The 72089-nt window shown below is 34.9% G+C and overlaps 1 pseudogene; it reads right to left on the bottom strand.

Annotated features, from left to right (window-relative positions):
* Positions 1–46415: 46415 nt before the first annotated feature.
* Positions 46416–70999, bottom strand: LOC487937 (annotated as a pseudogene).
* Positions 71000–72089: the final 1090 nt, after the last annotated feature.

Genomic DNA, 72089 nt, shown 5'->3' with positions numbered 1-72089 from the left:
AGTGGGGAGTCTGCTTGTCCCTCTTCCTCTGACTCCTCCCCACAGCTCATGCTCTCTCAAATAAATAAAATATTTTTAAAAAGAGAAATAGTTTTAGATGGAAATATTGTCTATCATACACAATTATTTTGGTATTCTGCAGTAATAGTTAATTATTTAATATAAATGCTTACTATGGAATGTGATAAAAATTACTACATGACATTTTAATTTGAAGATCCATTTCCCATAAAAATATATTAAAAACTCAAGAGATATTTTATTTTATTTTGAGATATTTAAATCATACCAAATTTTAAGCAAATTTTTAAAATTGTGAATGCCAAATTTATGTATTTAGGGTATTGCAATTTAACTTTTAATTAATATATTCAGTCTACATAGTAATCTATACATTCTTCATGAAAACTTACATATGCTATATCAACTCTCCAAAAATGTCTCTAAATTACTACCACTTATCAAAATAATTTGACAAGCTATCTTTGTTAAAGAAATGTTTCCATGTCTGCTTTAAGTGTAATATGAACATACTCTCGTCTTTAGGAAAAATAGTCTAAGAATACATTTTATAAAAATAAATCTTCACAGAGACATTAAAAAAATGAAAATAGTTTTAAAATGTTTGCCATTTGTTCTTGAGATGAAAGCTACATAAACTTTCTCATACTGAGTGAAGACAATCACACAATAGCATTAACATTTTAGAAATTCTTACATAAGAAAGCAAAACATGACTTTTGTAACATTAAGAAACCTACTGATAGCAGTTTATCAAGTACTGACCAATAAACTATTCATTTTTCATTTTAGGCTTATTTTTTTAAAGATTTTATTTATTCATTTATGAGAAACACACACACACACACACACACACACACACACACAGAGGCAGAGACACAGGCAGAGGGAGAAGCAGGCTCCATGCAAGGGAGCCCAATGCCAGAATCGATCCTGGGTCTCCAGGGTCAGGCCCTGGGCCAAAGGCAGGCGTTAAACCGCTGAGCCACCCAGGGATCCCTCATTTTGTTTTTTAATTCTTGTCACATTGGGATGATGAAATACATTATTCTAATTTTACAATGAAAACATGAGACTCAGCAAGGTTACATACACAACCTGTGTGTGTTAATATGGATAGAGAACATACATTTGAAAAAGCCAAATTTCACTGTGAAATCTTATTTCCCCCTAAGACTGAGTACTTGACAATAGTTTCATCTTCCCTTAATCATGTACATTTTCTCCTATATTATGGTAAATTATTAAAGTTATATAATTTTATTGAATTCTTTCCATAAATTTCCCACAAGTAATTTCTCTAAAAATAAATATTTATGCAAACGAGTTAATATATAATATAAAATTAGAAAGAAAGACAAGTAATTTCATAATACAAATTTATAAAACACATACTTCACTATTCAGGCAAGATCATAGAAATAAAAGTTGATGTCTTTCAAGTAAATAGCAAATTTTTTTCTTCTTAACTAATTATTAGAGGTAACTGTTATTTAACTAATTATTATTATTTAACTAATTATTTACTTAGAATTCTAAAAGAAATATTCTAATCACTTGAGTATAGATGTTCTTATGTTTTTATTCCTTTGGAAGCTTGTACATATTTCAAATCAATTAAAATGTAGTTTGTAGTAAATATACCTGAAAGATAAATACCCTATATTTTATGATTTCCCATGATTATAAAAATAAGTCAAGGGATTCTATTATTTCCCAGTTATGGAAATACTAAAAAAAAAAATTATAATCTTTTGCCTCTTATTTTTTGCTTTTTTATTCTTTGATTGGTTTAGTCTTCTTCCCAACTTTAAATTTTTTAAAAAATTTCCTAGGGAAAAAAAAAAATTTCCTAGGAAGTTGGAAATATTAAAATAAACACCCATGGGGATCCCTGGGTGGCTCAGTGGTTTAGTGCCTGCCTTCGGCCTAAGGCGTGATCCTGGGGTCCTGGGATTGAGTCCCACATTGGACTCCTCGCATGGAGCCTGCTTCTCCCTCTACCTGTGTCTCTGCCTCTCTCTCTCTCTCTTTCTCTCTCTCTCTCTCTCTGTGTCTCTCATGAATAAATACATAAAATATTTAAAAAATAAGCACCCACATGTATACTCTTCTCTTGAGAAACCGGCTCTTAACGTTGACCACATTAATCTTTCTTTCTCTTTCTTTCTTTCTTTCTTTCTTTCTTTCTTTCTTTCTTTCTTCCTCTTCCTTCCTTCCTTCCTTCTTTCTTCTTTCTTTCTTTCTTTCTTTCTTTCTTCTTTCTTTCTTTCTTTCTTCTTTCTTTCTCTCTTTCTTCTTTCTTTCTTTCTTTGTTTCTTTCTTCCTTTCTTTCTTTTCTTCTTCTTTCTGTATACCTCTAGTTATAGATATATATTTCTTTTTGCTTGAATCATTTGAAATTAAACTATAAACGGGATGATGAACATGGTAACATAAGAAGATCCTGAGCTCCCCTCATCCCACAGACACACTAAGATAACAGTTCTATCTATACAGTTACCTCTAAAAAATGACCTGAAAACAGAACTTCCACAATTGATCCTAGAGAGGAAACCACATTGAAAAGGATAAGTGGGGCAGAGACTTGGTTGGGAACCAAACCGCTGGTGGGACTAACCACAGATGAGAGGGCTATCATAAGCACTGTGAAGCAAGAAGATTTACGATCCCACACCAGCCACCTCCAGCACTGGGCACCTGCACTGGGAAGATGAGTCCCCATATATTTGGCCTTGAAAACTTATTTTACAAATCAGTGGGCTTAAAGGTGGGACAGGTAGAGGGCAATAGAAAACTAAGTCCCTGCTTTGAGGAGCCAGTATAAGTACCCCACCCAAGATACAGTATGAATACAGTAGTTTAAAAAGTACTTGGGTCTATAAAGGAGATTTATTGGCTAATTTCATATCATGTGCTGGAGGGGCAGGGATATTCAGATTTTTCAGGAAGCAAAAGTGCTGGTGGGTGCTATTTCTCTTCCTCTTCACCAGCCTAGATGGATGCCTGCAGGAGCCAGCACTAACCCTCTATACCTACTCTGTAAGTATTGTGTTCTCCTGTGGACCTACAATATCCACCTCCACCTCACCCCCACCTCAGCAGGTGTCCCTCCAAAGTTGTTCCTGTTTTGGCACACCCTGGAGGAACTGGAGTCACTGCAGTCACTGCTGCTCTGGGGTCGTGGTGAACTAACCTCACACAATAGTATACCCAGAGATCCAGCAGCGCAGCCTCTCAGGTGACTGTGCAAAAGCAGGCCATGCCTTGTTGTATACCTGAACTATGACAAAGAGACTAATTGAAGACCTCTACCTTTGTCCACCCATGAGAGCCTCTTAGCCACACTGGAGCAGGCCCTGCCCTTTGGTGCTCCAGCAGCTGGGGCACAAGGCTAAGTGCAGATACATGCATTGACCCCACAAACAAACCACAGCAGCTTCAGGTGTCTCAACAAAGTGAGAACCAAACTCTGACCAGTGTGTGCCCTCAGCAGGCAGAGCAGCTCACCGGGCTGAAGGGAATCATCACTGTCATAATAGTAGGACACATGCAACCCACACAGGAGATAAGCCTGGAATGTCTGATTCTAGAGACCAAGGGAGATTGTGCTACAGGACACCATAGAAACTCTTTTGCAAATGGTCATGATTTTCAACACCAGGAGACATAGCTGACTTACCTTATATATAGAGACAAACAGAATTAAAATCATCAGACAAAGGAATATGTCCCAAATGAAAGAACAAGACAAAAATCAGAGTAAAAACTAAATAAAGCAGACATAAGCAATGTATTTGATAAAGAATCCAAGTTAATGCTCATAGGATGGATACTCATTGGAATAGAAAAAAAAAAAAAAACAGTGGATAAACTCAAAACTTCAAGAATGATTTTAAAAGTATTAAAAAGAACTACTTAGAGCTGAAACAGTCAGTAACTGGAATAAAAATGCAGTAGAGTGAATCAACAGCAGAGTATAGGACAGATCAATGATTTTAAAAGGGTAATAGGAAGCAATCAAGCTGAACAGCAAATAAAGAGAACAGATTAAGGGAAATTAGTGATATTATCAATCATACTAAATTCACATTATTGGGGTTCCAGAAAGAGAGAAAGGTACAAGAAGGAGAAACAGTACCTGGAAACTTCCATAACCTGAGGAGGGAAAGAGACATCTAGGTCCAGGAAGCAAAGAGAGACCTAACAATATCAACTAAACAAGTCCACATAAGGAAACATAATGACAAAGAGCAACGATAGAAAATTTCAAAAGCAGCAAAAGAAAACAGTTACATATAAGGGAAACCCCCAAAGGCTATCAGCTGATTTTGCAGAAACTTTACAGGCCAGAAGAAAATGGAATGATATATTCAAAGTACTTAAAGGGGAAAATGGAATGATATATTCAAAGTACTTAAATGATATATTCAAAGTACTTAAAGTCCTATGACCAAGAATACTCTATCTGACAAAATTATCATTCAGAATAGAAAAAGCAATGAGTTTCCCAGACAAACTGAAGTTAAGAGTCCATCATCACTAAACCAGTCTTATAAGGGATGTTAAAGGGAATCCTTTAAGTGGAAAACTATAACTAGTGGACAATCATGAAAAGAAAAAGTTTCATAGGTAAAAGAAAACATATAGTAAATGTGGTAGATTAATCACTTATAAAGACAATGTGGATATTTAAACACAAAGGTAGTAAACTCCATTATATTAGGAAAATTAGTCAAGGGATACACAAACATCTAAAATATGACATACATAAAATGTAGAGGGAATAGTAAAAATTTAATATTTTTAGAATGTTTTTGAACTTAAATGACCATTAACATAATAGATTCTATATACATAAGATGTTATATATAAATAAAATGGTAACCACAAATTCCAAAACTAAAATAGGTAAAGAAAAAGGATTCTAGGCACTCCATTAAAGAAAGCCATTAAGACAGAAGGGAAGAGAGCAAGAGAGAAAGGAACAGACAAGAACTGCAAAAACAACTACAAAACAACAAAATGGCAGTAAGTACATAGTCCTTAATAATTACTTTAAATGCAAGTGAACTTAACGCTCCAATCAAAAGACATAGGGTGACTGAATGGATTAAAAAACAAAAACAAACAAAAACAAGAGCCATCTATATGGTGCCTAGAAGAAACTCACTTTAGACCTAAAGACACAGTGCAAGTAAAAGGATGAAAAAGCAGACCATAAAATTACAAGTGGAAAAAAAGTCAGGGGAGCAATACTGAAATCAGACAAAATAGACTTTAACAAGAGCCAAAGAAGGGGACTACATACCATAAAGGGATCAATCCAACAAAAGGATGTAACAATTGTAAATATCTATGCACCCAACATAGAAGCAACTAAGCTCTTAAGCACATAAGCAATTATTAACAGACACAATGGGAGAAATTGATAGTAATACAATAATACTAGGGGCCTTTAGCCCCCACTTATATTAATGAATAGACCATCCAGATAAAAACATCAATAAGGAAACTGTCTTTGAACAACACATTATACTACATGGACTTAACAGATATGCATAGAACATTCCACCCCAAAACAGAAGAATACACTTTCTTTTCAAGTTCATATGGAACATTCTTCAGGATAAATCACAGGTAGGGCTACAAATCAAGTCTCAGTAAATTTAAGAAGATTGAAATTGCATCAAGCATCTTTTCTATCCACAATAGTACGAACTAAAACTCAATGACAAGAACAACACTGGAAAAAATGCATATAGTGGCTAACCAACATGCTGTTAGACAACCAATGAATCAACCAAGAAATCAAAGAAAACAAAAAAATACATGGAGACAAATGAAAATGAAAACACAATGGTCAAAAATCTTTGAGACAGAGCGAAAGCAGTTCTAAGAGGGAATTTTGTAGCAATATAGGCTTACCTCAAGTAACAAGAAAAATCTCAAACAATCTTTAAAGGAACTAAAAAAACAAAGAAAGATTAGTACAGAAAGAGAGATAAAAAAAAAAAAAATACAAAAGATCATTGAAATCAAGAGTTGGTTCCTTGGGGCAGCCCCAGTGGCTCAGTGGTTTAGCACTGCCTTCACCCCAGGGCCTGATCCTGGAGACCGGGGATCAAGTCCCATGTTAGGCTCCCTGCATGGAGCCTGCTTCTCCCTCTGCCTGTGTCTCTGCCTCTCTCTCTCTGTGTGTCTCTCATGAATGAATAAACAAAATCTTTAAAAAAAGAAGAGTTGGTTCGTTGAAGATATAAAAAAATTGATAAACCTTTAGATAAACAAATAAAGGACTCAATATTAAAAATGAAGAAAGAATAACTTACATCAAAATACAATGGATTATAAAGAATTTTATGAATAATTATATGCCATATATTGGACAGCCTGTGTTTCATTCCATGAAACACACTATCTTCATTAATTAAGTTAGAAAGAATGATAAAATTTGAATAGACTAATTACTAGTAACAAAATTAAATCAGTAATAAACTCCCAGAAATCCAGGAAAGGATGTGTTTTCTGGTGAATTCTACCAAATATGTAAAGAAGACTTAATACATATTCTTCTTACACTATTCCCCCAAAATTAAGAAGGGTGCCTGGCTGGATCAGTCAGTGGAGCATGCAACTCTTCATCTCAAGGTTGCAAGTTTGAGCCTCACATGGGTAGTAGAGAATAAATACTTTAGGATATAAAAATAAAAACTATATAAGAGGAAGGATAACTTCCAAATGCGTTCTATAAGACCAGCATTATTCTGATACCAAGACCAAAGCTTCTACAGGCATATATCTGATGAACATAGATGCAAAAATACTCAACAAAAATAATAGCAAACTGTATTCAACAATACATTAAAAAGCAATCACCATGACCAAGTAAGATTTATTCCAGGGCTGCAAGTGTGGTTCTATATTCGCAAATCAATTAATGTGATACGTCAAATTAACAGAAAGGATAAAAAAAACAATCATCTCAAAAGATAAATTTGTTAACAAAATGTTTATATGTATCAAATGAACAAATATATTCAAATGTATCTATTTATGATAACACTCAACAAAGTGTTGAGTGAACAAATTCACTCAACAAAGTGAATTTAGAGGAAACATGATTTCAACACAATAAAGGCCATATATGGGGATGCCTGGGTTGGTTGAGCATCTGACTCTTGATTTCAGCTCAGGTCACGATCTCAGGGTCCTGAGATCAAGCCTCACATCAGGTTCCATGCTCAGTGGGGAATCTGCTTGAGATTCTGTGTCTCTCCCTCTTCTCTTCCCTCTCCCTTTCCCCTCGTTCACTCTATCTCAAATCAATCAATCTTTTTTTTTTTCAATTTTTAAATAAATAAGTATTAAGTAAGTCAGTAAAGGTCATATATGAAAGCCCATAGCTAACATCATACTCTGGTAAAAAAAAAAAAAAAAAAAAGAAAGAATAAGATCAGGAATAAAACAAAGATGTCTACTCTTCCCACTTTTATTCAATAAAAACACTGGAAGTTGTAGCCACAGGAATCAGAAAACAATACAAAAGAAAAGGCATCCAAATTAATAAGGAAGAAGTAAAGCTGTTACTATTTGCAGATGACATGATACTATATGCAGAAAACTCCACCAAAACACTATTGGAACTGATACATACATTTGGTAAAGTTGCAGGGTAGAAAATCACTCTATGAGAATCTGTTGCATTTTTATACAGTAACAATGAAGTAGCAGAAAGAGAAATTAAGAAAATACCATTTACAGCCACCTCAAAAAGAATAAAATACCTAAGAATAAATTTAATCAAAGAGGTCAAAGACCTAAAGTCTGAAAACTATGACATTGATGAAATAAACTGAAGAGGACAACAAATAAATGGAAAGATATACCATGCTCATAGATTAGAAAAAAAAACAAAAACCTAATATTGTTAAAATGTCTGCAGTACCCAAAGGAATCTATAAATCCAATACAACCCCTATCATAATACCAATAGAATTTTGCACAGAACTAGAAGAATCCTAAAATTTGTATGGAACATACAAAACACCTCGAATAGCTAATGCAATCTTTAAAAAGGAGAACAGAGCTGCAGGCATCCATTCCAGGCTTCAAGTTATACTCCAAAGTTATGGTAATCAAGAAAGGATGGTATTGGCACAAAATAGACACACAAAAAATCAGTGGAACATGATAGCAAGCCTATAAATAAAGCTGCACCTAAATGGTCAATTAATCTGCAACGTGAGCAGCAAGATTATACCATAAGGAAAAGACAGTCTGGTGCTAGAGAAAACTAGACAGCTATATGCAAGAGAAGGAGAATGAGAGTGGACTGCTCTCTTACACCACACACAAAAATAAACTCAAAATTGATGAAACACCCACATGTGAGACCTGAAACCAGTAGACTGCTGTATGGAAACATAATGATCTTTTGGACATCAGCCTTAGCGACATATTTGTGTATACATCTCCTCAAGCAAGGGAAAATATACAGAAGCAAAATGGATTTTCACAATAAAGGAAACATCAGTGAAACAAAAAGTCAACCTACTGAATGAGAATGGATGTTTGCAGATGATTTATCCAATAAGGGGTCGATATCCAAAATACATAATAAAGGATTTATACAACTCAACCCAAACAAACAAGCAAACCAATTTCATTTAAAAATGGGCAGAGGGCCTAAACAGGCATTTTTAAAGGACTACGTATAACCAAGACATGTAAAAAGATGTTCACTATCACTAAGCATCAGGAAAATGCAAATGAAAATCACAATGAGATATCCCATTACACCTGTCAGAATGGGTAGTATCAGAAAAACTAATAACAAGCATTGGCAAAAATGTGGAGAAAAAGGGACCCTTATGCACTGTTGGTGGGCATGCACATTGGTGCAACTACTTCAGAATACAATGTGGAAGGTTCTCGAAAAAGAAAAATGGAATTACCATATGGTCCAGTAATTCCACTACTGGATGCTTACCCAAAGAAAACAAAAACAAATTCAAAACTGTATATGCTATGTTTATTGAGATCTTGCCATTTGCAAGATGATAGGTCAAGAAGGTACTATGTGAAATTAGGGAAAGCAAGAGAGTGTATGATTTTATTTAAATATGGAATTTAAAAACCAACAACAAGAGAAAAAAAAACAGTTTCAAATATGGAGATCAAATTTGTGGTTGCCTGAGGGGACATTGTGAAGGGGAAGGCAAAATAAAGGCCATTAAGAGGTACAAACTTCCAATTATAAAATAAATAGGTCACGGATTTGCAAAGTACAGTACAGGGAATACAGCCAATAATATGTTAATAATGCTGCTTGGTGATTGATGGTGACTAAGCTCATTGTGGCAAGCACTGAGTAATGTATAGAATCCTCAAATCGATACACTGTACATCTGAAACTAATATAATACCGTATGCTAATTATACTTTAATTAAAAAAATTAGAATAGCTGTCAGAAGAAAATGAAATGATAGTGGGATCAAAGGAAATGAGTAAGTTAATTAAAAAGAAAAAAAATTTAAACACTATGATGTTACTCTTAGTTACTGTAGTATATATTTTTTTAAAAAAGTTCATTCCTCTCCTTAGCTATGATACACTAAAGGACTTTGATTAAAACAGTAAAATTAATAACATGATATTAATTTTTTTTCTATTGACTCAATAATATACTTTGTTATGCTTGTTTGTTTTCAAATCTGGCCAAGGACCATGCACTACATTTAACTGTAATTTTTTCTTTTTTCTTCTTTGATCTCTTTAATCTCTTTTTAAAATTTCTCTTAATATTTTTATTTATTCCTTTAAAAATATAACTATTTTTATGTCCTTGCTTTTTTGTCTTTTTGGCCATTGATATCTTAAAGAACTCAGGTGTATGTGCATTTTTTTAAATATACCTCCTAATTTAAACAATTTTAAATATATTTTTTAAATTGAAGTAGAGTTAACATACAATATTATGTTTCAGATATGTAACACAGTAATGGATAATTATACACATTACAAAATGCTTTGATCAGTGTAGTTATCATTTGTCACCAATGTTATCATAATATACTTGACTAATTTCTCTATTCTTTATTTTTTAGCTCTGTGATTTATTTATTTTGTAATGGAAATTTGTTTCTCTTAATTCTCTTCACCTATTTGAATTTTCTTATTATCTCTTTATTCAGATTAAACATCATTTATTAAGAGTACTATGAAAATGATGTGTCCCTTTCAGTTCATTACCTTAGTAGGGCCATGAGGTCATTTTTGTAAGATTGTTGATATTAAATTCCATTACTCAATTTAAGGTAGTGTCCCCAGATTTCTTCATTGTAAAAATATTTTTTACAATATTAATAATCACATTACTAAATATGTAGTAACTAAGATCATTCATTATGTATAAGTGCATAATTCATGATTGGAAAATGTTAGTGTTTTTATTCTACCATTCTTTCTACTTATAATATGGATATTTTTACACGCAGAAGAGCCTTTTGTTCTCTGCACACTTGCACACTGTGTCACAGGGACTTAATGTTTATTTTATTCCATCTTGATAGCATGGACAGGAACAGGGTCTGGACACCAGAGCTGGCCTGCTGCCTCAGTAAGCCCAGGCTTGTAGCCCATACCAGCCCCAGATGCCCTGGGACACTAAAAAAAAAAAATATATATAGTCTATATATATATCTATCTAATATATCTATATATTATATATATATATATAGTTTTAAAAAAGCAGCTAGAATATAAAGGAAGTAGCCCTAGAATCCTGCCAAATGGTGAGGGAGCAGCTGGAACTCTGCAGGAGGGGCTGGGGAGCACCATGGTTTATGTTCCTTCTCCACCTTGATAGCATGAATAGGAGCAAGTCTGGAAGCCCTAGCGGGCCCCACTTTAGTGAACTCTGGGTCCCTAACCCACACCAGTCCCAGTTGTCCCACAATAGGAGCCCCTGCACAACACAAACCAGGATACCCCTGTTCAGTATTTGCATCAGCCCCAGCTACCTCGCCACAGTGACACAGGCTTAAAACAACTCAGAACACCCCAGGTCCTTATCACTGCAAATTCAGATGGCTTGGTAGGGCACCTCCAGTGCATAGCACGCTGACATCTCCCAGCTCCCACCTGCTTCAGCTCCAGCTGTCCCACCAGGGTAAATCCTGAGTGCCCCAGGAATCCCTGGTCCATATGCCTTGATCTCAGCCACCTCACCAGAGCAATCCCTGTGTGGAGCAACCTAGGACCCACTAGTCAGCACCCTGCCTCAAATCCAGCTGCCCCACCAAAGTATCCCTTTGATGATGCATTTCTGGGGACCCTGTCCCATGCTGTCCTTAACTCCAATTGCTCTGCCAGGGCACCTCCTGCACTGGGAACCCTGAGACACCCCAGCCCCCAGCCACTGTAGTTTCACTGTCCTGCCAGGGTGCCCTCTAGGCATAGAGCTCTGTTCATAAAAGCCCAGATACCCCAACTTGTGCCCACTTCAGCTTCAGCTATGTGGATGGGATGCCCTCTGTGCAGAGTGTCCAGGGACTGCCATAGCCCATGCTCACTTCAGCTTTGGCTGTATTGCCACAGCACCATCTGTGCAAAGAGCTCTGAGACCACCTAGGTTGCACTATTTCAGCTTTAGCTACTCTGACAGGATGTCTTCTGTGTAGACAGCCCGGAGATTGCCATGGTCCATGCCTGTTTCAAATTTAGCTGTATTTCCAGAGCACCCTCCATGCAAAGAGCCCTGGAAATCCCTGGTTTGTATCCATTTCAGCTTTAGCTGCCCTACCATGGTGGCCTGGGTGTGGAGATCTCCAGGATTATCTCCACCCATGCTCACTTCAGCTCTGGCCATCCCACCAGGATAGCTTCCAGTACAGAGTACCCCAGGACCCCCAGCCCATGCCAACCACAGCTCAAACCAGACAGCCAGTTATCGGGCACACACAGGCTACAAAGAAGGTGACCAGACACAAGATTACTCCTTCAAGTTTAGATGTTACTATTCTGCCTAATTCATAGAAACAGACACAAAAAGTCGAGCAAAATGAGACAGAGCAAGATGCTCCTAATGAAAGAACAAGACAAAATGTCAGGGGGGAAAAAAAACTAAATGAAACAGAGATAAACAATATGTCTGATAAAGACTTTAACCTAGTGATCATGAAGATGCTCATCAGACTAGAGAAAAAAAGGAGATGAATTTAGTGAGAACTTCAACAAGAGATAGAAAATATAAGTCACTAATCAGAGTTGAAGAGTACAATGAGTGAAATGAAAAATACACTATAGAGGGAATCGACCATAGATTAGACAATGCAGAAGAAATGGATCAACGATCTGGAAGGCAGGGTGATAAGAAGCACCCAAGCTGTATAGCAAAAAGGACAATGCATTTTTTTTTTTTTAATGAGGATAGGTTAAAGGCTCCCTCGGGGAACCTCAAACAAACATTCACATTATAGGAGTCCCAGAAGGAAGAGAAAGAAAAATGGGCAAAAAACTTATTTAAAAAAAAAGAAGCTGAAAACTCTCCTAATCTGGTGAAGGAAACTGATATCCAGGTTCAGGTAGCACAGAGAATTACAAACAAGGTGAACTCAAGGAGGTCCACACCACACACATTAACATGTAAAAGGTTAAAGATAAAGAGTATTTTAGAGGCAGCAAAGGAAAGAAAAAAGAGAATAATGGAAACCCCATACAGCTATCAGCTGATTTTCAGCAGAAACTTTGCAAGCCAGAAGAGAAAGGCATAATTTACTTAATGGTCTGGTAGGAAAAAAGAAAGACCTATAATAAAGAATACTCTACTGACAATGCTGTTACTCAGAACTGATCGATAAAAAGTTTCACAGACAGACAAGTGTTTATCACCTACAAATAGGCTTTATAAGAAATGTGAAAGGGACTTCTTTAAGGGAAAAAAAAGACTAATTAGAAGATAATTATGAATAAAAGCATATAAAATATGACAACATATACATAAATATATGTACATGGGAGTAAAAAAACAATTTCTTCTAGAATGTGCTTGAACTGAAGACACTATCAATATAGATTGATATTTATTTAGGATGCTATAGGTGAGGCCCATGTTAACCAGTAGCCCCAAACCAGTAATAATTATACAAAAAGTAGAGAAAGAAAGCCAAACATAACACTTAAAGTCATCAAGGAAAAAGAAGGAGAGAAAAAGAAACAGAGAACTACAAAAACAACCAGAAAACATTAACAAAATGGTAATAAGTACATAACTATCAATAATTGCTTTAAATGTAAATGGTCTAATGTTCCAATCAAAAGACATGGGCAGCAGAATGGATTAATAAACAAGAACCATTTACATGCTGCCCACAAGAGGTTCATTTCAGACCCCAAACCACATACAGATGGAAAGTGAAAAGATAGGAGTTCTGAATATTCAATGTCATGAGCTTTTCTGTCAATCCCAATAGGAAGGGCTTGTTTTTCTGGTATTGAGACCAAAAAAAATGTAAATTATGTGGCACTTTTGTTTCCCTTCCCATGTTGGCACCCATCAACTTAATAGCTTGCTTGCTTGCCTTTTTCCAAGTGACCAAGGCAGCAACTCTCCATCCTGTTGTCTTCATAGGGGGACATAGTTTTCCTCTATATTTTCAACCATCTTCCAATCAATCTGCTCTCCTGGCTACACTGTGTGGATGATAACAGATGCTTGAGAGTGGAATCTGAGCTAAAATATGGAAAGGACTCCGGGCTTAGCTACAAGATACACAAACCTGTGCTATCAAATTGAAGAGGCAATTCATTACCCAGTAAAGAAAGAATTTTTGCCCTTATTCCTTTTTTTTTTTTCTTTTCAGGGGAATCCACTAATGAGGAAACTACATGTTCAAAAACTTCTCACTTTCTTATTCAAGGAATCAGCTTGAGGCAAGGAAGGATAAAGAGATACCGGGGAAATGGAGGAAACAGGAACAGTAGAGAAAGAAGGAAAATTATTATTATTTTTTTAAGATCTTATTTATTTGAGAGAGAGAGACAGTGATAGCAACAGAGATAGCATGAGCAGGGAAGAAAGGAAGAAGCAGGCTCCCTCGGATGTGGGGCTCGATTTCTGAACCCTGGGATCATGACCTGAGCTGAAGGCAAACACCGAACTGACTGAGGCACCCACACACCCCAGAAGAAAAATTCTGATAAAGGGAAAATACCTTTAATTCTCATATTTTCTCTTTCATTTTTTTCAATTGTTTTTTCTGGCTCTTCAAATCATTTTTAATTTTCTCCTTAAGATGACATCCCCCAAAATATCATAATTACCAATAAATAATTTGGGATGAATTCTAAGAATCCCAGAAAACACATTAATTTATCCAAATTAAAATAACAGTTCTGGGGGACCTGGGTGGCTCAGTTAAGCATCTGCCTTTGGCTCAGGTCATAATCGCAGGATCCTGAGATCTAGCCCCAAATCAGGGCTCCCTGCTCGGAGTGGGGGTCTACTTCTCCCTTTGCCTCTCCTCCTCTTCATTCTCTCTCTTTCTCTCTCAAATCAATAAAATCTTAAAAAAAAAAAAAAAAGAACTGTTCTTAGGCCATTAAGGAGTCAGATTCTCTTATATCCATTCAAAATTTGATAGAAAGGTCATAGCTTTTTAAGAGAAAGAGGTGACATTCTTGGATTTTCATGTTTTCCAATGATATGATCTTAATATTATTTTAGAATCTCTATCACCCTTATTCAAGAGTAAAATCTTGGATTTAGAGAGGGTGGTGGTATAGCTAATATTCCCCAAAAGTGGAGAGCAAGGAGGGAAACGTCTTTATAATTCATGGCCACTTACTTACGATTGTGTGGCTGTAGACCTTCAGCTGCTTTGGTCAGTTCAGGAACTTCCAGACATCCTGTCTTCATCACCAGAATTGTTGGGGAAATATAATTAAGCACAAAATCTTCTCTTGACCCAGAAAACCTCTGAATGAAGACAGAAGAGAGATAGAACAATTTCATTATTGAATAAGCATTAAACCAGAATGTGATGTGCATCACAAATACTTTGCTAAGAGACTGCGAAACCAGAAAGATAGCTCACCCTTTAATACAGCCAAGCTGACACGCAGCATTTTCATACACCTTCTCGAAATAAACAATAACCAGTCCTCAAGTAAGACGGGTGGGCAGCATTATTTGTAATGCAGTTTATCATAAATTCTCCTCCTAATTGCATGGTCTACCTGTGTTAACTGGCTTTATCCAAAGGAAAAATTAAATTTCTCATATCTTTCCCACCTGACGGAGCTTTGCAACTTGGAGAAGGTGCCACAAAAATGAGGCTCCTACTCTCCCACAGAAACAGGGAGAGAGGGGCCCTGTCCTTGTTGAGGATTACATTTCAAGGATATGGTTCCCTGCTTGTTGACTGTCGACAGAGACATTTCTGGGTCATAAATCTGGCAAGCAGCCTATTTAGCTTTTAAAAAGATTTGTAAATATTTCAAAGAGACATCTAAGAACTCACTATTACCAGTTGTCTAAAATAACAAAAGGCAGTCTCTTCCCTTATTGCCAATAGAGAGAATGACGCTTCTTATTTTTCATTTATATTTTGCTCTTACAATCTCAATAAACAGTACATCTACTTTCTACTTATTTGTTAGTTGGGATACGCCAACGGCCGTAGTAACTCCAAAATCTCAATGGTTTCACAGAACAGAGAAACATGCCTTATTCATGTAAGTCTAATATCATGAAAAGTGGATTTCTCTCTATACCATCCTTTGGGGTTCCTAGGTTTTTCTCCCTACTGACGCTTCCAACAAGTATTAGGCAGAAAGTAAGCAAAAAGAGACGAGGGTCTCTCAAGTTATTGTGGGAGGAGAGCACAGGCTATTTCATCTTCTATATGTTTCTGACATTTAAGCACATATTTTCTATGATATTAAATGTTATTTTATCTTCAAAACATGGTGCAAAAGAAGCCAGACAAAGAAGTCATCACTTTGTAGTGTTATTTATAGAAAGTCCATGACCTGACAACAATAATCCAGGCTAGTAGCACTTAAGGATGGCTGTGGGCCAGGGAATGGGCAAGAAGGAACTGAGATGAAGGAAATATCCCATACCTCCCTACCTTCCCCCCTCCCCTTATTTTTTTTGGATGAAAAACTAAACCTTATTTTAAAAAACAAACCATTAGGAAGATATATCACAGCCTTGAAACACCAAACACAGATTATATTATCATTTCAAGTAATAAGTTGGTGAAAAGACAATAAGGTCCTTATCAAAATGATAAAATGCTAGAGCTGGGACAGCAACACCCTTCGCTTTGAAGACCTCAAGCAAAAGTGGTATTTGGTCATGGAGGAGTTGCCCCCTTTTGCTTTAAAGGAATCACAGCTCATCCCTGAGTTGCTTACTTTTTCTTTCCTTTGGCCTTGCTGTGGCCAAGCGATTGTCTCAGTAGGGCTAAATAAGTCATACTCAGTTTAGGCTTTCATTCCATTCTGTTCTAGAAAAACCACATTTTTTCGAAACTCAGTACTTAACATCTCCCTTAATAAGGAAGGCAACAGTTCCTCCGTCCATGTTCATTCCTGGATACGGGCCTACAGGGCAATCAGAACCCACTTTCCTTTCAAGGGAGAGTGTTCCCGCAAGACTATCTTGTTGCTCTACTGCAAATAGCCTCAGGCCCAGCATGGCAGCCCTTAAAAGGGAAGGTCTGCTTCCCACACCCAGTGTTGTCCACAGGGTCTCCTAGCTGAAAGATGTAATCTGTATTTCAAAAAAAAATGCATGTCCACCTCTTGATAGAACAGAGATCCACAAGGAGCTGTTCAAATTTCTTTCTTTCTTTCTTTTCTTTCTTTCTTTCTTTCTTTCTTTCTTTCTTTCTTTCTTCTTTCTTTCTTTCTTCTTTCTTTCTTTCTTTCTTTCTTTCTTCTTTCTCTTTCTTCTTTCTTTCTTCTTCTTTTTCTTTCTCTTTCTTTCTTTCTTTCTTCTCTTTCTTTCTTTCTTTCTTCTTTCTTTCTTTCTTTCTTCTTCTTCTTTTCATTTTTTTTTAAGATTTATTTATTTATGATAGACATAGAGAGAGAGAAAGGCAGAGACCCAGGCAGAGGGAGAAACAGGACCCATGCCGGGAGCCCCACGTGGGACTTGATCTTGGGACTCCAAGATTGCCCCTGGGCCAAAGGCAGGCGCTAAACCGCTGAGCCACCCAGGGATCCCCAAGGTGTTCAAATTTCTTAAATTTCTTATGCAAACAACCTCTTCCAACTCCACATTTTTTAAAGCCTTTTTTATTTGAGAGAGAGTGAGGTAGGGAGAAGGGGGAGAGTCAGAGGGAAAGAATCTTCAAGCAGACTCTTGCTGAGCACAGAGCCAAGGTAGGGCTCAATCTCACCACCCTGAGATCATGACCTGAAAACAAGAGTCCGACGCTCAACTGCCTGAGCCCCTCAGGCACCCCTCCCAACTCTACATCTTAAATCAACTTCATACCCTTGTATATAAAACAAAACCAAGCAAATCAAAAACCCAGAAGCCTTCTCCCCACTCTGCCCCCTTCTAAATTAGGGACCACATGGATTTTGTTTTACAGTTTATGGAAAATGATTTTGTGATCCTTCGGGTAAACAAGAGGTTGGCAACAAACAGAAACACATACATAGGCTGCTCTAGTGGAATTCTGTCTACTATAATAGGAATACAGTAATCTTTCCCTGATCGTATTACCCTATTATTTTGTTTTTGTCTTCTAATGGTGTAGAAAATTTGAAAGATCAGAACTGCAACTCTTTTTTTTTTTTTTTTCTTTGAGTATCCCTTCTTTCATTTTTTCCCCCTTCCCTTCTCTGGTCCTATGCTACAAAATTCTCAATTATGTTTGAAAAATTTTAGCAAAATCTTTATACATAAGTCCCACCTCCATAGATTGTAGAAGACTTTATGTACTATCTACTGAATTAAAAACAATATATATCCTTTTATTTTGATTAACAGATTGCTGTTCATAGGAAATATAGATATATTTTCCAATTATGTTTACATGTACATGAAAAATTGTAGTAAACAAATCACATTAAAATGACAGCAGTTTCTGCACTTTGATATGTTTACAGCTTTTACCTGATTAAATTTTGGGAACAAAATTGTTCCCCATAGCAATTTGTATAACTGCAATTCTAACAAATAACCTGTTGTTAGGAAATAAAGAATATATATGACTACAACATCTGAAACATGCATTTCACTCAGATTTGAAGTTTAATTTACTCTAAGCTGAACAAGTCAACAATGTTAGACAGCTGTTCAAATGTCTAACATTCTCAAAGATCCATTACTACAAGACCTTACTGCAAAAACAAGTATGTACTAATGATTTTTGTTAATCACCCATGACTCAAGTGTTACACTCAGTTGTAAGCACTGTTTTTAGAAGATGGTGATCAGAACAATAAAGGTTCTGGAAATAATGGAAATTAATTTAATTCTCATGTTAACTCTGAGACACAGAATGTATCATCCACATATTTTATCGATGATGAGAGATACTAACTTTCTGTATCTAAAACAGTGTAGTGAAGTGTGATGATGGAATACCTACCTATTTAGATGTATCTTGATCATAAAGGCCATCCTATTAAACTGTCTCATGCTATCTATCAGCAAATATTTCACAATTAATAGTAATTCACAACATTGTGAAAGAAAGTTGGATGCAAGGGAAATGTTAACATTTTACTTTGAAGGTAGTCTGTAAATATATAAAGCAAAGTAGAAAATAATGTTTCTTTAGAAAGAGTAGGTTTACAGAAAAGCAGTGGAACCTGTGTATGTCTGTGTATGCAGACATATATGCACATACGTATTACACTGGCTTCTAGGTTACGTGCAATTTAATCTCTGTTCTTAGCATAAGAAATACATTTAGGTAGATTTCAGACAAAATCACTCTCTCTAACTAAAAATAGTCAGCAATCTTTCTGAAATGCAAGGAAATTTCAAATTTATAAAAAATAGCCAGACATTCTTGTGGAGCTTACATTCTTGCAATGTGAGGGAAAAGAAGAACAGGTCATGACTAAATTTCATGCTCTCATGAACCTTAAAATAATTTACAGAGTTATCAGGTTATTTATTCAGTGTCCTTATTACATGACAGTTGTAGTTACACAGGTATGCCAGACTGAAGGAAAACCTTTTAATTTTGAGCCAAAATAAACTCTACACATTTAATGATTAACTTGTGGCAAAAATTACCTTAATATGCATATTTGACATGTCATATGCTGCATATATTTTATATGTATATATTTAACTGTATTTGAAACAAAAATCTTAAATTTTATTTTAAAGATTTTCCTATTTATTTATTTATAGAATGATTGAGTGAGTGAGAAAGACCACAAGTGTACAAGTGTGGGGAAAGGCAGAGATAGAGAGAACCTCAAGCAGAATCCATGCCGAGTATGAAACTGATGCAGGGCTCTCTCTCAGGACCCTGACATCATGACCTAAGCCGAAATCAAGTCAGTTGCTTAACCAACTGAGCCACCTAGGCGCACTTAAAATCTATAATATTAAATTGAATTGAATTAAGACACTGCATTTCAAACACATCATATTTTAATGTTATTTGTTGTGTTTTATTTTTCTTTGTAGAATCCATGATATTTGGTCACCCGGTTTGGTTCAGACATTTGTGCAGTCAGAGTGTGTCATCATATATAAGGTCAACTTTGGGAAGCAAACTTGAAATGTAACCTGTACTGTGTATCTATCTGTCTTGGTGAACCTCCTCTCCACTCCCACCCCTTTTTTAAGTAAGCATCAGAGTCAAGAAAAAGGAGCTGGTCATTCAATTATTATTTGCTCCAGCATTATTCTTTTCCAGTAACAGATAAAACATTCATAAGACAGAATATCAGATAAAAAACTGTAAATAAAGACAAGAATAGACTGGAAACTTACATGATGGGGCTACTTGGGGATAAGTGCAGAGTATCTCAGTGAAATTCTATACTCATGAGTGGAAGACAGAGGATGGGACTACACCTTCGCAATAGCTTTGTGGAATAATCCAAAAAGAAACTGTGAAGGGATTATATTGAATTAAAAATAAGTCTTCCAAAGGAAGAAAATGAACTCTCATTTCAAAAACTACACACTGGAGCACCTATGTGGCTTAGTTGGTTGAGCATCCACCTCTTGATTTCAGCTCAAGTCATGATCTTAGGGTCATAGTATTGGCTCTGGGTCAGGCTCTGTGCTCAGCAGGGAGTCTACCTGAGATTCTCTCTCCTTCTGCCCTCCCCCTACTCATGAGCATGCATGTGCTCTCTATCTCTCTCAAATAAATAAATAAATCTTAAAAAAAAAAACCTACACATGACATTTTTAATGTTCTTTTAAATCTAAGCTTTTTTTGTGGTAGGCATACTAGTGCTTCCCCTAAACTGAATATATATATTATATAAAAAGGCAAGCTTAAAAATTGAAGCCACCTATCCAGAAACCTGGTCTATTATATATATAATATACATAATATAATATATAATTATATATTATATCTAATAATATATACTATATATGTATAATTTATATAATTATAATAATATAATATATATACATATATATGTGTGTGTGTATATATATATATATATATATATATATATATAATCACTTAAAGAAAGATCTGAACTTTGACTGCTGTTCTAAACCCATACAGTAAGGGGTACCAATGCGGCAAAAAACAGGATGATTTTCCCTTAACCCTTCTTATATTTTCCTAGTTTTTATAACCAGATCTTTAATTCTGGCTTTGTAGGCCAGAGGCCCATTAAATTTATGCAGTAAAACTCGTAATTTTTAAAAAATATATTTTATTTATTTATTTGAGAGAGAGACAGAGCGAGCACAAGCAGAAGGAGGGCAGAGGCAGAGGAGAGGGACAAGCAGACTTCTTGCTGGGTGGGGAGCCTGACTCAGGACTCAATCCCAAGACCCTGGGATCATGACCTGAACTGAAGTCAGATGCTTAACGAACTGAACAACCAGATGCCCCAAAACTCAGACAATTAATCTGGTATTTGATTTCCAGCTCTTCTACTGCCATTCTCCATAAACCCCTTCACCTAAGATCTGTCTCTGTCAATTCACAGTTGGCTAAAGACTTACTTCCACCTAGACCAGTCTCCCATAAAACATACTTTGTCCATACCTCAAGCACTATAATTATGCTTCCCAAATAATTTCTGTCATGACACCAACATTCTAAATCCTACCCACTGGAAAGCAACCTTTCCCAGGTCAGATCTAGGCTGCCAAACAATATATAGATTATCGATAGCTTTGGTGAGAGCACAAGCTAGAATTCATTGCATCCATTCTCTTTCTTTGAGACATGCTTATAATTATTATGATATAAGTATCATTTTGCCTAATGCTTAGAGCCAACTACAGAGATATATATGCATATGTGTATATATATATGCCATTATACATATATAAATATTATGATATATATACACACATTATATATGTATGTGTGGTATTATATATATATATATATATATATATATATATTCTGTGTCATTCAGATATGACCAATTTTTGTTCAATTTAAAATTTTTAAAAGTTTAAAAAATAGTGTTGCTTTGAAACTTAAAGCTGGCAAAAATGTAGTATGCATTTTCTTTTAACTCATCAAAATAGTCAAGGTCATAGGGTAGTCAACTAGCCCATTATCTAGAGAGAGAGAGAGAGAGAGAGAGAGAGGTTTCTACAGAGGATGAAACTGAAGAATATATAGCTAAACAAAAGTAAGAAAAATTCAGTTTAAATAAAAACATCAAATAGGTAGTGTGGGCTGGTAATAGAGTGTGATAAGAGAGATGTTTATATATAAGAGTTCATATCAACTTCTAAGCCTTATTTTAGATCCACCAAGTAATCATTCTGAAAAACACTATGATGGTATAGGTATGGGCATGAGACTTCATCAGTGATTCTTATACACTAATACTCTACCAAATACAACATTAATAAACAGTGGGTAGGGCAATAAGAACTATTGCCTTCAGGGAAGTGATGAAAACCCATTGCAGCTAGAAGAATGAGACACAAAGAATCCTTTGTTTTTAAGGAGAGGCAGAAATAATTTTAGGCCAAAACTACAGCTAGGAGAACAGAGGGAACTCTTACCCAGGAGACCCAGGAATAGTCTGTCTAAAATTGAGTCTCTATCCAAAAAAAAAAAAAAATGGAGAATGATGTTACTTCATTACCCACACACCTCACCATAAGGCTAGCAAGCGTCTAGTAACAAGTATAAGTGGAAGAAAACTTCAAAGGGAAGACCTAAAAGTGAGTGAATAACAGACATTGAGAACAACTCTCCATCAAATCAGCTCCTACTCTCAACATAAAAGTTATAGGGGATTCTGATGACTACTGAAATGAAAGTAAATACAACAGTAAGAAACTTCAAACTCAGGTCAACTCCTAATAAGACTAAACCAAAGCTCCAAAATAAAGACTTACAAGGGAAACTGCCCACCATAAACTTACTTATTTCAGTCTTTACTATTTAACAATAAATCAAAATACATAAGAAAAGGCAGGGAAAAAGCATTACATTGACAACACACACAATAGCTAAAAGGACAAGACTCAGATATGATGCATACATTAGGATTGTCTTCTGAAAAGGAATAAAAAATCATTTTTAAAGTGTTGATGGCTCTAATGAAAGTGGTGGAGAACACATGGAACAAGATGAATAGCTTCAACAGAAGGATTAAAATGATAAGAAAGAGCCAAATGGAAATGCCAGGGATAAAAGTACTAAAACAATCATGAAGAATGCCTTTGGTGGTTTCATCATTAGACTCAACTAAGCCAAGGAAAGGATCTGTCAACTTGAAATTGTTTAATACTCAAACTCAAAAACAAACGGGAAAAAACATATAAGAAATCTAAATGGATCATCTAAACGCTATGGGACTTCACCATAACAAATGTGTAACAGAAGTCCCAGAAGGAGAAGAGAAAGAACAAAGGAGAAACATTATTTGAAAAAAGTGAAGTAATGACTGATAATTCTGCAAAAATAATAGAAGACATAGAGATGTCCAACAGGCTCACACGAAGATGCTCAAGCTAACTAATAATCAGAGAAATGCTAATCAAAACCACAATGAGATGTCACCTCACAACTATCAGAATAGCTAAAATAAAAACGAAATGAAATAGCCAGTGTTGGCAAAGATGTGGAGAAAAAGGAACCCTGTGCACTGTTAGCAGGAATACAAATTGCAGGGCAGTATGGAGTTTCCTGAAAAAATTAAACATAGAATTACTATATGACCCAGTAATTCCACTACTGGGTATTATACAAAGAGCATGAAAATATTAATTTGAAAATATGTTCATTGCAGAATTATTTACAATAACCAAGATATGAAAGCAACCTAAGTATCCATTGGCAGATGAATAAAGAGGTCGTAGCATATATATACAATAGTATATTCCTCATCCATTAAAAGTAATGAGATTGTGCCATTTACAATAACATGGATGATCTAGTGTGTATAATGTTAAAAAGTAAAAGTACAATTTGATTTCACTCATGTGGAATTTATGAAGCAACATTTCTAAAAAATGAGAAAAACTAATAGAATACAGAAAAAACTGGTGGTTGCAGAGGGCAAGTGGGTGAGGTGATGGGTGACATAGATAAAAGCAATTAAGAGTACATTTATCTCGATGAACACTAATATATGAAACTATTAATCATTATATTGTACACCTAAAACTAATATAACACTGTATGTTAATTATACTTCAATAAAAAAATAAAAATCATCTTATTAACTTACTAAAGTAACTGCAGAATAAGTATTTTGCATAATTTAGCATTTGTTCATAATAAAACTATGCAAACTAATGATAGAAATTCCCTTAGCTAATAAAAGGCATCTACAAAAGCTAATATCATACATAATGAGAAAATTTGGATTTATTTCTCCTAAAATTGATTACATGGATATAAGATGTCTTTTAATACCACTCCTACTGAACATTGTACTGGAAATTCTAGGCATTCCAGTAAGGCAAGAAAAAAAAATGAATGATATTCAGATTGGAAAGGAAGGTATAACAACTATCCCTATTAATTTACAACATGATTGCCTCTGTAGAAAGTGTCAAAGAATCTTCAAAAGAGCTCCTAAGTCTGGAAAACAGTTTAATGATATCCCATGATGAAATGTTAAAATAAAATAATAAATTATATTTTTGTATAGTTGCAATGGACTGAATTTTTTAAACAAAAAGATACAAAGTTTACAGCACCAAAGTAACTACTTAGGTATAATTCAAGCAAAAGGTGTAGAATCTGTATGATGAACACTAAAATTCTTATGAAAGAAATTTAGAATATCTAAACAAATGGAGAAACAAATTATTTGTATGTATTGGAAGACTCAATATTCTTAGGATGTCATTTCTCCTTAAAATGTTCCTTTCATAGCAATTCCTAAAATATCTCAGCAGATTTTGTTATATATCAACAAGCTTAACCTGAAATTTCTATGTAATGAGAGGAATAAGACTACCTGAAATGGTTTTGAAAAAAGAACAGAGTTTGAGGGCTCATATTACCAACTTTTCAGGCTTGTAGTGTTGTTACAATAATCTAGAGAGTGTGGTATTAATGAAATAAGATAGAGATCAAGTGAATATAATAGAAAATACACAATAGATCAACACAAACATAAGCAGCTGATTTTTGATAAATGCACCATGAAACTCAATGGATAAAAGACAGTATGTTCAACAAATAATACTGGAACAGGTATTCATTGTTTTCTACAAAGAATGAATCTTGATCTTTACATCACATGTCATAAAAAGGACTTAAAATAGATAACAAATTTGTTATAAAATCTAAAATAACACTGCTTCTGGAAGAAAACATAGTTTAAAATCTGCCTAATTTTGAATTAGGCAAAAATGTTTGGTTTTACATAGAACACCAAAAAATAACCATTAGTGGGAAAAGAAATCTACATGATAAATGGGAAACAAAATTTTTTCTAGTAGATACAAATGTAAGGACTTTTAAAAAGTGGTGGAGACTTGAAGAAAAAAATTGTAAATCATATTTCTGAAAAACATATCTAGTATATATAGAGAGAATTCTCAAAACGTAACACTAGTAACACATTTAAAAAATGGAAACCACAATAACATTGAAGAGCACATACATTAGAATGCCTAAAACCCTAAAAAGTTAGTAATACCAACTACTGGTGATGACACATATCTACAAGAGTTTTATTCACTGCTGGTAAATTCAAATTTAAAGCAGTCACTTTTGATGATTGGGTTTCTTACAAAACTAAAAATAGTCTTAATGTACAATCCTAGGAGGTATCATAATCCTAGGTATTTACCCAACTGATTTAAAAATGTTTATACCTCAAAATATGCACATTGATATTTAGGAGCAGCTTGATTCATAATTGCCCAAACTGGAAGCAACTATGATATCCCTGAATGAATGAAAACAAAAAATATGGTATGTATACAATGCATTGTCATATAATGATAGAAAGAAATGATTGAGCCATGAAAAGATATGGATGAATCTTTTTCTTTTAAAGATTGTATGTATGTATGTATGTATTTATTTATTTAAGAGAGAGAGAAAGAGAGAAGGGATGAGAGAAGAGAGAGAGATTGTGCACAAGCCAGGGGAGAGGAAGAAGCAGACTCTGCTGAGCAGGGAGCCCAACGTGGGGCTCAATCCCAGGACCCTGAGATCATGACCTGAGCCAAAGGCTACCCAGGTGCCTCAATATGGATGAATCTTAAACATATATTGCTAAGTGAAAGAAATCAGTGTGAAACTAGTTATTTTATAATTTCAATTATATATACAGTCCAGAAAAGCAAAACCATGGGGTCAATGAGAACATTAGTGAGTACCAGCGGACTGGGAGGAGGAATGACTATGCAAAGCACAGGCGGTTTTTTTGGTTTTGTTTATTTGTTTGTTTCCCATCACAAAACTATACTATATAGTATTGTAATGATAGATACATTAGATTATGGCTCTTACAGTCTTGTACCACAAAGGATGAACCATGATGTGTACAAATACAGCAACAACAACAAAAAGGCATTCAGGAGATCAGAGGATCCCAGGAAAAAATATGCTACTTGCATTACAAATGTATGAAGTGGCCTCTGAAGGGGCTGGAAAATATCTTAACCTAAGAAACTTTGAAAATAAACAGAGTCTGTAAAGCAGAAGACAAAGGGAATCGCACATAAACACTGTACTCTGGTTGATCAATTTGTTTCCTATGGGTACAGGTTAAAATTTCTGAAGCTGTGATACATATATACTGGAACTGAATGATTACGTGAACCTAAAAGGAATAGTGGGAGCTAGTTTTCTTACTGGTGGAGTGGTAATTTACAAGCCAGTGGGAGAAGTCTTGAATGATCCATGTAGTAATGGATTAGAATTAGAAACAAAAATGGAATCATATTTAGCTTTAGATACAGATGATTACACAGAGGAAGATGGGTAGATACAAATACACAGGTTAGTATATGCCCATGTAGTTTGTTTCTTTCTCAACTGAAAGCAACTAGATGAAATGACACTACGATAGCAACAAGGAACCCTAAGGATCAGCCCCTGGTTTCTTATGGTAAGAGTAACAAGAACCTCCAGTAAAAAGAACTGGGACTCCTAGAAAAAATTGCTTCTTCTAGCAATGGGGCAGAAATATGCAAGATGATTATGGAAAAATGTGTAGTTCCAGATTGTAAGAAAGTACTAAAAACACACACAAATGCAACGATAGAGATTTATCAAACTGACACAGGAACCAACTGAAGCAGCTATGCCTGGCCAAAGCTAAGACTATTCATACAGCTTAGGAGAGAGGGGAAGGGTAGTTTACAGTGGAAATATTTAACCGATACCATCTCAATCAGGAGACCAAAGTCCACCTCAACAATGATAAGCTATGTTAATAGTGCATACCCTCGTTGTGATAAAATGACGCTTTCACCTCTGTGATCCTCCTCACAAAAATCTACAACCTCAATTCCAATATGAGAAAACCATCATACAATTCCCAATTTGGGGACATTCTATAAGACACCTGAGATACATTTTTCATAAACCATCAAGCTCATCGGAAATAAGGAAAGTCTGAGAAACTTTTGCAAACAAGAGGAGCTTATGGAGATATAAAGACTAAATATAATGCAGTATCCTGGATGGGATCCTAGACTAGAAAAAGAACAATAGATAAAAACTAAGGAAATCTGAATAGGAAGTGGAATCTAGGTAATCATGTATTAATATTGTATCATTAATTATAATAAAAGTAACACATTAATGTAAGACATGAATAATAGAGGAAACTAGGCATAGAATGTGTAAAATATCTTTTACCATCTTTGATTTCTCAGGAAATCTAAAATAGTTTTTATTTTTTATTTTTTTTTTAAATTTTTATTTATTTATGATAGTCACAGAGAGAGAGAGAGAGAGGCAGAGACACAGGCAGAGGGAGAAGCAGGCTCCATGCACCGGGAGCCCGATGTGGGATTCGATCCCGGGTCTCCAGGATCGCGCCCTGGGCCAAAGGCAGGCGCTAAACCGCTGCGCCACCCAGGGATCCCTAAAATAGTTTTTAAAAAAGCTTATAAAATTGTCCAAAAAATTTGGATACTTCAAACTTCTATATACTTCAAAAAGTATGTAGATGGCAAATAATCATATGAAGAGATGATCAGTTATTTGGTAATTTAAAATTAAAATCACTATGTAATAACTCTCTATACCTACTAGAATAAAAAATAAGCAATAGCAAGTACTATGAAGGATGGAGAGAAACTGAAATTGTAATATATTTCTAGTGTGATTACAAATTGGTATGCTTTTTTGGGAAAATAGTTTGGTAGTGTATGAATTTTCTAATCTGCTATTGTAAAATACTATCCACTTAGTTGTTCAAAACGACAGAAATTTATTCTTACAGTTCTGGAGGTTAGAAGTCTGAAATCAAGTTGTTGGAAGGGTTGGTCCCTTTTGAGAGCTCAGACAGGGAGGATCAGTTCATGCCTCTCTTCAAATGCCTGGTGATTGCACAAAATTTGTGGCATAACTTAGGTTGTAGATATATCACTCCAATCTTTACCTCCTTCCACACATGGCATTTTCCCAGTGTATCTCTGTCCAAATTTCTACTTTTTATAACAATACAATCATTAGGCAAGGGTCCAATGTACTAACCCCATTTTAACTTGATCAACTCTAAAATGACCTTATTTCTAAATAAAATTACACTCTGAGGTACCAGGAGTTAGGGCTTCAATTTATTTATTTAATTTTTAGGGGACATAATTCAACTCCTAAGAAGCAATTTCTAAGAGTTAACCATGCAAATACCATGTAATCTAGTAATCCCCCTAACACAAAGTTACCCAAGATACATGAAAACATATTCACATGAAAACCTTTATGTAAATGTTTAGAGCAGGACCTATTGATGATTACCCCAAACTGGAAATGACTCAGGTATCCATCAACTGGTAAACTGATAAACCATGGTACATACACACGGTGGACTACTTCTCAGCAAAAGAATGAAACATGCTACTGTTTTACAAAACATAAGGTGCATTTAAACTGCATTTTAATAAGTCAAAGTAAAGCCAGATCCAAAAGCTTATATATTGCATGGCTTCACTTATATTTCATATGGAAAGATAAAACTACAGAGGTGAAATATATCTCAGCTTTTGGTTGAGAGTGGTGTCAGTTAAAGGGAGGGCTACCTAAAGACAACATGGACATTTCAGGGTAATGGGATGGATGTTATAATGATTGTGGTAGTGGATATATGGCTCCATGTCTTTTTTTAAAACCCACAGAACTCTACAATATAAATAGCGTGAATTTTAATGTATGCCAATTTAAAAAACCAACCAGGATATGTGTAAGGGAAAAAAAAGTTGTCATAATGCATGCTATGACAAATTAATTTAACATTATCACAAATGAATCACATAACCATATGATGGAGGTGCAGCAGACAACTTACCTCAGTAACTTTGAAAAAGACTCTCTTGATTTCATATTGTCAGGCCAAAGACAAAAAGAGTTGATCACAAACCCTGTAATTTAGTTATTATGTACATATGTGCTTCTAACAGGATTGTGGGTTGGCAATCTTGAAATTATGTAGATTCTAAAATTGAACAAATAGGTTGAAGTTTATGAATAATAAGGTTGGTAATAAAATATTTCTTTCTTTTTTGATTAGTAAGGTCCATATACAAATTCAACATATTAAACAACTTGTCCCTGAGTCTCAAACGTACATAAATATTTATAGCAAAAATTTATCTCAGAATCCATTTACTTTCAGTATCAATAGCTTTAGGTGAGATTTAGTAGTTCTGATAATACTAAAATGGTTGAGAAGTAGGTAACATTAATGACAAACAAGCAGCCAAATGGTAATATCTATATATGGATTCATTAGGTGTTCTATTCTTCTACTGATTTAACTTGATTTGCAAGAACTTGGGAGTCAGTAGAAATACTGAATTTAATTAGAAGGGCATTTTGTGACTGATTGCTTATTCATAGGCTAAAACACTGCATTTTTGCTCTACTATTTTAACAAAGTAAACAAGGTTTCAAAGTCTCAGAGAAAATATTATTCCATGACTCAAGAAAATTAATTATTCTCAATACAGTGCTTAGTAAAGAATAGGAAATAAAAGTAAAAGCTGGCTGCCAAGCATCAATAGACACAAAAAAGAAAGGAGATTAATAATGTTTGTTTCATGGTAACTACCACACAAGTTAATAAATGGAATTTGAATCCAACATGCTAATATTATTATTGACTAAAATATTAATAGTACTAAAAGAAGAGCTTTTAAGAAATATAATTATGGAAAGGAAATACTTCCTACTGTTATTCTTTCCTTTTCATTTTAAATATAGATTTCATTTTAACTATGGATAGCTCCATGCAGATGTGACATGAGGAAATATAGTTATAGCTACCACTATTTTGTATTGAAATAATAGAATTTGTTAATCTTAAAGTTATATGACAGACATCCAGATCTGCCTAAGATAGAGTAAGCACATTCCACCCAATATTTCCTAATGACTACAGCAACAGAAAAATCCTGACAAGAATATATAAGCAACTATCTACAGACCCTGAAAAGTAAATAATTGCAGGCAAACTTTGAAGAAAAATAAAAATTCAAATAACAACCCATACAGTGGTAAATTTCCTGTTTTAGGTTTTTTGTTTTGTTTCATTTCTCTTATTTATTTTCTTCATCCCATGCCTCATGCCAGACAGCCTGAATCCCAGAACTGTATAACTGCATAGCTGATAGAGACAGAAGCTCCTCCAAAAAACCAAAATAAAACAAAAACAAACTCTCTATCTTCTTACTATGGAAACTAGGAATAGATGTGTTATGAAGAAGATGAGAGGAAATCACAGACCTCTCTCCTCTTTCTCTCCTCAGCCCTTCCTATTCCCTAAGACACAACAATATTAAAATTAGGCCAACTAATAACCCTACAAAGGCCTCTAGTGTGTAAGCAAAAGGAAGAATCACGTGTCTCTGACTTTAAGTCGAGAGCTAGAAATAATTAATCTTAGTGAGAAATGTATATTTAAATTTCTCACTAAGATTAATTAGAAGACTTGCTGAGATAGTCTTCTTATGCTAAGCACTTAGCCAAGTAGTGAATGCAAAGGAAAAATTCTTGAGGAAAATTAAAATTGCTTTTCAGTTAACACATGAATGGTAAGAAAATGAAACAGTCTTATGCTGAGATTGAGAAAGTTTTACTGGTTTGAATAGAAGATCAAACCCTATATAGCATTTCCTTAAGCCAAAATCCAGTCCAGAACAAAATCCTAACTCTCTTCAATTCTCAGAAGGCTGAAAGAGGTGAGGAAGCTTCAGACGGAGTTTGAATCTAGTAGAGGTTATTTCATAGAGTTTAAGGAAAGAAACTAACACAAAAGTACATGTGCTGATGTAGAAGCTGCAGGAAGTTATGTGGAGGATCAAGCTAAGATAATTAATGAAGATTTTCAATGTACACAAAACATCTTTCTATTAGAAGAAGGTACCTTTTAGATACCTTTAGATATCTTCTCATAGCTAGAGAGGAGAACTCAATGCCTGGCATCAAAGTTTCAAAGGACAAACTAACTCTCCCATTAGGGGCTAATGCACCTAGTGACTAATTTGAAACTAATGATCATTTACCATTCCAAAAGTTCCAGGGTCCTTAAGTATTCTGTTAAACCTACCCTGCTTGTGCTCTGTAAATGGACCAACAAAGTCTAGATGACAGAGCATCTGTATACAACACGGTTTACTGAATATTTTATGCTCACTGTTGAGACTTGCTGCTCAGAAAATATATTCCAACTCATTGACAATGTACCTGGTTTCCCAAGAGCTCTGATGGAGATGTACAATGAAGTAAATGTCGTTTTAAGGCCTACTAATACAAATATCCATTCTGTGGCCCATGGATCAAGGAGTAAATCTGACTTTCAAGTTTTATTATTTAAGAAATACATTTTGTAAGATTATAGCTGCCATAGATAGTGATTCCTCTGATGGATGTGGGCAAAATAAATTCAAAAACATATGGAAAGGATTCATCATTCTAAATATCATGAAAAATATTTGTGATTCATGGCAAGAGGTCAAATGTGATCAAGAGGAGTTTGGAAGAAGTTGATTCCAAACCTCTTGGATGACTTCCAGGGGCTTCCACATCTGGAGGAGGTGGCTCCAGATGTGGTGGAAACAGCAAGAGAATAAGAATGAGAAGTGGAGCCTGAGTTGCTACACTCTCAGGACAAAACTTGAATAGAGGAGGAGTTGCTTTTTATTAATAAGCAAAGAAAGTGGTTTCTTGAGATGGAATATACTGTGTAGATTCTTGACATAACAACAAACATGTAGAATACTACATAAACTTAGTTGATAAAATAGCAGCAGTGTTGGAGAGGACTGACTCCAATTTTGGAAGAGATTCTACTGTGGATAAAATACTATCAATGTCACTGTGGATAAAATGCTATCATCACAAACCACAGAGAAATTATTAATAAAAAGAAAAAATAAATCGATGCAGCAAAAATCACTGTTGTCATATTCAAAGAAATGCTACACCCACCACAGCCTTCAGTAATCACCATCCTGATAAGTCAGCAGCCATCAACATTGAGGCCAAGACACTCTACCAGCAGAAAGATTGTTCCTTTTTAAGCTCAGATAATGGTTAGCATTTCTTACCAATAAAGCATTTTTAATCAAGGTATGTACATTGTTTTTTTTTTAGACATAATGTTATTACTTACTGGACTACAGCATCATGTAAGTATAACTTTCATAAGCACTGGGAAACCAAAAAAATATTGTGATATTCACTTTATTACTCTAAGATAAATTATTAAGTAGGTAGCATGATTAAGAAGCATTCACATATCATCTTATAAGGATAAAAGGGTCAATCTACCAAGAAGACAGCATTTCTAAATGTGTATGCAACAAGCAATAAAGCTGCAACATATCCAAAGCAAAACTGACATAAGTGGGGAAAAAAATCCTGATATAACTGAAAGTAGTATAAAATCCTAGTTTTAAGTTGAATACTTCAGCACTTCTCTGTCAACAGTTAATGGAACTTAGCATAAAATTTAAAGAGTATACTAGATTTCCCAGAGAAATAGAAATAACAGGATGTGTGTGTGTGTGTGTGTGTGTGTGTGTGTGTATGGATAGATAGACATAAATATAAATATAAATGTACATAAGTGTGTGTGTATATATATATATATGTATATAAACATATAAATGCATGTATATGTGGATAGATAGAGATTTATTTCAATAAATTATTTCAGCTATTATGGAGGTTTGGCAAGTTATAAAATCTGTTATGGTAGGCCAACAGGCTGGAGATTAGGAAAGAATTACAATTCCAGTACAAAAACAGTCTGCTAGCAGAATTTCTTCTGTGTAGGAGGAAGTCAATCTTTGTTCTATTAAGACTTGAAATTGATTGGAGAAGGTACACCCACATAATGGGAGATAATCTGTTTTACTCTAAGTCCACTGATTTAAATGTTAATCAATTAAAAAAAATACTTTTACTGAAACAGCCACAATGTTTGTCCAAATATATAGGTACCATGGTCCAGACTGACACATAATCATCACAAAGTTACAGGATAAATTATTTTATGTTTCTTTCTTTCTTCTTTTTTTTTATTTAGTATTTATAAATTAGTTTAAATTACAAATTAGTTTAAATCCCTCATGTAATAATCTAAAATTACATATCTCATGGTTTATATGTATCTTCTAAAGTTCATGATATTTAGATAAAGTGGTTCAAGTGGAATATAAGCCTTATCCCCCCTTAGGATACAAAATTAATACACAATATTGGTTGCATTTCTATATACTGATAACAAAGTAGAAGAAAGGGAAACTAAGAAAACAATTGCATTTACAATGGTACCAAAAAGAATAAAATATCTAGGAATAAGCTTAATGAAGTACCTGAGAGACCTATACTCTGAAAACTAGAAGATATTAATGAAAAAAATTAAAGATGATACAAATGGAAATATATCCTATGTTCATGCATTGGAATAATTAATATTTTAAAAATATTTTTAAATTAATATTTTTAAATTGATATTTTAAAATAGAATTTATTATTGTATACTACCTCAAACACTCTACACATTCAATGCAATCCTTATCAAAATACCAACATAATTTTTATTAGAATAAAAACAAAAAATCCTAAAATTTTTATGGAATCACAAAAGACCCCAAAGAGCCAATAAGAAAGAACAAAGTTGGAGTTATCACAATCCCAGATTTTAAGATACATTACAAAGCTATAGTAATTAAAACAATATAATACCTTCATAAAAATTGACAGAGCAAAAAAAAAAAAAAAAATTGACAGAGCAATAAAACAGAATCGAGAGACAAGAAATAAACTCAAACATATACAGTCAGTTAATCTATGACAAGGGAGGCAAGAAAATACAAAGGGAAAAAGTCTCTTCAATAAACATAGCTGGCAAAACTGGCAGCTACCCATCAAAGAATAAAGCTGGACCATCTTTTAACACCATATACAAAAATAAAATCAAAATAGATTAAAGAACCTGAAAGTGAGACTTGAAACCATAAAAGATGTGGAAGAAAACACAGGCAATATTGTCTATGATATTGGCTTCAGTAACAATTTTTCTAGTATGTTTCCTTCGGTCAGGGAAACAAAAGCAAATATAAACAATTGGAACTACACCAAAATAAAAAGGTTTTGCACAGAAAAAAAATCAACAAAACAAAAAAGCAGCCTACTATTTGCAAATGATATATCTGATATGGAGTATATACCTAAAATATATAAAGAACTTATACAGCTTAATGGTATATATCCAAAATATATAAACTTATACAACTTAATGTAAAAAATAAATAATTCAGTTAAAAAAAATGGGCAGAGAATCTAAATAGACATTTTCCAAAGAAGACATACAGATGGCTGACAGACGCATGAAAAGATGCCCAACATCTCTAAGCATCAGGGAAATGCAAATCAAAACTAGAGTGAGATGTCACTTCATACCTGTCAGAATGGCTAGAGTAAAACAGAAAGAAAGAACAGCGTCAGAGAGGATGGGGAGAAACAGAAACCCTTGTGCCCGCTGTTGCTAGGAGTGCAAATTGATGTAGCCACTGTGGAAAACATTATGAAGGTTTCTTTAAAATAATAAAAATAGAAATGACATATATCCGGTAATTCCACTAGTAGGTATTTATCCCCCTAAAATAAAAACATTAATTCAAAAATACATGTGCACCCCTGTTTTGTTGCAGCATTATTTACAATAGCCAAGATATGGAAGCAGCCCAAGTGTCCATCAACAGATGAATGGATAAAGATGTAGTATATATACACAGACGGATATTATTCATGTGTAGAAAAGGTAGCATCTTGCCGTTTGCAACACCACGGATGGAACTACTGGGCTATTACGTGAAGTGAAATAAGAAAAAGACAAATACCATATGATTTCACATATATGTGAAATCTAAAAACAAAACAAAACAAAACAACTAAAGCAGAATCAGGACCATAAGTACAGAGAAAAAAACTGATGGTTGCCAGAGAGGAGGGGGTGAGAGGATGAGCAAAGTGGGTGAAGGAGAGTGGAGATACAGGCCTCCAGTTATGGAATAAGTCATGCGGATGAAAGAGCACAGAGAATACAGTGGATGGTGATAAGCTTGTCAACTGTAATTCACACACACACAAACACACACACACACACACACATGCCTTCCCTCTTTTTATATTTCTTTACTCTTTCCAGTTTATAATGGTAAAATATTTAGAACCACACTTGTCCGTATTATGCTTTTGTTTTAAACATCAACTATAATTTATAATGTTCAAGAGGAAAACTTGATATGTCTTCCCTAATTTTTGCCTACCATGTTTTTGTTCTCTTAGCTTATGCCCCAATAGTACTTCTCTATTGTTTCTTTCTACCTAATAATTTTCTTAAGCCATTGTTTACCCTAAAAGATTGCTGTTAGAGCAAATCCACTGATGATACATTTTATTTTCTTCATCTGAGAATTTATGGATCTCCTTCATTTCCCAAAGGATATTTTCACAGGTATAAGATTCTGGATTGGCAGTTCTTTTCTTTTAGCATTTGAAAGGTGTCGTGTTGCTGTGTCTGGCCTCCATAGTTTCTGGTGAGAAATCTGTCAATAAAATAATGTTTCTTCTATAGGTTTGGTGCCATTTTTCTCTGGCTGTTGTCATGATTTTTTTTTTTTTTTTTTTTTTTTGTCCTTGGTTAAGTAGTTAGTTACAACGTATTCTGCCATAGGTTGTGTTCAACCTGTTTGTAGTTCTTTCAGCTTCTTGAATCTGTACTTTTATGTCTCTTAACAAAATGTTGAAGTTCTTTGCCATTATATCCAAGTACTTTTGCAGTCTCCACCTCTTTCTCCTCTACTTCTGGAACTCTGAGAATGCAAATATTAAATCTTTTGTCATCTCTCCATTTATCTCCCTTGTTCATATTGTGTAATTTTGTTGCCTTTTTCTTTCATTGATTTTTTTTTTTTATTGTTCTTCCTTCAGCTTGTCCACAAAGCTTTTTATTTTGGATATTGTATATGTCGATTTTAAAGTTCCCATTTGATTATCTTTTATTTCTATTTCTATACTGAGACATTCTCTTTCTTTGCTAAGATTCTATTTTTTTTCACTTTGCTTCAAGCATCTTCATGATTGTGGGCTGAAGCATTTTCAACATGACTGATTTTAAACATTTGCTGGGGGGCAGCCCAGGTGGCTCAGTGGTTCAGCGCTGCCTTCAGCCCAGGGCATGATCCTGGAGACCCGGGATCGAGTCCCACATTGGGCTCCCTGCATGGAGCCTGCTTCTCCCTCTGCCTTCTGCTCTGCCTCTCTCTCTGTGTCTCTCATGAATAAATAAATAAAATCTTGAAAATAAATAAATAAATACATATTTGCTGGGTATTTTTGGCATCTCTGGCATCTGTGTGTTGGCAACAGTTCATTGTCTTTCTAATTTTTTTATCTAGTTTGAGACTCTCCTGGATCTTGGTATGATGAGTGATTTTTTATAGAAAGTTGGACATTTTCAGGTCATGTTATGAGAGTCTTTAAATCTTCATTAACTATCTTTTTTCTGACTTTACTCTGGCAAAGGAAGGTGGACCGCTTCATTCTTGTCACGTATCCTTAGACTATACCTGAAGCAGGGGGCCTTCATAATTACTTGGTTAGGGTGGAAGTTACCACTCCTTACATGGACTCTACTGATGCTGTATTTAAAGTCGCTTGTTGTCATTTGTTATCAGGTAAATTTGGAAGTTCTAACTATCCACCAGGCCTCCTCTGATATCACCCCAGCATAGAAAGGTAGGAAAGGTTTTCCACTGCACCTCTGGGGTATATATCTAGGCTATCTGTGTGGTCTCCAATGACACTGCTGCATAGGGGAGAAAAAATCCTGTTTTCTTTGGGTGGTGGTAAGTCTTGGTTTCCTACTTGGCCCTCATTGCAGTCTCATGAGGATGAATGTCTAGGCTTCCCCTTTCCTGGTGTGTAAGGACTACTGTTTTTTTATGGTGTTTGGCTGGAGTAAAGTGGTAATTGTTTAAAAATGTTTGGTCTTATTTGTCTCCCCTTTCATGGTCTTTTGGCTAGAGAGAGTAGTCTTTTGTTGTGTGTCTGTGTGTTTTTCTTTAAATTCGTGTGACAATTTATTTTGATGAGCTTCAAATGTAGTTCAACTGGAAAAGAGAAAGAGTAGTTTTAAAATCAAATGGTGCTGAAACAATGACATATTTTTGCATAACCATATGCAAAGCAAGATCACATGTGTAACATGAAATGTAAAACCACAAAACTTTTATTGAAAGCTTAGAGGAATAAAATTATAAACTTAGGTTAGGCAACAGGCTTTAGTTTTTTTTTTAGATTTTATTTATGAGAAAGAGAGTGTGTACATGCACAAGCAGGGAGGAGGTCAGAGGGAGAGGGAGAAGCAGACTCCCTGCTTACCAGGAAGCCTGATGCAAGGTTGAATTCCAGAATCCTAGGATCATAACCTGAGCTGAAGGTGGAAGTTTCATTGACTGAGCCACCCAGGTGCCGTAGCAACAGGTTTTAGGTACAAAAGAAAAAGCACAATCTATATAAGAAAAATTTAAAAATTGAATTTCATATGAACTTAAACTTTTTGCTCTTTGATAACATTAATAAGAGAATGGAACTCAAGCACACACCAAGAGAATATATTTGAAATTATTTACTTAAAAAAATCACTTATATTCAGAATATATAAAGAGATTTCAGAACTAAGCCATAAAAAAACCCGAAAAGCTAAACAGAAAAATGCGCCAAAGTTTTGAAAATACTTCATTTGAAAATTTACACAGTTGGCAAATAAACACATGACAGGATGCTCAAATTGAGTCACTAGGAGATGCAAATTAAAACCATAATGCCACACCTATTAGATAGGCTAAATCAGAAAAAAAAAAAAAACTTAGAAAGTAAAAATCAAACTGATAGTTACAGGTGCTAGTTAGGATGCAGAGAACAGACACAGAAGTGAAATGGCTTGAAGGCAATTGTCTTTTTCTGTTTCATCTACCGAAGCAATGGAAGCTGAAGAATAAGGAAGTTGTTCCCATATTTAGAGAGAATGAAAATGAAAAGAGCTATTGCTTACATTGTAATATATTCCCAATGCTGAGAGCAGCTGAAAGTCTCTGAAAGATATTCCTTGTTCAGGAACACCTGCCTCAGAAAGTCCATTTAGCAAACTCATTCACATGCAGCACGAATGCAAAGCTGTTATTCCTCTCACTTATATGCTTGCTTGAAAGCATTACACTGAAACGAACATTTAAATATTGAATAGTAATTGTTAATGCAATATGCGGTTTTAGGATGGTTGATGGATTACAGAACTTTGTAGAGAGTATATCACTGTCATATAATTTTAGATTTAGACTCTAAAGACAACCAAGTGCCATTCTGGTGCAAAAGCTTTAAGTATTAAGAATTTGGTAGATGCCCCCACTTAATTTGCCTGCTTCCAAAAATATTTCAGATTTGTTTCAAGCATATAGACGTTTTTCATCGCTTTGTGTTACCTACCTAATGCTCCTAAGATAAAGCAAACCCAGTGATTTACAAATATTTGAGTATATAGTGTATCTGTATGTGTGTCCACATGTTTGTATGTGTGCAGAGCTGCCAATTTAGTGCTATTGTAATAAAGTCATAGATTGCGTAATTTGTCAAAATAGAGACAGGAATAATCCAATAAGATGTGAAAAATAAGGATTCAGAACAGTGAGTTTAGGTAAAAGGAAAGCAAAATAATTTACAGCTCAGTATTTTCTGTCCACAAGTAATTCTTTCACAGTTTAGCAGGGTTTACAATGTAGACAAGTGATTCATAAAACAGAAATTGGTCTTGCTATGAAAATAGACACCATTCCTGCTAAGACACTCCAGGAAGAGTGAATCGAAAGGGAAATTGATCTATTTTTTGTGAAAATTCATGTTGCGCTTTGCAAATCTAATAGAGAAATACAAACTTGAAAATAATTCCCTTTTGACAATATCCTCACCTTGGATATGACAACTGCACTGAAATGAATGGAATGTGTTTCCATATGTGTTAATTAGATTTGTCACCACACACTGTTCATCTTTATAGGGGTTTAGTGTCTACCGGGATATCAACTTTCAACATTTGATATATTGATTTTGTTCTCTAATCTCTCACCTTAACTCCTATCTTTAGCATGATGTTTTCCTCTTATTATTACATTTATTATTGCTATGAAACCTGGTATACAGATAGAATTGATCTAGAAATGTAAGATGATTAAAATAGGTAGATATCTTTTTTTAGGACTTTTCTCTCTTACTACAAAAAAAAAAAAAAAGGCCAAAAGCAAAATAATTCATTAGAAAAACTTCCATAGTCACCTGTTGCTATGGATTAACAATGGAAATTTTCATAAGCTCTTATAAGTTAATTTCCTAATAATTTATTATTGCCCCAGTAGAAAAGATAATGATAAATATGTGTGTAAATATATATAAATGATATGGATAGATACATGTAGCTAATGTATCTTTCATTTTCTTTTATTAAATATAAATACATTTTCCAAAGGAAGGACAAGGTTTTAAAAATACAATCAACTCTCAATAAATAAATGATGAACATTGTGACAGGTTTTTCCAAAAGCAGAGCCTCAGGAAAAGAATTGTGTGCAGATAGCTCATCCAGGAAGTGATTCCCAGAAGAACACATGGATGAAGGAGAGTGAGACAAGAGAAGAAGCCAACATAAGGATATACTAGAGTTGTTGTTGTGGGGTCCCTTAAATACAGAAATCTTCCATGTCAAGGACTGAACCCGGAGCATCTGTCCACCAGCTTCTGCGGCCAGCATATGAAGTGTGGTCCTTGCTCACATTGACCCCCTCCTGTGCTTCCAGGTTATGTTGTGTGGCAAAAATCAGAACAAGATAGGCAGCACAAGGTGTATCTGAATAGGTCTGGAGCTGCACACTGTCCTGTTGCTAAAATACGAGATAAACCTAGGGCTTTGGTGCGCCTGATTAAATACATTTTAGAGAAGGGTCACTTTGACTACTTCTTTCCGAGTTCTGCCTTTGGGTTCAGGATACTATGCTATGATAACTATTAGGGAAAATAAAGTGGAAAAGACAAATTTCATTGGCTCTTTGCATTGTGAAATACCTGTGTTGCTTGGTTGGTTTAAGGTGTAAATTGACAGAGGTATGTAAGATGAATGAGTGATAAACAGCTGGATGCTAGCACAGGAATCATGTATGGCTGCTGGGTTCATGACCTAATACACACACGTGCCCATATACATGCACACATGCATATTTAGAAGCTCTTATAAATATTACGGGCATAACCGACCTGCATAACCAACCACCCCGACGTGCAGGTACTCAGGCCAAAGAATGTTGCATGTGAGACAAGAGCTGCACGAGTAACCCCAGGGCCTGGTTACTTGACATTCACTGGCCTCCAGGTCAGAAATGGCCCTACTTCTGCTCTGGATGCCTACAGCTATACATTTTGCCTACATCCCCTCCTGTTCCAGGCTGGGCTGGTCCCCCTGGAATGGAATCTGAGAGGGGAGGCAAACACACCCAGCCGGGCTCCTTGAGGCTATAGAGACATGGTAACTTAGGAATGCAGCTCACTTCCAACTGCATGTAGGCAAACACATGTTTAACTTCAGACCCCATCATTTGCCCTATCTAAATGGCCCTTGTGGGATGGTCAGTTGGAAATCTCACCTGAGGGGAGGACACGCTGCCCAGGTCTCTCTACTGGGACTCCAGCCTGGCCTTCTCCACCAGGGTTCCCCAGCTAATGAGGTTGGATGTTCTAAGCACCCAATTTATGTACCTCTGTCTTCATCTCCCTCGCTGCTTACTGTTGACCTCATCTATGCATAGATTTTCCTTCTCTTCTTTTTGTTTCAATTTGATTTTTGTATCAGTAAAGTTCTTTTTTTCCCTTTTAAAGCTGAAAATATGGCTGCACATGAATCTTTTCTTTAGAACAGTAGGATAAAAAAATTATTTCCTTCTAATAACCAAACATCTAAAGAATTTTGATTAGGGATCCCTGGGTGGTGCAGCGGTTTGGCGCCTGCCTTTGGCCCAGGGCGCGATCCTGGAGACCCGGGATCGAATCCCACGTCGGGCTCCCGGTGCATGGAGCCTGCTTCTCCCTCTGCCTATGTCTCTGTCTCTGTCTCTCTCTCTCTGTGTGACTATCATAAATAAATAAAAATTAAAAAAATTAAAAAAAAATAAAATAAAGAATTTTGATTAAACAAAGAAATCTAAGGGGTCATTTCTGCCATTTTTAAATTGAGCTAAATGACTGTAGCAAAGAAGTAAAGTGATAACAGTGTGCTGGTTAAGTTTATTTTAAAGTAATTATTAATCTCTAATATTTGTTTAATGTTTGTAACTGAAATTTGCCTGACTTCTTAATAGAATGTTAAATAACTAAATAAATAAATTTTTAAACTGTTGAAAAATATGCATTGAAAATGTTATGTAAAATACCTTCCATATCCATTAGTGATAATGCAATGTTTTATTTTTCCATAATATATAATGACTGGAAAAATATATAATGACTGGCAGCATAACAATTTACAACATGTGTAAAAGTCTTATAGTCAATAAAGAACATATATATTTACAGAGATGTATTACTGCTTAATCTAAACTTACAGAGGAGGACAGAGATATATTTATATTTAGCCTAATTACTGTCAAAGCATAGATGAAGTTCCCAACTTTGTGATTAAGTTCAGAATAAATTTTAGTTGCTTAATACCCACTGAAAATGTCAATTCAAAGTGACTGTGGGTAGGAGGTCATCCAAGATGGTAGTATAACAATACCCTGAACTCACTCCCTCCGTAGACACAGAAAATCTAAACTCAGCTATAGAGGGATTTCTCCTGAAGAAAAACTGCGGCTGACTGAACAGCTTTTGCATACCCAACAACAGAGGGTATACATAGAAAATGATACGAAAGATGAAGACATGGTAGTGATGGCAACCTCATCCCCAGTGTTATGAGCTGCAGTAGGGAAGGATATCACTGAGGGGCCTGTGCACAGACTCGCCCACACTGTGATACAGCAAAGAAATAGTGGTTTAAAGGGCAACTGGATCATAAATAAAGGAAATCATTTTGCTAAATCTGGAGAGTCTGGCAAACAGGTAGGAAATAGCTGGAAATTTCTCCAGGGTCAGAGACTCTAGAAAGAATCATTTTTATATTTCCTTTCCACTTAATAGTGTAGACAGGATCAGGGTCCAGGTACTCCAACCAGGCTTTCAGGGCTGCCTTGGCAAGCCCTGGCCTACTAGTCCACACCAGCTAGAGCCACCCTGGCGATGTGGCTCTGGCACAGCATACTCTGGAGACCTCTCAACACCATATTGGATGATAAAAAATCATATGATCATCTCATTTTAGGTACAGAGAAAGCACTGGACAAGATTCAACATGCATTTACAATAAAAAAGCATCAACAAAGTGGGTAGAGAAGGAATATACCTCAATATAATAAGGGCCATAGCTGAAAAACACTTAGAGATCATCATATTTAATGGCGAAAAGCTAAAAGTTTTTCCTCTAAGATCATGGAGAAGACAAGGATGCCCAGTCTTGCCACTTGCATTGAACATAGGATAGTCACAACAAACAGACCAGAAAAAAAAAAAAAAAAGGCATTAGAAATAAATCTAAACCAGAATAAATTAGAAAGGAAGAAATAAATCTGTCACTATTGGGAGATGACATTGTACCATATATATAATGTATATACATATACATTACATATATGTATATGTATATATATACATACACACATAATATACCATATTTACATATATACATTATATATAATGTATACAATACAATAAATATATACATGCATACTATATATATGCTATATATAATATATAAAAAATCCTAAAGATTCTATCAAAAAACTAATTGAAGTTGCAGAATACAAAATTAACATGAATAAATTGGTTGCATTTCTATATGCTAATAATGAGGTATCAGCAAGAAAAATAGTAAAAACAATTCCATTTACAATTGCATCAGAAGGAATTAAATACTAGGAATAAATTTAACCAAAGAGGTGAAAGACCTGTAGAGGTAGGTATACCTCAGAGATACTGAGGGTTTGGTTCCAGACCACTGTGATAAAATGAATATTACAATAAAGTGAATCAAATAAATTGTTTGGCTTCCCACTGCATGAAAAAATTATGTTTACATTTTGCTGTAATCTATTAAGTATGCAATAGCATTATGTCTAAAAAAATGTATACCTTAATTAAAAAATGCTTTATTGATCAAAAATGCTAACCATCATTTGACCTTTCAGGGCATAGTAATGCTGATCATAGATCACCATAACAAATGTAATAATAATAAAAACATTTGATAAATTGTAAGAATTACCTAAATATGACACAGAGACAGAAAGGGAGCAAATATTGCTGGAAAAATGGCAATGGATCTGCTCAATGCAGGATCGCCACAAACCTTCAAGTTACTAAATGCGATATCCGTGAAATGCAATAAAGAAAAGTGCAATAAGATAAGGTATGCCTGTATACTGAAAACTAGATGATCTTGATGAGAGGTATCGATTACATAAATAAATGTAAACATACAATGTATTGGAAGATATAATATTGTTATAATGTCTACACTACCAAGAGCAAGCTACAGATTCAATGCAATTCCCATCAAAATACCAATGGAATTTTTCACAGAACAAAGAAAAATAATCCTAAAATGTATATGGAACCAGAAATGATCCCAAATAGCCAAAAAAGTTTTGAGAAAAAACAAAGCTCTCTCACTTCAAACTGTACTGCAAAGCTACAGTAATCAGAGTATGTGGCACTGGCACAAAAAACAGACACCTAGACCAATGGGATAGCTTAAAGAGCCTGGAAATAAACCAACACACACATGGCCAGTTAATCTATGACAAAGGATGCAAGAATATTTAGTGGGGTAGAGACAGTCTCTTCTATAAATGGTACTGGGAAGATTGGACAGCTATGTGCAAAACAATGAAACTAGACCACTACCTTATATCATTAAAAAGTAAACTGAAAATGGGTTAAAGACTTGAATGTAAGATCTGAAACCACAAAACTTCTAGAAGATAACATAGTAAACTTTTTAAGATCTGTGTGAGCACTACTTTTTAGACCTACTCAGGCAAGGTCAACAAAAGTTAAAATTAAAAAAAAAAAAAACAATGGTATCACATCAAACTAAAAAGCTTTTGCACAGAGAAGGAAACAATCAACAAAATGAAATGTCAAACTAATGAATGGAAGGATATTTGCAAATCATACATCCAATAAAGGATTGATATCCAAAATATATAAAGAATTTGCACAATTTAATATCATAAAAACAAAACAACCTGATTAAAAAATGGGGAGAGGGGATCCCTGGGTAGCGCAGCGGTTTAGCACCTGCCTTCGGCCCAGGGCGCGATCCTGGAGACCCGGAATTGAATCCCACGTCGGGCTCCCGGTGCATGGAGCCTGCTTCTCCCTCTGCCTATGTCTCTGCCTCTCTCTCTCTCTCTGTGACTATCATAAATAAATAAAAATTTTTAAAAAATGGGGAGAGGACTGGAATAGATATTTTTTCAAAGAAACCATACAGATAGCCAATAGACACATGGAAAAATGCTCAACGGCACTAATAAGGAAAAGCGTATCATTATCTCACTGAGATATTACCTCTCCCCTCTCAGATTGACCTTTATCAAAAAGACAAAAAGTAACAAGTGCTGGAAAGAATGTGGAGAAGAGAAAACCCTCATATATCCTTTGTAGCAACGTAAATTGATTCAGCTACTATGGAAAACAGTACTTCAAAAAAAATTAAAAATAAAACTACCATATAATTCAGCAATTCATCTGGACATTTCTACAAAGGACATAAAAACACCAATCCCAAAAGGTATTGCACCCTTATGTTCATAGCAGCATTATTTACAATAGCTTAGGTATAGAAACAACCTAATTGTGCATCTATAGACCAACGGATGAGGAAGATTTGGGGGGTCTGTGTGTGTGTAGAGAATAGGATATTAGGCAGGCGTAAAAAAGAAGAGTTTTGCTATTGGAGACAACATGTCTAGACCTAGAGGGTATTTCTGCTCAGTGAAATAAGTCAAACAGACAAAAGACAAATACTGTATGATTTCAGTTGTTTGTGGAATCTAAAAATAAAACAAGACAGAAACAGATTCATAGATACAGGAAACTATTGGTTACCAGAAGCTGGGGGATGGGCAAAATAGGTAAAGAGGGTTAAGAGGTACAAACTTCAGTTTTAAAATAAAGAAATCAAGGGGATATAATATACAGCATAGGGAATATAGTCAACGAGGGCATAACTGTATGGCGGCAGATGGTAACTAGACTTATGGAGATCATTTCATCGTGTCTAAAAATACTGACTTACTATGTATGATATAGTATTGCTATAAAATAGGATATTATAGGTCATCATACTTCAATAGAAAATAGAAAGTGACTGGAAATTATAATCTTATTCTGGGCAAATGAAAACTGCTATGGGTTTCTTTTTAAAATAGATTTTGCAGAGGCTCCTGGGTAGCACAGTTGGTGAAGCATCTGACTGTTGGTTTTGGCTCAGATCATGATCCTGGTGTCATGCGATGCACCCCACATGGGGCTCCACACCCAGCACAAAATCTACTTGGGATTCTCCCTCTTTCAGTTCCCCTCCTGCTCATGCTCTCTCTCCTTCTCTCTCCAATAAATAAATAAATCTTAAAAAAAAATAGATTTTGTAAATGCACACCATGACAGTGGGGGGAAAAAAGGGAACAAAACCCATGAGGTTATTCTGAGATTATGTATAACATATACAAAAGATCAGCATCAACCAATACAGTTTTATGACACCAAACATGATGTTTTCTTTTAATTAATAAAATGTTAAAAAGTTAGCTCCTTATATTGATAAGTATAGTCTATGTAATAAAATAAATGTAATTTTCTTCTGCCTCAAAGAGTGGCATTCATTCAAAGAAAAAGAAATGACAAGACGTCCATCTCTTGTCTCCCTTCCTTCCCATCTCCTGCTCCTCTTCTGCCCCCCATGGACTGAACTCTTGGTAGAGTTCAATGAGGTCGGCAACATTGAGAGGTTTCTCCTCAAGGAAGGTGCCGTAGAAGGCCTCAATATCTCGTGGAGTCCTCCTGTCTTCTTCTGTCACCATGTTAGTAGCCAAACTGTTACAGCCATGTCTCTTCACCACAACCAAATCTGCGGATATAGTTTTCCCTTTGGTGGGAAGCTCATAGATGATGATGAAAGAAACCTGCTGTACGTCATAGCCTTTGGCTAGCCCATCTGTGGAAATCAATATCCTGCTAGAGCCAGAGTGGAACTACCTCATGGTAACATCTCATCCCTTCTGGTCTGTATCTCCATGCCTGATGGACATGGTGAAGTCTTGGGTGTCCATCTTTTACTGAAAAGATGAGCCAATCAACCTTCTTTCTGGTGTTGATGAATCTAACTGCTGGAGCCATGATCAAGGTTTCATACAAGTCACACGATGGGTCCAGCTTCCACTTCTCTCGTTCCATATTGATACAGGACGGGCCAATACCCTCCTTAGAGTCAACTCCTCTTTTTTTTTTTTTTTTTTGACTAGAATCTGAATGGGGTCCCTCATGAACTTTTTGGTCACCTCAGGCACTTCAGAAGATATTTTAGGTGACAGTAATAACCACCTGGGTGTTGCTATTGAGCTTTGGGGATATGTCATAGATCTAGTCCTGAATCTGTGGCTTAATGTTTCATCAGCTTCTCCAGTACAAACATCTTGATATATTTTGGAGACAGGAATCCCCAGTTTAGCATGTCAAACACACAATCTGGGGTACCCATGATGGTATAGGGAGCTTCCACCTGCAGATTCTGTACCTGAGCACATGCATTGGTCCCCTCAGTGCAGGCATGGCAGGAGGCACCCCAGGAGTCTCCTAACGCCATGATACTTTCTGTATCTGCTGAGCCAACACTCTAGTGGGTGCCAGGCCTGAGGCCTTTGTAGCCTTTAGATCCAAATCAATCTGTTGCAGAATTGATATGGCAAAAGTGGCTGTATTCCCAGTCCCAGATGGAGCTTGAATGATCACTTAACAACCTTGATCAAGGAAGAATGGCTCATCGCTGGGTGGTAGAAGGCTTCTCAAAACCACAGGCATAGATGCCATGGAGAAGGGACTCAGAGAGGTTCATGTCATCAAAGTTGTCAACAATCTCATTCCAGTTATTCTTGATGATGCCTTCGGGCTCCATCCCATCAGGGCCATTGTCTCTGGATCAGAAACCCTGACTCAAACACATGATCCTTAGAAACTCAAATCAACATAGTTCTTAATATTGAATTGAAGGAAAATAAAAACAGAAAACATACATGCCTTATAATAGAGGGCAGAGTATTGTTAAACATTCTTACTTACATTGCTCACATAAATTTGTTAAAACTTTGTACAAATAATCAATTCCATGTTCTCATGCCAACTGAAGGTTGATCCATATATTCTCCTTAAACACTAATTTTCATCTCAGTAACATTTTTCTCATAATTTTCATCTCAGGAACATTTTTCTCATAGTCTCCATCGGATTCTTTTTAAATGTTTTACTAAAATTATAGATGACAAAATTATACACAAATCATATTTCACTGACTGTGAAGATTCAACTCTTCTTAATTTAGGAACATATATTTTTCTTTATCGGTGAACTAATTTTTAAAATAACTTTTGCCCAGATGCCCATGTAGCATGTAATTATTGACTTGTAAGAACTATTAAAATTGTCACTTTGTAGCAGACATTTTGAATATGTTTTCTTTATGTATTACATAAGCATGGCAAAATTTCAACATTACAAATGTATATGTAACACATTGTACCAGTTCCCTCAATAAAGGCAAATGTGTTTATAAAATAATGATGCGTATTTTCAGAAATGAAAAGTATGTTTACACCCCCCCCACACACACACCTATTTATCTATTGAGGCATCTCTCTAGACATAACTATTGATAGAGGTTGAATATAAAATAGTTTCCTAAATTATATACTTTCATATAATTTTTTTTCAATTTATAATAAATTTTTATTATTTTAAATATGTACTGATGTGGACAAATTACATTACTATTAGGAACAACAAAATATTCATTCTTGGGTGCCTAGCTGGCTCAGTCAGGTAAGCATTATGGGACTTTTGATTTTGGTTCAGGGTCTTGGACTTGGCCTCAGGTCAGACTCTGTGCTCAGCAGGAGTTCCATTTGAGATTCTCTCTCTCCCTCTGCCCCTCTCTCTAAAATAAATAAATAAATCTTTAAAAAATATTTTATTCTTGATATGTTATATTTCTATAAATTATTTAAATAGCTTACAGGCATTTGAGTAATACTATTCAAGAATATGCTACTACAAATATGTCTGCAATATATTGAAATAAGTAGTAATTGTTTAAAAAAAAAAAAAAGGAGGGAGGGGCAGCCCGGGTGGCTCAGCAGTTTAGCGCTGACTTCAGGCCAGGGCCTGATCCTGGAGACCCAGGATCGAGTCCCACTTCAGGCTCCCTGCATGGAGCCTGCTTCTCCCTCTGCCTGTGTCTCTGCCTCTCTCTCTCTGTCTCTCATAAATAAATAAATAAATAAAAAATTTTTTAAGGGTTTTGGGGGATGCCTGGGTGACTCAGTGATTGAGCATCTGCCTTCACCTCAAGGCATGATCCCTAAGTCCTGGGATCGAGTCCCATGTTGGGCTCCCTGCATGGAGCCTGCTTCTCCCTCTGCCTGTGTCTCTGCTTCTCTCTTTCTGCGTCTCTCATGAATAAATAAATAACATCTTTTTAAAATTAAATAAATAAATGTTTTGGTTAAAAAATTAAACTACAATCTAGATGAAAACAATAGCAAGGTTTTGTGTTATGGTCTGTGTATATATGTATGTGTACTTATGGGAAAAAAGGTTAAAAAAAAAAAGATGAAATTAAATAGGTTCTAATCTCCAGAGACTAAAACTGATCATATTAAACTTCAGTTTTTATTAGAAAATTTAAGTTTAATGTTATCAGTTAAATATGTACATAAAATAATAAGGAAATTTTAGAGTAGAATATGTAGTTTTAAATATTTAAAAATAAATAAATATTTTACAAAATGAAACAAAGAAAACAAAAATCACCAAAATGTAGGTTATAGCATGTGTAAAACAAGCAAATAAAATAATGACAGGACAACATAAAACAAAAATATGAAATATATTTAAATTAATTAAAATCCAGTATGTATATGAGGGTTTTAAGCTTACTGATTAAAAGACACTACCTTCCTACTGGAATCTTACTGTCTCCTCTCTATGACTGTATTTTTTGCACAGGATTTTTTTTTAAATGATACAAAAACTTAAAAAATAAACAGAGTGGAAAGATTGACTAAGTATATATGCCAAAATTAAAGTGGATATCATATTATTCGTGCTGGAAGAACTAATCAAGTTTTTAAGATGTATAGCATTGAAAAAAAGCAGAACACTTATATATATATATATATATGATTTCTTACACAAATTGCCAACCCCATTCCTGTATCCTTTTGATATGAACACATTCATATTTGATCAGTTCCTTGTGTGCATTTTTCATTTTCTCTATTTTTCCTGTTCTCAGACTTGGAAACAGCTATTTCTTCAAGTCTCACCTCTTCATTATATTGGAGAATGGTTTTTAGAATCAAAATCTGGGTGCTATGTGTACACATTACTCTTGGGAGGTCACTGTTTCTAGATTATTTCAGTAGCAAAAACCTATGGAATATATACAATTTAAACTACAACTTACAGTCTTATTTCTAACTCGAATTAAGCAATAAGGTTTTTGTTTATTTTATTTAGTACTCTAAAAGTACTAAAAGCTATAAAAACTTTATCTTAATACTTTTATGCTATAAAAACTGGTTTGAAATAAATTTAATATATTTACATACTTTTTTATAAACATACGTTATGGAATAATTTTAAATTCATTTATAATACATTTAATGCAGTTTAAAAGAATGTACTTTAATGTAGCTTAAAATTACATTGTCAACATTATTACTAACAATAAACCTATTATGCATTTTTACTGAAAATGTACCAAAAGTGCATTTATAGTTCATTTTGTTTATATACATATATATACATATATTTAAATCCATATAGAGAACTGTGTTAAAGTTACTTGAACTGTTATCAATTTAACGTAGAGTTAGATTTTTCTAATGTTTGTATTTAATTTTGCATTTATTTTTCCTACTTTTTTCCTAAGATTTACTTTATATTTACTTTAGAGACAGCCAGTGAGGGAGCGGGCACAGGGGGAAGGACAGAGGGATGGGAAGAGAGAATCCCCAGGCAGATTCCCCACTGAGCACAGAGCTCGACACAGGACTTGAATTTATATAATGATTTGTATATTATTTTAATTTATATTTATATAACACATAATAATATAACTCACAGATGATTATTAGAATTAAATGAGATTATATACAATGTGTAGAAAATAGTCTGAACTATAAGAAATGGTCAATGTTAGAGCTTATTTGCATAGCTGTTACATTAGTTCTTATTAAAGCACTCCATGAACTCTGTTACTAGTAGCCAGAAAGCTGTACAGTAATTTCATGTTAGAATTTAGATTACATAACTATGAAAATGTTTATGACAAGAATTTTACCGTAACATAATAAGATGCAAATTTGCAGATAGTGTTCAATGTAAAAATAAGAGAATATTAAAGGAACATGGAGTATTAGTGATATTGAAAGTTCTGTGATAGGAAAAATAATTGTGATATACCTCATGTGTGTACTTTAACACATTATATTTTATTTAAATAGATATTTATAATAAAATAGTAAATAAGGAAATAAAACCCAGAAAATCACACTGTATTTTCAAATAACGGGCTTAGGAAGTAATTCATCCTTTTTCTCCAAAATGCAAACACATTTGTAAAAACTTAAACTATCACTTATTAAGAACATAAAAGTGATCTGCAGATTTTACTTAACAACTTATGCAGAACTCCATACTTTGAAGGAGCATCTAAAGCCTTCTCAAATGAAATATCAAGGTTAACTGTTTAAGCCATCTAAGCCATCCCCTCCTTGCTGACTGCACAATATTTATCTTGACAGATGTCAGCTTTATAATGCTTGTGAGAAGTTTGTGGCTTTCATTACCTGGATTTACAATAGTGTGCAACAGAGGCTTAAATTGCACTATGAGCCATGACAGCTGGCAAAAACATGCCAGAGGATGACTTTGTCAAGCCTAGAGAGCTCAAGAGAAGCTTAGAAGAGTCAATGAAAAACATAAAAGTAGAAGAGCCTAGAGACAAAAAAAAAAAAAATAAAAGACAAAGAAAAAGAAGAGGACAGCTAAGTCTCCAGATGCCTGAAACCATTCACAATATAAGTAGGGTGTGTATTCACTGTATGTGTGTTCCGTGGATTGATGTCTATATTTTATCCTTCTATGTTTTTATACCTATATTTTATAAATTGGTTTGATTTGCCTCAATTTGATTGTGAATTTGCCAATAAAGAAAGAGACACTCTGTCTCTTAGATAATTCCCATGAAAATAAAATATTTGAATACCATCTTTCAGTTAGCCTTTGCCTCTTAGAAATCTAAAGAAGAATGAAGGCCATCATTTATACTATTTATATCATTTATAGGAAACTGTAGGTTTAAGAAATAAAGGTTATTCCATGAAGTAGAGAGGCAAAAGCAAATTATAAAGTAGAGTTCATTTCTCTAATTTGAAGACAATCAGAATATCCTCCTGTGGTTGTCACTGAAAGATTCTCATTAAAAATAAACTGGCAGTAAAAGTAAATCTACCTATATTGACTTTGGGTACAAAGCAACAGTGTGCTTAAAACAGATATGACATTAAACGTGTATATTGCCCTGGGTAACATTGACATTTTCACAATATTAATTCTGCCAATCCATGAGCATGGAATATTTTTCCATCTCTTTGTGTCTTCCTCAATTTCTTTCAGAAGTGTTCTATAGTTTTGAGGGTATAGATCCTTTACATCTTTGGTTAGGTTTATTCCTAGGTATCTTATGCTTTTGGGTGCAATTGTAAATGGGATTGACTCCTTAATTTCTCTTTCTTCAGTCTCATTGTTAGTGTATAGAAATGCCACTGACTTCTGGGCATTGATTTTGTATCCTGCCACGCTACCGAATTGCTGTATGAGTTCTAGCAATCTTGGGGTGGAGACTTTTGGGTTTTCTATGTAGAGTATCATGTCATCGGCGAAGAGGGAGAGTTTGACTTCTTCTTTGCCAATTTGAATGCCTTTAATGTCTTTTTGTTGTCTGATTGCTGAGGCTAGGACTTCCAGTACTATGTTGAACAGCAGTGGTGAGAGTGGACATCCCTGTCTTGTTCCTGATCTTAGGGGAAAGGCTCCTAGTGCTTCCCCATTGAGAATGATATTTGCTGTGGGCTTTTCATAGATGGCTTTTAAGATGTCTAGGAATGTTCCCTCCATGGACTTTCTTCAGAGAGTTAGAACAAATTATTTTAAGATTTATGTGGAATCAGAAAAGACCCCGAATAGCCAGGGGAATTTTAAAAAAGAAAACCATATCTGGGGGCATCACAATGCCAGATTTCAGGTTGTACTACAAAGCTGTGGTCATCAAGACAGTGTGGTACTGGCACAAAAACAGACACATAGATCAGTGGAACAGAATAGAGAATCCAGAAGTGGACCCTGAACTTTATGGGCAACTAATATTCGATAAAGGAGGAAAGACTATCCATTGGAAGAAAGACAGTCTCTTCAATAAATGGTGCTGGGAAAATTGGACATCCACATGCAGAAGAATGAAACTAGACCACTCTCTTTCACCATACACAAAGATAAACTCAAAATGGATGAAAGATCTAAATGTGAGACAAGATTCCATCAAAATCCTAGAGAAGAACACAGGCAACACCCTTTTTGAACTCGGCCATAGTAACTTCTTGCAAGATACATCCACGAAGGCAAAAGAAACAAAAGCAAAAATGAACTATTGGGACTTCATCAAGATAAGAAGCTTCTGCACAGCAAAGGATACAGTCAACAAAACTCAAAGACAACCTACAGAATGGGAGAAGATATTTGCAAATGACATATCAGATAAAGGGCTAGTTTCCAAGATCTATAAAGAACTTATTAAACTCAACACCAAAGAAACAAACAATCCAATCATGAAATGGGCAAAAGACATGAACAGAAATCTCACAGAGGAAGACATAGACATGGCCAACATGCATATGAGAAAATGTTCTGCATCACTTGCCATCAGGGAAATACAAATCAAAACTACAATGAGATACCACCTCACACCAGTGAGAATGGGGAAAATTAACAAGGCAGGAAACAACAAATGTTGGAGAGGATGCGGAGAAAAGGGAACCCTCTTACACTGTTGGTGGGAATGTGAACTGGTGCAGCCACTCTGGAAAACTGTGTGGAGGTTCCTCAAACAGTTAAAAATATACCTGCCCTACGACCCAGCAATTGCACTGTTGGGGATTTACCCCAAAGATACAAATGCAATGAAACGCCGGGACACCTGCACCCCGATGTTTATAGCAGCAATGGCCACGATAGCCAAACTGTGGAAGGAGCCTCGGTGTCCAACGAAAGATGAATGGATAAAGAAGATGTGGTTTATGTATACAATGGAATATTACTCAGCTATTAGAAATGACAAATACCCACCATTTGCTTCAACGTGGATGGAACTGGAGGGTATTATGCTGAGTGAAGTAAGTCAAGTCGGAGAAGGACACACATTATATGGTCTCATTCATTTGAGGAATATAAATAATAGTGAAAGGGAATATAAGGGAAGGGAGAAGAAATGTGTGGGGAATATCAGAAAGGGAGACAGAACGTAAAGACTGCTAACTCTGGGAAACGAACTAGGGGTGGTAGAAGGGGAGGAGGGCGGGGGGTGGGAGTGAATGGGTGACGGGCACTGGGTGTTATTCTGTATGTTAGTAAATTGAACACCAATAAAAAATAAATTAAAAAAAAACAGATATGACATTGTTTTCTCTTTAAATTTAATTGAAAACAATCTAAAATATTATGACATGATACTAAAATAAATGGAACTCTCATACATCTTGTAAGCACAGTCATGAACAGTTATAGAACAAACGTTTCACTTAGTTTTTGGTTCCTTTGAGAGTCATTAGAAGCAACTACTATTGGTATTACTTCGTTTTTCTCTCCCAATGAACATACTCAGATGTACTTTTTGAGGTTTATTAATGTATCAGATGCTTTATATTTATTCACAAGTGTCAGGAGCATAATATAAAGCAAAAGGATTATTTTTTAAATATATTGGCATTCTACCTGTGTAGTTGAAAAATGGAGTAAACATAGATATAGGAGTGGTATAGGGATTTTTATACTTTGTGATAGAAACTATATGTAAATAAAATAATTGGAGATAATTATAACAACACATAAGAATTAGTACCAAAGGAGACGAGACCTGAACATATGCACAAAGCTAAGGAAAATGAAGACAGCCTTGGTATTAGTCGGCGTTCTCCAGAGAGACACAGAACCAATGGGATGTATGCACAGATCTAGGAAGAGAGAAGAGGGGTGAGGGGAGAAGAGATTTTAAGGGAATGGGCTCCTACAATTGTAGAAGCCAGTAGGCCAGAGACGGAGATAAGAGCTGATAATGCAGTTTGAGTCTTAAGACACTCAAGAGGCAGAAGTAATCCCTCTTTCTCAGGTGACGTCAGTCTTTTTTGTGTTAAGAATGTCAAGTGACTGGATGAGGCCCGCCCATGCTACTGGAGAGTAATTTGCTTTACTTGAAGGTAAAAGGAATTAAATGTTAATCTGAGCAGAAAATACCATCATGACAACATCTGAGTGGTATTCAACCAAATATCCAGGTTCTTTGGCCAATTTGACACATAAAATTAACCATCACACTCTGTCCTTGGGTTGCTTTTTTCTGTTCATTGGTTGGTTGATTCTTGAACTAATTAATGAAAGAGTTTGCAAGTAAAAGAAATTCGGTAGGTCACTACTCACTGTTTCTTACCTATCCGTAGTATACTTAGTAACCTATCTTGAAGTTGAACTCTTCATGATTATTTCACCTCAAGATATAACTAATCAAATCAAGGACACAGCACTAATTTTCACAAATATACTTAATGCTGTGATCTTTAGGACACTACATTAATGAGAAGTAACATAGACATTATTCTGAAAGTTTTATTTCTTTTCTTAGTCATGACATTATACCATAAACCCTAATTGTATTATTAGGACAATCCCATAAAAAGATACCATTCTTTTTTCTCTGCTAATAAAAATATACTATTTCTTTCCCTGTTGAAAATTGTCATTAATTATGAAGGGGATTTTCCAAGGATGTCTATATATCAAAAAATATTGCTCAAAAACTATGAAAATCAAAGTTAAAACAATTGGTTGAAAAACTCACTTTAAAAATTTAGGGACATCCAATTGATAATTGAATGGATAAAGAAGGTATGTATGTGTGTATACATTTATATTTGTAAATATAAATATATATAATATATATATTATATATAAAGCCATAATAAAGAAGGAGATCTTATCATTTGTAACAACATACATGGACCTAGAGGGTGTCATGCTATGTGAAATAACTGAGAAAGATAAATACCATACAATTTCACTTATATGTGGGATCTTAAAACAATAAAACAAACAAAAAGCAGAAACAGGCCCATAAATACAAAGAAAACTTGATGGCTGCCTGAGGAGAGAGTGGGAGGGATGTGCAGAATGGATGATGGGGAGTAGGAGAGAACTGCTTTCAATTAGGAAATGAATAAATCATGGGATAAATGGTTCAGCACAGGGAATACAGTCAATAGTACTTTCATAGCATTGTATGGTGGCAGATAGGAGCTACCCTTGCGGTGAGCATAACATATTCAGCTTTGTCAAGTCACTATATTATATTCCCAATGCTAATGTAATGTGAGTCAGCCATACTTCAACTAAAAAATAAAAACTTACAGAAAAAGGAAAAAATAGGGATATTTATATATGATTAAGATGTCAAAACCATTAGCAACTAGCCTCTTTTAATAACTATAATAACTATTTTCGAATAATGCACGATAGGCAGAGCAACACTGTTATCACTAAAATAAGGAAAAACTGTAAGATGGCTCCATAAGCTCAGTTTTATGTCCGAAGATACTTTCTGGAGTGTGACAAGTCCAAATGGAGCCGAAAATCACACTGAGTTGAAACCAAAGCGATCAGTATTATGTTATTGAGGCTACTGTCTTAATGGGGCAAAAACTGAGGAAGAAATTATACAATGATAGGGCTCTAGGAATATGCACAGGAGTTGTCTTGGCTGTAGCTAAATATTAAGCTGAGATGTTATAGGAGGAGATTCTGCAAGACTAACCACTCCACAACCAAAGGGGAAAAAAAAAGAAAGAGAAAAGGAAAAAAGGAAAAAAAAAAAAGAAAGAAAGAAAAAGAAATAAAACTACCAAAGAAGAGCTATTGTAGAGATGTGAGCTAAAGAATTACTTGGGTTCAAAAAAAAAAAAAAAAAAAAAAAGAATTACTTGGGTTCAAAGTAGATGCTAGATGTTCAAATTCCCATGAGCTAGAGTGGAGAGATCTCATTTTACACCCCAGGCTTTCAGTCAACTCCCAGAAAAGCAATACATTAAGAAGAGACACATATCCCTAGAAAAAGTAACCCCAGACTCATCTCAGCAAAATCTAAAAATAAGCTCAAAACAACCAAGCTCATCTACAAATTAATCAACTACCTGCCAGAATAAAACTTCTTTTAAGAGAACAAAAGCCAAACATTAATAATCTAACACATGCAATGTTCAGTACAAAATGGCAAATTAATTAATTTAAAAAGAAGAGAACACCAATCAAAATACACAAACTCAGAATAAGCATGACCGGGTTTTGCTGACATGGATTTAAAAATACATTTTACAACTATGCTTAAGGATTCACAGGCAAGGGAATTAAAGAAAAAAATGGAGGACTTCAATCCAATCAATCAAGTGTATAAGAAAGAGAACCAAATATAAATTACTGGGCTAGAAACATATTTATATAGGGCTAAACAATAAGTTCTCTTGAAAATATGACCTTTAGATGAACTATTTCAGAATTACAAACTGAACTTGATACCACTTGAAATAAAAACTATCTAAAAAAATAGGAAAAAAGACTTTAAAAAATCAAGGCATCAGTGAATTTAGCCAATAACAAGAACTCGATCATATATGTATTAACATTCCCACATGAATAGGTAGAAATATTAGTGCAGAAGTAAAAGATATTTAAAGAAATAATGGACGATATTTTTTTCAAATTTTGTGAAATCTATGACCCTATGATTTGAGCTGCTCAACAAACTCTAATCAGGATTAACAGAAACAAAACAAAAACACATAGGGAGATCACAATCATATTACTAAGAATTGATAATAGAATATATTAAACACAATCCAAATAAGAATGAGACATTACACGCCAGGAACAAAAATAAGGAATATCAGTAACTTCTCAGAAGAAACAATGCAAGCCAGAAGACTATGTTTTAAAGACCAAAGGAAGAGAGGATCATCAAAATGTTTCCTTATGCAGTAATAAATATGCTTCAGAAGTGAAAAGAACATCCACATCTTTTAGAGAAAGAAGGAAAGCTGACAAAATTTGTAACTAGGAAACTTTGAAGAGGAAATATTTCATTTAAAAAATATTTATTTTAGAGAATTAGTATGGAAGCAGGGAAGGAGTGGAAGGAGGGGGAGAGAGAGAGAGAGAGAGACAGACAGACTCCTCAACCGGACCCCTCCTCTGAGCTCAGCGCTGAGATCATGACCTGAGCAGAAATCAAGAGTCAGATGCTCCACTGACTGAGCCACTTAGGTGACCCGAGAAAATACTTGAAAGGGAGTTTTTAATCCAGAAGGAATATACAATATAGAAATATGGTTGTAGAAAAAATATGAACACTATTAATGGATCTCTTAAAAATGATAGTGATATATTGTGGGCTTTAATATATGTAGAGATAAAATACATGCAGATCTTCAAAAGAAGAAATAGGCAAATGGATGGATGCTCTTGAAAGGTTTTCATATTCTATCTGAAGGAATATAATATTAATTTTATGTAGACTGTGATAAGTTTTGTTTGAAAACTGTAATTCTTAGAGCCAATACCTAAATAAAGTGATACAACTAGTACAAGATTAAGTAGAATATTTAAAATAAATTTAATTCTAAAGGAAGCAGAAATAGAAAAAAAAAGACAAACATAAAGTTGGTAAAGTTAAATATACTGATAATTATTTTAAATTTAAATGGATTGTATACTTCAATAAAATATAGAAGTGTTTTATTTGGATCCAAAAGCAAGACTAACCTATATGTTATTTATAATAATTTTATTTTATTTTATTTTATTTTATTTTATTTTTTTTTAGAAATATACTATTTAGATTACATTTTAAGTTTTTTTTTTTTTTTAAGACTTTATTTATTCATGAGAGACACAGAGAGAGGCATAGATAGAGGCAGAAGGAAAAGCAGGCTCCATGCAGGGATCCCATTGTGGGACTCAATCCCAGGACTCCAGGATCACAACCTGAGTCAAAGGCAGATGCTCAACCACTGAGCCACCCAGGTGTCCCATAATATTTGCATTTTAAATATAAAAACAGGCAATGACTAACAAAAAAGGAGAGGAGAACAAAACCCAGCAAGTATGAATAGAAAGTTACCAGGAATATATTACTGCTTATATTATCAGACAGGAGAAACTGGCAACACCAAGAAAAGTTTCCACAGATAGGACAGATAGATAGTTTCACTCTTCTGCACGGGGCCATCCAGTTTACCCAGTACCATTTATTGAAGAGACTGTCCCTTTTCCAGTGGATCTTCTTTCCTGTTTTGTCAAAGATGAGTTGACCATAGAGTTGAGGGCCCATTTCTGGGTTCTCTATTCTGTTCCATTGATCTGTGTGTCTGTTTCTGTGCCAGGACCACACTGTCTTGATGGTCACAGCTTTGTAGGATAGCTTGAAATCTGCCATTGGTATGCCCCCAAGTTTGGTTTTCTTTTTCAACATTTCTTTGGCTATTCAGAGTGTTTTCTGATCCGATAAAAATTTTAGGATTACTTTTTCCAATTCTGTGAAATAAGTTGATGGTATTTTGATAGGGATTGCATCAAATGTGTCGATTGCCCTGGGTAGCATAGAGATTTTAACTATATTTGTTCTTCCAATCCGGGAGCAGGGAACATTCCTCTACTTTGTTGCATCTTCTTCAAATTCTGTTATGAGTGTTGTATAGCTTTCTGAGTACAGATCCTTTGCCTCTCTGATTAGGTTTATTCCTAGGTATCTTATGGTTTGGGGTGCAATTGTAAATGGGATCAATTCCTTGATTACTCTTCCTTCTTATTGTTAATGTAAGGAAATGCAACTGATTTCTGTGCATTGATTTTATATCCTGACACTTTGCTGAATTCCTGTATGAGTTCTAGCAATTTTGGGGTAGAATCTTTGGGGTTTTCCATATAGAATATTATGTCATCTGTGAAGAGTGAGAGTTGGACTCCTTTGCTGATTTGAATGCCTTTTATTTCTTTTTGTTGTCTTATGGCTGAGGCTAGGACTTCTAGTGCTATGTTGAATAAAAGTGCTGAGAGTGGACGTTCCAGTCATGTTCCTGATCGTAGGAGAAAGGCTCTAAGTTTTTCCCCATTGGGAATGAAATTTGCTGTGGGCTTTTCATTTATGGCTTTTATGATATTGAAGTTGTTTCTTCTATCCCTACACTCTGAAGAGTTTTAATCAGGAATGGAAGCTGTACTTTGTCAGTTGCTTTATCTGCATCTATTGAGAGGATCATATGGTTCTTCTTCTTTCTTTTATTAATATGATCTATCATGTTGATTGATTTCTGGATATTGAACCACCCTTGCAGCCTGGGAATAAATCCCACTTGGTTGTGGTGAATAATCCTCTTAAGGTACTGTTGGATCTGATTGGCTAGTATTTTGGTGAGAATTTTTGCCTCTATGTTCATCAGGGATATTGGTCTGTAATTCTCCTTTTTGGTGGGGTCTTTGTCTGGTTTTGGGATCAAGGTCATACTGGCCTCATAAAACAAGTTTGGAAGTTTTCCTTCCATCTCTAATTTTTGAAAGAGCTTCAGAAGAATAGATATTTATTCTTCTTTGAACATTTGGTAGAATTCCTCTGGGAAGCCATCTGGCCCTGGACTCTTATTAGTTGGGAGGTTTTTGATGACTGCTTCAATTTCCTTGCTGGTTATGGGTCTGTTCAGGTTTTCTATTTCTTCCTGATTCAGTTTTGGTAGTTTATACATCTCTAGGGATGCATCTATTTCTTACAGATTGTCTAATTTTTTTGGCATATAGTTGCTCATCATATGTTCTTATAATTGAGTTCTTCAGTGTTAGTTGTGATCTCTCCTCTTTCATTCATGATTTTATTTTTTGGGGTCCTCTTTTCTTTTTGATAAATCTGGCCAGACATATGTTAATCTTATTAATTCTTTCAACGAAGCAGCTCTTAGTTTCACTGATCTGTTCTTCTGTTCTTTTGGTTCCTATTTTACTGATTTCTGCTCTAATCTTTATTACTTCTCTTCTCCTGGTGGGTTTAGCTTTTTTTTTTTGGCTGTTCTGTTGCCAGCTCCTTTAAGTGTAAGATTGTGTTGTATATTTGAGATCTTTCTTGTTTCTTGAGGAAGGCTTGTATTACTATATACATCCTTCTGAGGACTGCCTTTTCTGCATCCCAAGGATTTTGAGAAGTTTTATTTTCATTTTCATTTGTTTCCATGAATTTTTTAATTCTTCTCTAATTTCTAATGGTTGACGCATTCATTCTTGAGTAGGATGCTCTTTAACCTCCATGCATTTGAGTTCTTTCCAAATTTCCTCTTGTGAATGAGCCAAGTTTCAAAGCATTGTGCTCTGAAAATGTGCAGGGAATGATCCCAGTCTTTTGGTACCAGTTGAGACCTGTTTTGTGACCCAGTATCTATGATCTATCCTGGAGAATGTTCCATGTGCACTCGAGAAGAATGTGTATTCTGTTTCTTTAGGATGGAATGCTCTGAATATATCTGTGAGGTACATCTCGTGCAGTGTGTCATTCAAGGCCCTTATTTCCCTATTCTTAGATGACCTGTCCATTGCAGTGAGTGAGGTGTTAAAGTTCCCTACTATTTTTGTATTATTATTGATGTGTTTCTTTGATTTTTTTTATTAATTGGGTTCACCCCTGTTAAGGGCATAAATATTTATGATTGTTAAGTCTTGTTGGATAGACCCTTTAATTATGATATAGTGTCCTTCCTCATCTCTTATTACCATCTTTGGTTTAAAAGACAGTAATTTGTCTGAATAAGGATTGCCACTCCAGCTTTCTTTTGATGTCCATTAACATAATAAACGGTTTTCTACCCCCTCCAATAAATGATACCTAAACAACTGAATACCTCTATGTACAAAAAAATAAAAACATTTCCTCCAAATAAAAGATATGCAAACAATTTTGAATAGACCATTCACAAAAGACAAAGGGAGATTGACAAATAGCCAATAGGCACATGAAAATGTGTTCAACATTAGTCACTCAGAATTTCAAATTCAAGCCATAATGAGATAACACTACCAAAGTACTAGATTTGCTAAAATCAGAATGCTTGACAATACCTGGTGTTGGCAAGGAAATAGAAGAAAAAGAACCATCAGAGATTTCTGATTGAAATGCTCAATGATACACCCATCATCAGCTTGTTAATAAACATATTGTGATACCCTAATTTCACAGAATACTACTCAGCGGCAAAAACAAACATATTTACATTGAAAAACTCGGATGAATTTCAGAAATCATGCTACATCAAAAAAAAATCAACCACAAACAAGAAAACATTACCATATAATTTACACAAAATTATAGAAAAAGCAATATTCTAAGGACCAAAAGGTGATCAGTGGTTCCCAGCAGTGAGGAAGGAAGGACAGAGGAAGCAGAGACCACAAAGGAGCCCAAGATATATTTTAGTTGGTTGGTCATATCATTCAGAAGCTGAAATTATGCCTCTTGCTTTGCAAGAATGGAAGCTCACTCTTGTCCATGTCTATCTTTTCTGTTTCCATATCACCTTCATGTACAATGGCTACTGATATGCTTCCACTCCTAATAGCAACTGCATCTTCTTATCAAAGGTCCTGCCCATAAGCTGCCTAATCACATTTTACCTGCTTTAACAGATGGGTCAGCCAGCATCCCCTCAGCCTTTTGTAACCCAGTGACTGACAAATGCGTCAGCTCCTCTCTATCTTGTCAAAGCCACTCTGAATTGTTTCTTACACTGTTTCAAGAGATCTCTGCACAAGGAAACTAAAATTTTCCTACAGAGGACTTTATCTTTAACCTTGCCTCGGATGAACAATTTCCTAGCTCTCCTTCTGATTTTCACTAGAAACCTCTTAATACATTACTTATATGAAAATGTTTAGCCTTGGATTTCCATTGATATAACCCAACCTGAGAAAAAGAAGACATTCTTTGGTACAATTCATGAGTCTCACAAGTTGTAAGAAGAAAATCCAATTAGACTCAGATAACGTTTAAAATAAAAATGAATTGTGTTGGTAGAAGTGCCCCTGGACTGTCAAGATTCTCATGATCTCTTATAAGTCTTTTTCCCTTATGTCATCCTGTATTTTCTTCTATTGCAGAAGAAAAACTTCTTCTACACAATATATGGGGAGATAGGGAAGGAGAAGCAAATGCATCACCACCAGGGAATATCTGAAACCAACTCTGTTTGCAAGTTCGAACGTGACAGTGAAGGACTTTATTACTCAGCTGCTGTATTTTAGGGAGCTAAAGTTAATGTTTCTGTGTTTGTTTTAAATATTGCTTTCTCTTTCTAATGTATTTCAATAGAAAAATACATATTGAGATACACTTCAGCTACTGGCTTCTTTGAAAGACAGGGAACATGCTGCATTGTGTATGGCAGGCATTTATTAAATATTTGATAATTTCTTGTTGAATTATGGTAAAAAGTAGTTTAAAAGAAAAAAAAATGAAAATCCTTTAGTAGAAATCTGTTAAGTGAAAAGATGTCCGTAGTGTTTAGAAACAAATGCAGGCAGCCCTGGGGGGCTCAGCGGTTTAGCGGCACCTTCAGCCCAAGGCCTGACCCTGGAGACCCGGTCGAGTCCCATGTCGGGCTCCCTGCATGGAGCCTGCTTCTCCCTTTGCCTGTGTCTCTGCCTCTCTCTCTGTGTGTCTCTCATGAATAAATAAATAAAATCTTTAAAAAATGCATTTTACATGATTCTTAGGTTGTAGAATCCAAGTTTTTCTAATCCATGTGTAGGCACTGATCTTCATTGAGAAGAGAATAGCAAGAAAGCAACAACGAGTTGATTTTTACTTGGTTGTTTGATTTCATTTTGTACAAAAACAGTGTATTTGAGTGTTTTTACTTCAACTTATTATGGGGCAGACTATCAACATAGAATATTGTAGAGACTTTTGGGGTTAAAAAGCATGAAACAGGGTTACCTGGGTGGCTTAGTGGTTGAGCATCTGCCTTTGGCTCAGGTCGTGATCCCAGGTTCCTGGGATCAAATCCCACATCAGGCTCCCTGCAGGGAGCCTGCTTCTCACTCTGCCTGTGTCTCTGCCTTTCTTTGTGTTTCTCATGAATAAATAAATAAAATATATTTTTTAAAAAAGCATGACACATCTGTATTATATAAAATGTATATCTGTTGAAATTTTTGTCTATCACATTCATATTTTTATTAGTAAATGTTTCATAAGGTTTTTAAATAATTATTTTCTATTAAGAGGGTAATCAACTGAACAACGGAAAAAAGGGAAAATGTTGAAATACCTCTATTTAGAAGAAATTATAAACAGTAGAGCTATCTCTTTAAAGTAATACTGACTATAAATTTTCTTCTCCACTACTGGGATTATGATTAGAAATATACACCAGATGCTTATGAGGTTTTCTGTAATGGCATCAAAATCCATAACCACAAAAAATGATTATCAATATTGTGAAATAATCCCTGAATGACCTAATGTGATGTTGAACTATGTGATGTCTTGGAGGCATATAATTATGAAGATGCTGTTCATGACAATAATGATAATAGCCAATGAGGGAAAAAGTAGGGAAGGAAAAGGTAGCAGTGAAGAATGAAGTGGGGAAGGGAGGATGAAGAGAAAATGTAGGAAATGTGGTGAAAGAGGATGTAGAAACTAGGTGTGGGGGGAAGAAAAGAAAAAATATTTCTTTATTAATTTTATTAAAATTAGTGGAACATTTTAGTAGCTACTTTATTCATCCTTAAGGATTTAGAAAATTACCTTTAATTTCACTCAGTACTTTTCTTGATTTCTTTGTATATGAGGATATGAGGGTTTTTTTAAGTAAGGAATAAGACAATGTATTTAATAATTAAGATTCTAGTTCTAAAATGTGTCTTGTGATAAATATCAATATATATATCTGTATCTATATATAATATGCATACATTTAGTTAGATAGCCTTATATATTTTTATCCATATGCATAAATATGTGCATTATATAGACATTGAATTAATCAATTTTCTTTCTATAATAAACTACATTTTACTTCAATAAAATTAAAAAAATCTCATGTAATTTTGCACACATTTTTTGAAAGAACTATATTATCTGCCATGAACATTGGATTTGGTAGCTCTTTTCTCATTAGTCTCACACATAGACAGTATATGACTTCACCCTTAGCAGTCTGTATAATGCTTGTTATTGCTTTTGACATTGATAATCAGCAAGTTAATTTCTTGGGAGTATAGACAACATGTGCCAATACACACTCAGGGAATAAAGGGCATATCCTGAGGTGGCATTACAGGGAAAGTATTTGAAAATTAAGTCAAACTTGAAGTAAGTGGTACCAGGAAAGTAATGCAAATTGAAAAGTGATAAAAAGCCTCATGAATGGCTACTTTGCAAGATAAATGCACAACTAAACTAGCATGAGACACAAATATGCATTAGAAGACCGAATTTCCCATGAAATATGTAAAATGTCTGTTACTTTTTGGGCTGGCTTCTAAGAGTTCATTAAATCTTTAGAGAGATCATTCTATTCTCCTCGCATAGTTCAATGACATGAAGGACAAGGAATGCTGGGTATGCAGATGATAATTAAAAAAATGTTGTCAGTGTTCAACATTCTAAACTTCCAAGCTAGACACAAAGTTTAAAGATTCTCAGAACCTGGGGATTCTTCCTCAGCAAAAGTTTTGCATTATTTTTCAGATAAAGAACAAAAAGGTAACTCAAACAAACCATCGAGGTATTGATTACTGTATCTACTAGGCCAAAGACCTTGCTGCAGTTGGGCCTACACTGCAAATTGTTCTGTTCTTCCTAGGAAACCTTGTGGGTTAGTGTGGAGTCTCCAAAATAGCTGAATAAGCAAAATGCATGTTCCTGTTCACTTCTTCCAAGTCCTTTTTATCAAATTCAGGTTATGCTCCCAGTGACCTACTTCCTCCCAGGTAATTTGTCTCAAGGATGAGATTTTTTCCCTCAATTAAACAAATGTAAAACTATCAGAAATTAAAAACTTGTTTAATTAGATTATGTCACAAAGTACAGATTTAATTTTACCATTTAAAATAAACTATTTTGGGATGCCTGGGTGGCTCAGCAGTTGAGTGTCTGCCTTCAGCTCAGGGCGTATCCCAGGGTCCTAGGATCGAGTCCTGCATGGGACTCCTCACAGGGAGCCTGCTTCTCCCTCTATCTGTGTCTCTGCCTCTCTCTCTCTCTCTGTCTCTCATGGATAAATAAATAAAATCTTTAAGGAAAATACCAAACTATTTTAATTCTATAAATCTTGAATGTTAATACAGACTTGCTTTTTGCTAAGGATGATAGTAATACTTGCATGTAACACCTCTTGTTTTTCTTATATAGTAAGCCAAAATATACTATCTAATTTTAAATATCATAGCAAATTAAAATTCTATCAATCGTTTTTTTTTTTCTCCTAGAAGATAATAAAGATTATTCTACTTGTAGTTTAGAAGAAAGTTTGTGTCATTTTAAATCCAACTCTGGGGCAGAAAAAGTAGTCAGAAAAGTTTAACAATTAGTTTAAAAAATGCACTGAACCAAAAATTATACAAAAATAAAGGACTAATATGTAGAAAGAATTGCTTATTTGAAAAAATATAAAACTATAGATATTCTATAAATTGTCAAAGGACCCTACCTGCAAAAAATAAAATTATGAACTGTGATAGAGATTAGACATTAATTTCTTATAAAATCAAATTAAAAAAAACGTATGGAGGTGATTTGCCCAGAATATATAATAAACCTGTATATGCACAGCCACACATTAAAGCCAAATTTACTCATGAGACTAATGGGGGAAAAAAGGAAAACCTTGGCTACACTTGTTTTAATGATAAAACATTCTGGATAATTGAAATATTTAGAAAAAATTGACAGGTAGTATCATTCATGCAGCACTCACAAATGCATGCATAATAAATGCCAAGCAGTAAAACAACTAAGTAATTATGTGCAGAGCAATTTGAATAGTATGATGTTCAGTAAAAGAGAAGTGCAGAAAACCTATATTTTTAAAATATCCATTCATAATGAAAATACTGAGATTCTTTTAAACTAACTTTGCTACTTTCCGAATTCCATTTTTATGTGTTGTCTATTTAAATGGCCTATACACAACTTACTCTCAAAATGTTATTAACTTATTATCAGAAAGTAATTTATTATTTCATAAAGCATGCAAGTTGTGCTTATGATCTACATTAACACAGCTAATGTTAAATAGCTAGTTGTATGATAGCAATAGTGCTATTAAAATATGTTGATACACAAAGTACTCATTAAATTTTCTAATATTTGTGTAAGGTAAGTCTATTATATGAGTTATACAAAGACACAAAATATCATATCCCTAAGTTATTTTACCAATCAAATTTCTGAGGTAGCATTGCAAATCAGCTTTGGTACTTAGAAAATTGAATATAAATGCTCTCCTTCAGGCCTTTTGTAATCAAAGAAACAGAGTAACAGACAGTTCAAAGATTGAGTCTACAAAATATATTTTCTAGAAATTATTATTTCGAGACTCGCAATGATATGAACACTTATACCATCCAGTACATTTTGTGTTTTTGTGCCATGTCCTTAACAGTGTTATTTTCATGAAATATAAAGATTTTGTATGTTGTTGAACATGTGGTACCATTAAATGCTTAAAAATAACATATAATGATTGTTCCTATCCTTTGCCAAACACGTGGATAAAAATTTTAAAAGTACAGTTAATCATGCAACTGTTATTAAGCAGGTGGCAATTTGGCATCGTGAAGATAAACCATCTGGTTGATTGACTAAAATTTCGAACTTGTCATAGATCTCCATAGCATATAAATGTGTCAAAGATTCTTAACATTAAAAAAATAGCTTTACAGTCATATTTTAAAATCTAGTGATGCATATAGTATAGGATTTTATAAAAGCTTTTAAAATACTTAATGTTTGCCAGGTTTGAGATTTTTCCCTTGTTATTTTGCACATATGATTTCTTAAAAAATGGACAGCTGGTTTTCTATAATTGTATTCTATGCACATTTAATTCCTCTTCACTTTGTGCTTTTAGCTTGACCCATATGCATTAGTGGCCACCTTGGTGTTAAAAGAGTTATACAGTTTCAATGACTGATTACTATCCCACTAAACAGAGAATTTAAACTTAATGTATCTTAAAATATATATTCTTTTGTATTCTAAAAAAGACCTTTTATTTCTATGATTTAATACATCTAATTTTAAAATAATATATATTATATATACATTTATGCATGTAAAATGTTACATGCATACATTTATGATATGTATATGTTACATATATGACATGTATTTCGTGTAATATATATTACATGCATAATAGTTATATTGTATATATACCAAATATATATATAATAAATGTGTGTGTAAAATCACTATCAAAATTCTGAGAAATTAAAGAGAATCAAGAAACTATAAGCTAGCAGCAACAAATATGAGAAATAACCACAATTAAATTTCTGTAAATATACACTCAAACAAGGTTTTGTTTGCATATATATGCACATGTGCACATCCGATCATGTATTTCAATTTTGAACTTTCAAAATTCTAGCCAAAATTGAATTTCAGAATTTCAGATTTCTTCCAAGTTTTTAACTTCATTAACTTATAGTATTAGTTTCAGCAGAATTTACTTTTTTACTTACGATTTTAAGGTTATTTTGGAGTAGTAATTTCTTTGGAAACATGTTTTTTTTTCACCTATAAAGGGAAATATACAACTTAATATTTGTAGGTAGCCATAGAACATTTAAAAATATTTTTAAGTACTTTGCATATTAGTTACAGGAATAATGGAGGCAGAACTTATAATGTCAAAGTAAAATGGACTTTTCACATAATATATATATTTCAATTTAGAAAACACTTTCCTCCCTTTACCAATTATCTGCATTTTCTTTAAAGGTTTTATTTATTTATTCATGAGAGACACAGAGAGAAAGGCAGAGACACAGGCAGAGGGAGAAGCAGGCTCCATGCAGGGAGCCTGACGCGGGACTCCATCCCGGGTCTCCAGGATCATGCCCTGGGCTGAAGCCGGCGCTAAACCGCTGAGTCACACAGGCATCCGATTATTTTCATATTTTAAGTATGTGCCATTCTTCTCCAATGAAGTATATATTCTTTCAGATGAGAAATAAATTATGTCTCATTCATCTTTGCATTTCTTTGTAAAGTGTATATAAGTTGGTGAAATTTTTATTGAATTAAAGAATACTACTCTGATCTAGCCATTGGATTTATGTGCAGATGAGAGTGGGATACATTCTATTTCTCTTATTATTTCAAGTATATCCATGAGTACCTGTTTTTGGCACCACATCTGTTTGTTTTTATTGTGGAACTAACAGAATTGTCTCTGTTTATACTATTTTGCTAATCCTACTATGTCTGTTTTTAAATAGTGAATAATTGTTACTTTTAACAGTATTTTTAAATAGTGGATATTTGCTGTTTAGTTGTTATTGATAAAAATCAAAGGACACTAATTTACTAAAAGTAAGATAGCATTAGAAGTCAAGGAAGATGGTGGAGTCGGGGGATCTTGAGCTTACTTCCTCCCACAGGCATACTGAAGTTACAACTGCATATAATGTAACTCACTCTGAAAATGACCTGAAGATTAGCAGAACAGCACTTCCACCTCTTTTTTTTTTTTTTTTTTTTTTCTTTTTTTTTTTCATTTTTTTTTTCTTTTTCACTTCCACCTCTAAAGACATAAACAAAAAGCAACAGTGAGAAGGCTAGGAGGGGCACAGACATGATTGGGAAACCAACCCCCTGTGCAGTGACCCACAGCAGGAGATATATCGCAAACACGGAGATTCTCCTTGAGGAGCAAGAGTATCCAGACCTACATCAGGGCTGGACACTCCACCTTGGGGATCTGCACCAGGAAGATAAGCCTACAAGTCCCATAATGTCTGGCTTTGAAAATCAATGGGGCTTAACTTCATGAAACTGAGGTTTATAAGAAACTCATACTCTGCTCTTAATGGGCCAGCGCACTATATCACTTGATCTGAGACCCAGCACAGAGGCAGACATTTCAGAGCCTGGGTTGTAGGTGAAGGCCATTTGTTGACTAATTTTAAGATGTGCTGGATGGGCAAGGAACTGTAAGAATTTTCTCCAGGAATGGAAGTTGGACACCATTTTCTTGCCTTCCTTTCAGCTGCTTAATTGGCCCAGGGATGGTGGAACCCATTCTCACACTTCCATTTACATGCTACTTGCCCATCCTAGTACTACTGTGCAAACCAGCCCATATAGGCAAACATATCTTTGCAAAGTGCAACACACCCAGTGGGCAGCAACAGTTAGAACCAGCATCCCCCTGCCAGTGACTACTACCCCCACTATACCCAGTGGAAAGCTCTGGCCAGAACCAGTGCCACTACAAAGCACATTCCACATTAGGAAGGGGGTTACAGTTCTACCAACCTACACATCTGCCAACAGCTGCAGCCAGGCCTTTCAGCTAGCTGTTTCAGGAGATGATCCTACCCATCAACATGCCTGACACCAGCTACAGGTGGGCCTCTAGGAGCTATGCTGGTCACCAGTCCTGCCCACCAGTTTTCCCAAAGTTGTCACCACTCATCATTATACCTGGTCAGGCTGGAGGCCAACCCCACACACCAGCATGCCTGCTACAGTTACCTCTGGGCCTCTTAGCCAGCTGTGCCAGTGGTGCCAACCAGTGTGCATGCAATAGTCACAACCAGCCATTGCAGCCCATGAGGCTGGGCCCAGACCTACACAGCAGCATACATGTGCAACAGTCACAGCCCAGTTATAACAGGAGGTATTCAAGCCTACACACAAGGCATTCCTAGAGCACCTGATTCTGGTAACCAGGGAAAATGGTACTACCAGGCCCCATAGGATGCTTTATACATAAGGGACACTATCTTCAAGATCAGGAGAAAATAGCTGACCTATATAATACATAGAAACAAATACAGAGAGACAAAATAAGGAGACAGAAAAATATGTTTCAAACAAAAGAACAGAAAAAAAAATCTCAGGAAAACTAAATAAAATAGCGATAACCAAAATATTTGATAAAGAGTTCAAAGTAAGTGTCATAAAAAAGGTCAAGAGTGGATGTGGATTTGAAAGAAGAGTGGGTAAACTCGGTATGAACTTCAACAAAGAAAACAAAAATATATAAAAAATAACTAATCGGAGTTGAAAAATACAATAACTAAAATGAAAACACACTGGATGGATTCAACACTAGATTAGAGGATGCAGAAAAATGGATTTGTGATCTGGAAGACCTGGAAAGCAACCAAACTGAATAACAAAAATGAAAAAATAATTTTAAAAATGAAGATAAACTAAGGGATTTCTAGGACAACATCAGCATACTAACATTCACATTTAAGGCATCCCAGAAGAAAAAAAGAGAGAGAAAGGCAGAAAACTTGTTTGAAGATAGAATAGCTGAAAACTTTCCTAATTTGGGGAAGGAAACTGGCATTTAACAGGAGCACAGTGAGCTCAAAATGAGATATATGCAAGGAGGTCCACACCCAGATACACAATAGTTAAAATGTCAAAGTTTAAAATAAAAAAAATTAAAAAAGAATTTTAAAAGCAGTAAGAGAAAAAAACCAATGTGTTATTTACATAAGGGAAACTCCCTAAAGCTCTCAGCTGACTGTTCAGAAGAAACTTTGCAGGCCAGGTAGAAAGTGGCATGATACATTCTAAGTGCTGAAAGGAAAAAAAAACAAAACCCAAAAACATAAACAAAACTAAACCAAAAATACCCTCTACCTGGCAAGGTTATCATTCAGAATTGAACAAAAGA

Source organism: Canis lupus, chromosome 33 (assembly GCF_011100685.1).
Source record: "Canis lupus familiaris isolate Mischka breed German Shepherd chromosome 33, alternate assembly UU_Cfam_GSD_1.0, whole genome shotgun sequence".
Classification (NCBI taxonomy): Eukaryota; Metazoa; Chordata; class Mammalia; order Carnivora; family Canidae; genus Canis; species Canis lupus.
Note: the sequence above shows the minus strand (reverse complement) of the source record. Positions and strands in the feature narration are given on the sequence as shown.